This window comes from Schistocerca gregaria, chromosome 2 (assembly GCF_023897955.1).
Source record: "Schistocerca gregaria isolate iqSchGreg1 chromosome 2, iqSchGreg1.2, whole genome shotgun sequence".
NCBI classification, from domain to species: Eukaryota; Metazoa; Arthropoda; class Insecta; order Orthoptera; family Acrididae; genus Schistocerca; species Schistocerca gregaria.
The window spans coordinates 2,048,985-2,121,073 of NC_064921.1; the positions used below are offsets into that span (position 1 = coordinate 2,048,985).

The following is a 72,089-nucleotide window of genomic DNA, read 5'->3' on the forward strand; positions in this document are numbered from 1 at the left end:
TTGGAATAATTGGTCTATTGTTTGTTGCTGTTTTTGGTGGTAGTCTTTTATCTTGATTAATTTTTCCTATTCCTCATGTGATTGCTTTACCTTATTATTTAAAGTTTTTAACTATTACAGTTGTTATTTTAGGTGCTTATTTAGGTTATCTTATTTCTAATTTTGATTTTTCTCATAATTTATTTTCTTTAAGTATACTTTCTTTTGTTAGATTTGCTGGTTCTATATGATTTATACCTTTTCTTTCAACTAAGTTTATTAGATATATTCCTTTAAAAATAGGTTATTATTCATCTAAGTCATTTGATTATGGTTGAGGTGAATTACTTGGTGGTCAAGGTTTATATAGATTAATTATTTATTTCATTGGTTATATTCAAGGTTGATATGATTCTAATTTCAAGATTTATCTTTTAACTTTTATTTTTTGAATATTTATTTTGGTAATATTGTTTTTCGTTTACTTAAATAGCTTATAATTAGAGCGTGACACTGAAGATGTTAAGGAAGTATTTTTACTTTTAACTATTTATAAATATAGATATATTATTTTTACAGTGAAAATGTAATGTTTTATTTAAACTATATAAATTTTAGAAATGTTAACGGAGTTTAACCGCTAATATAAAAAGTTAGCAGCTTTCATATTGGCTTTACATTTCCTTAATTGGAACTATTATAGTTCAATTATATTATTAACAGTAATACGCCTCTTTTTGGCTTCAATTAATAAGAATAAGGGTAGTACATACCAATCTTCCAGGTCGAAACTGACTGCAATATTTCGCTTCTTATTCTATTTAAGGTTGATTGATAATATCAATACTTTTTGAATGCAACCCAAATGTTATATTTAACTACAACCCTTTATTCTGCTCATTGTAATGCTCCTTGGTTTCATTCATGGTATAGTCCTCCTAATAGAACTAGAATAAAAAATATTGTTGATACTGTTCAGATTATAATGTCTGAAGTTTTAAAAATAATTACAATTGGTAGAATTAGTGCAATTTCTACATCAAAAATTAAAAAGATTACTGCGATTAGGAAGAATCGTATTGAGAATGGTATTCGTGCTGATCTTTTTGGATCAAACCCACATTCAAATGGTGATCTTTTTTCTCGATCATTAATTAATTTTTTTGATAGTGTTGTTGCCAGGATTATAACAATTATTGGAATAATAAATCTAATGAAAACTCTTGTTGATAGAATTAGAATTGTTTTTCTTGATTTATATCAAGCTTTCTGATTGGAAGTCAAATGTACTATTTATACTAGAAAAACAATTATCTACCTCATCAATAAATAGAGATATATAAGAATAATCATACTATGTCTACGAAGTGTCAGTATCATGCTGCTGCTTCAAATCCAAAGTGATGTCTTGGTGAAAATTGATTTATTGAGTGTCGAAGTAGACATGTTGATAAAAAGATTGTTCCAATAATTACGTGTAAACCATGGAATCCTGTTGCAACAAAGAATGTTGATCCATAAACTGCATCTGCAATGGTAAAAGGTGCTTCTCAATATTCATATGCTTGAAGTATTGTAAAGTATAGTCCTAATAACACTGTGAAGAATAATCCTTGTAGTGCTTGAGTATGATTAGATTCCATTAAACTATGATGTGCTCATGTTACTGTTACTCCTGATGCTAAAAGAATAGCTGTATTAAGTAATGGAATTTGTATAGGGTTAAAGGGTTGAATTCCTATTGGAGGTCATAGTATTCCTAGTTCAATTGTTGGTGCTAATCTTCTTCTAAAGAATGCTCAAAAAAAAGAAACGAAAAATAATACATCTGATGCAATAAATAAAATTATTCCTCATCGTAATCCAATTGATACAAATCCTGTATGTAATCCTTGATATGTTCCTTCTCGTACTACATCTCGTCATCATTGAATTATAGTTAGTAGGGTAATTCCAAATCCAATTATGAATAAGTTAATATTAAATAGGTGGAATCATTTTGCTAGTCCTGATACTAGGACTATTGCTCCAATTGCTCCTGTTAATGGTCAAGGTCTATAGTCTACTAAGTGGAATGGGTGGTTTGAGTGAGTTGTTAACATAGGTTTAATATACTTCTCTAGAATATAGAGTTCTTAGAATTGAGAAAACATAGGCTTGAATTATTGCTACTGCTGATTCTAGAATTAATAGAAGTATTTGTCCAATAATTAGTAATGAGATTAAGTTTATTGCTATAGATGGTCCTGTGTTTCCTAATAAGGTTAATAATAAGTGTCCTGCAATTATATTTGCTGCCAACCGTACTGCTAATGTACCTGGTCGAATAACATTACTAATTGTTTCAATTAGTACTATAAATGATATTAATGCAGGCGGTGTACCTTGTGGTACAAGCTGTGTAAATATATGATTAGTATGGTTAATTCATCCAAATAATATAAATCTTAGCCATATAGGTAGGGCAATTGCAAATGTTAATGCTAAATGTCTTGTTCTAGTAAAAATATAAGGGAATAATCCTATGAAATTGTTAAATAATATTATAATAAAAATTGAGATGAAAATGAATGTTGTTCCATTAAATGATTTTGGTCCAAGAAGTGTTTTAAATACATTATGTAAGGTTAAATTTAGTTTATTTCAGATAATGTTAATTCGTGATGGTGTAAGTCAAAATAGTGATGGGATTAATAATAGGCCTAGAAATGTTCTAGTTCAATTTAATGATAAATTAAAGATGTTAGTTGATGGGTCAAATGTTGAGAATAGATTTGTTATCATTTTCAATTTAAGTTTTTTATTTCAATTGTTCCTTTTTCTGCTCTTTTAATAAGGTTAGGTTTAAATGAGAAGAAGTTTATTTGATTAAACAAGATTAATGTAGCCGAAAATATAATGAATAGTGAGAATCATATAAGAGGGGATATTTGAGGGATTTGGATATAATTTCCCCATCAGAAGTAGTCGTTAATTTACTATTATTTGGTTTAAGAGACCATTACTTACTTTCAGTCATCTGATGAATTTCAAGGTGTACTAATTTTTTTTAGTTACTTTAGATTGACACTCTAATGTTATTTATTTTAACTAACTCCTTAAATTATCTTAGATAATCACTTAATAAATAAATTTACTGAAGTTCTTTCAATTACAATTGGTATATATCTGTGGTTTGCTCCACAGATTTCTGAGCAATGTCCAAAGAATAATCCAGGTCGATTTATTGTGAATGTTCCTTGATTTAACCGACCTGGCGTTGCATCAATTTTAACCCCTAATGCAGGAACTGCTCATGAGTGTAGAACATCTGATGCTCTTGTTAATACTCGTACTTCTGTATTTATTGGTAGGATTGTTCGGTTATCTACATCTAGTAGTCGGAATCCATCATTTTCTAGGTCTTGTTCTGGTGTTATATAAGTGTCAAATTCTACGTCTAAAGTCCTTAGTATAATGAAATTAAGGTTGATGTTGAAATCAATCCTATTGTTGAAATTATTACTGTTATAGGAAGAATGATTCTTGATTTTTGGGACTTTATCTTTATAGATCACGAATTTTCTGTGTATGATATAATTAGAGCTGAGAATCTAATACGTATATAGTAGTAGAGTGTAATTGTAGTTAATACAACTGTAATAGTTATAATAGTTGTTATATTGTTTTCTATTAATGATTGTATTACAATTCATTTTGGTAAGAATCCAAGGAATGGTGGTAGTCCACCTAAAGATAATAAAGATAAGAATATTATGAATTTAATTTCGGTTTTTATATTTCTGGCTGAATAAATTTGATTTATGAAAAATAAATTTATTTGCTTAAATATTAAAACTATAATTAATCTTAATAGTGAGTAAATAATGAAGTATAGTTCTCAGATGTTTTCTCTGACTGTTAAGGATCTAATTATTCAACCTAGATGTCTGATTGATGAATATGCTAAAAGTTGTCGTAAGGATGTTTGATTTAAACCTCCTATTGCCCCAATAATAATTCTTAAGATAATAATTGTTCAAATAAAAGTTCTTAATTGAATACAATAGGATAAGACCATTATTGGGGCGATTTTTTGTCATGTTATTAATGTTAAACAATTATTTCATCTTGATGCTCCTATAACTTCTGGAAATCAGAAATGGAAAGGTGCAGCTCCAATCTTTAATAATAGTCTAGATCTAATTATTATTGATGGGATAAAGTCTGTTTCCCATCCCATGGGATATTTTATTTGAAACAGCAAAATTGAAAATAATAATATTGTCGATGCTATTGCTTGGACAATAAAATATTTAATTGATGATTCATTTATTATTATATTTTTATTTCTTGTTAGGAGCGGAATAAATGAAAGTAAGTTGATCTCAAGTCCTATTGAAACCCCAAATCAGGAATTTGATGAAATGGACAGGATCGTTCCTATCATTAATGTTGATAGGAAGAGAAGTTTTGTAGAGTTGTTGGTCATTAAAAAGGAGAGGATTGATACCTCTATAAATGGGGTATGAACCCATTAGCTTGTTTAGCTTACCTTTTTACATTAAGGTGTATGATGCACGTTAGTTTTAGATACTAAAGGAGGTAGTTTAATTCTATCTTATGTAATTTTAATGAAGGTAATTTTATTTACTTTATTTACCCTATCAAGGTAACCCTTTAATCAGGCACTTCATTTATTTAATATATAAATCGAAAGTTTTTTTTTGAAATTCTTTTATGTATTATTTTGTTTAATTAGGATTAATTTATCCTGCTCATTTTATTTTTTTTATATATATCTATAATAAATAATTTATATTAATATATTACATTTAATTGAAATTAATGTATTATAAGTTCATCTTACCAATATCAATTGATTATTTTAATGCAATTATTTACCTAGGATTATAGCTACTTATGTTTTTAGCTTAAAATAGGTTATTATTATATAATATATATAATAATATGTATTTTAATATTTAATATTATTATAATTGGATATAATAAATAAAATTATTAATTTAAATATAAAATATTATAATTAATATAAATAATTATATTAATTATAATAATATAATTATGTAAATTATCTATAATTAGATTATTTAACTAATATATATGAAAGTTAACTTAATATAAAAAAAAGAATTCATATTAATAACATATTATATTAAATTACATAATTGTATAAAATATATTTATTATATTATTTAATCTTTCTTTATTTATTAGTGAAAAGCAAGATTAAATAAGAAAGAATATAATACATTTATTGCTATACATGTTCCATAGTAATCTTTAATTATATATAATAGAGAAGTTGTTGTGGTCATACATAGAGGCGTTTCTTTTTTTTTTGTTAATGTTTGTGGTTTTTTTCTTTTTTTTTCTTTAAATATTTGAATCTTTTATTTTTTCCTGAATTAATAGATTTAAAATTTTCTTATTTTTTATTTTTAAAAGTTTTATTCTTGCTTGTTTATTCACTTTTTCTTTGTATTATATGTAAGTTTTGTTAGACAAAAATGTTCTTTTTGCAGTAATTTGATTTAATTATCAAGTGATTTTGGATTTAGCAATTGATTTAGTATCGGCATATTTCGTGCCAGCAGCCGTGGTTATACGATTGATACAAGTGAATATTATTGGTTAAAACAGTTGTTTATATTATTAGGGTTGAAATATCAATTTGTAAGGTGAAATGTTAAAATTTATTTGTGGCCCTTTTTATGAATCTGTGAAATTTAAATAATAAACTAGGATTAGATACCCTATTATTTTAAATGTTAATTATATTTACCAGGGTACTATTAGTTAAGGTCTTTAAACCCAAAGAATTTGGCGGTATCTCATTCCATTCAGAGGAACCTACCCCATGATTGATAATACACGAATTACTGTACTTAATGTATTTGTTTGTATATCTCTGTTATCAGAGAATCTTTTTAGAGTTATAATTCTCAAGATTTATAATTATAAAATATTTCAGGTCAAGGTGCAGCTTATAGTTAAGAGGAGGTGGGTTACAATAGGTTTTTGTTTATAACGGATTTGATAGTGAAATACTGTTAATGAAGGTGGATTTGATAGTAATTTAATTTATTTAATTTAACTGATATTGGCTCTGAGATGTGTACACATCGCCCGTCGCTCTCTTTATTGATTATTCTATTTTATTTTAAAGTAGCTTCAATTTAGATGAGATAAGTCGTAACATAGTAGATGTACTGGAAAGTGTATCTAGGAAGAGTTTCAAGATATAACTTATTAGTAAAGTGTTTCATTTACACTGAAAATTTTTCTGTGCAAATCAGGATATCTTGATTATTTATTTTATTATATTTATTTTTTGTTTATTTAATTATTTAATATAAATAATTTTATTGTATTTTTGTCTTAGTATATTTTATAGAATTGATTTTTTAAATTATAGTTTATTGGTAATGTAAGTGTTTTATGAAATATTATTTTACATTTTTTTAAGTAGATTTTATTTATTGAACCTTTTGTATCAGGGTTTATCAAAATTTTAGTACTTATTTTACTTGTCTCGATTTGGGTTGATTTATAAATAATTTATAGTTAATGTATCATAATTATTATTAAATTATTTAGAGAAATGAGATGTTAATCGTTTCCCAAGATATCTAGTTTCTTAAGAAAAAATTTAATTTTTTAAAGTTATTTGTTTTTATTTAATTTTTTAAGTAAAAATATTAACTTATTTATTCTTTAAGGGATAAGCTTTGAAGTTAATAACCTATAATTTATTTTATAGAAATATAATAGTAAGCTTTAAACCAGCTATCTTTAAGATTACGTTTTAGTTCATTATTTTTTATTTTGATTTTATAAATATATTAGGTTTTTTATTAAGATTATTAATTTAATTTTAAAATTTTTGTAATAATGATAGAATTAGTATATTTATTTGTATGAAATTTTTACCTTGTGAACTTATTATAAGGAACTAGGCAAAATTGATTTCCGCCTGCTTATCAAAAACATGTCCTCTTGTTTATATTTTGAGGTCTGGCCTGCTCACTGAGCGTATTTTTAAAGAGCCGCGGTATTTTGACCGTGCAAAGGTAGCATAATCATTATTCTCTTAATTAGTGGCTGGAATGAATGGCTTGACGAGAAATCAACTGTCTCTTAATAAATTTTTGAATTTAACTTTTGAGTCAAAAGGCTTAAATTCTTCTTTAGGACGAGAAGACCCTATAGAGCTTGACATTTTACTTTTATATAGTTTTTTGTTTGTCTTTCTATATTTAATGATGATGTTTTGTTGGGGTGACATGAATAGATAAACTCTTCATTATTATATCATTTATTTATGTTTGTTATTTTGATCCATAATTTATGATCATAAGATTAAGTTACCTTAGGGATAACAGCGTAATTGTTTTTGAGAGCTCATATCGACAAAGCAGATTGCGACCTCGATGTTGGATTAAGAAAAATTTTGGGTGCAGGAGCCCAATGATTAGGTCTGTTCGACCTTTAAATTCTTACATGATCTGAGTTCAGACTGGCGTGAGCCAGGTCGGTTTCTATCCTAAGATTGTTAATCCATATTAGTACGAAAGGACCATATGGTTAAAATATTTTTTGTTATATTGATTAATATTAATTTATTTACTATTTTGACAGATTAATGTGTTGAATTTAGAATTCATTTATGTAGATTTTTTCTACAAATAGTATTGATACTTTATGATTTATTTATATTTATTTTGAATTTTCTTTTATTGGTTATTTGTGTTTCAATTAGTGTTGCCTTTTTAACTTTATTAGAGCATAAGGTTTTAGGTTATATTCAGATTCAAAAGGGTCCAAATAAGGTTGGTTTTGTTGGAATTCCTCAGCCATTTAGAGATGCTATTAAGTTAATTTGTAAGGAGCAGCCAATTCCTATTATATCTAATTACCTACTTTATTATTTTTCCCCTGTTTTTAATTTAATGATTTCTTTAGCCGTTTGAGTAATTTTTCCTTATTTAACTTATATGTGTTCTTTTTCTTATGGATTTTTATTTTTTTATGTTGTACTAGATTAGGTGTTTATACTGTTATAATTGCTGGTTGATCGTCTAATTCAAATTATTCATTATTAGGTTCTCTTCGTTCTGTTGCTCAAACAATTTCTTATGAAGTTTGTTTAGCTTTAATTTTATTGTCTTTAATTATTTTAATTGGTAGTTTAATATGTTTGATTTTATAAACTATCAGCTTTATTGTTGATTTATTATTATTTCTTTTCCTTTAGCTTTAGCTTGTTTTGCTTCTTGCTTAGCTGAAACTAATCGTACTCCTTTTGATTTTGCTGAAGGGGAATCTGAGTTAGTTTCAGGATTTAATATTGAGTATGGTGCGTGTGGTTTTACTTTAATTTTTTTAGCTGAATATACTAGAATTGTCTTCATAAGAATGTTATTGGCTTTAATTTTTTTGGGCGGTGATTTTTATTCTTTTATATTTTTTATTAAGCTTGCTATTATATCTTTTGGTTTTATTTGGGTTCATGGAACATTACCACGGTTCCGTTATGATAAATTAATGTACTTAGCTTGAAAAATTTTTTTACATTTACCTTTGAATTTTTTTATTTTCTTTGTTGGTTTAAAGATTTTATTTATCTCATTTGTTTAGTGAAATTTTTTGAGAAAAGTTAATAGAAGAGTTGAACTTCTAATTTTATGTTTTCAAAACATATGCTTTTCCTAAGCTAATTAACTTTATTCCTTAATTAATTTATCTCATGCGTTTGCGACATGGACATTAATTAAGAAATATGTGAAGTAAATAATTGTTAAGATTTGACCTGTTATAATATAAGGTTCTTCAACAGGTCGTTTACCAATTCACGTTAGTAAGCATACAACAACTACTATAATTCAGAATAAAATTTGATTAATAGGGTAAAATTGAATGCCTCGGAATGGTGTTTTATTATAAAATGGTAAAATTATTAAGATTCTAATTGATAAAAATAATGCAATAACACCTCCTAACTTATTAGGGATAGATCGTAGAATTGCATATGCAAATAGGAAATATCATTCTGGTTGAATGTGAACTGGTGTTACTAATGGGTTGGCAGGTACAAAGTTATCTGGATCTCCTAATAGGTAAGGATTAATTAAACATAGTATAATTAATAATGATGTTATTATTACAAATGTAATAGAATCCTTAAAGGTAAAGTATGGATGGAATGGAATTTTTTCAATATCTCCATTTAGTCCAAGAGGATTATTAGATCCTGTTTGGTGAAGAAAAAATAAATGAATTGCTGCTATAGCAGCAATAATAAATGGTAATACAAAATGGAATGTGAAGAATCGATTTAATGTTGCATTATCAACAGCGAATCCTCCTCATACTCATTGGACTAAATCTGTTCCTAAGTATGGGATAGCTGATAATAAATTAGTAATTACTGTTGCACCTCAAAAAGATATTTGGCCTCAGGGTAAGACATATCCTATAAATGCAGTTGCTATAACTAAAAATAAAATCACTGTACCAATTATTCAGGTATGTATATATATATAAGATCCATAGTAAATTCCCCGTCCTACATGTAAGTAAATACAAATAAAAAATATAGATGCTCCATTTGCGTGTAAGGTTCGGATAATTCAACCATTATTTACGTCTAGGCAGATGTGTACTACACTACTGAATGCTATTTCAATATTTGATGTATAATGTATAGCTAAAAATAGTCCAGTTACGATTTGAATTACCAAACATAACCCTAATAGGGATCCAAAATTTCATCAAAATGAAATATTTGTTGGGGCAGGTAAGTCAATTAAAGAGTTATTAATAATTTTAATTAAAGGATGTCTTAATCGTAAGGGTTTATTCATTAGTAATTATCTTATTTTACGAATAGGTCCCTGATTAATATTGGTGATTTTAACAACTGCTAGTAGTGCTAAAAATAAATAAATTATTATTATTATTGTAATAATGAATGTTGTTCTATTATATAATTTTTCTAAAGATATTGTTATTTCTTGATAATTGATTGAATTATCAATATTTATAGTTTCGGTGTTTTTGAAAAAGTCTATAAATATAGATATATCTAGAATAATTAATATTAATATGATAAATACTCACATTATTAATGTAATAATTATAGTGATTGATTTAGGCTGAAATATTTCGTTTGATGCAATTCTTGTAATGTAAATAAATAATATTAGTATACCACCAAGAAATGTTAAAAATAAAATATATGATAATCAATATCTTTCTATTATTGTTCCTGTTATTAATCCAACTAGGAAGGTTTGAAGGATAATAAAAAGCATTATTGATATTGGGTGTCTTAATTTAATAAAATTAATATTTATTACATTTGATAATGATGTAATTATTATTTTGATCATTTCAGGGGTTAGTTTATTTAAAATACCGGTTTTGGGGACCGGTGATGGAAGCTTTTCCACCTCTGAAGTTTTAAAAGTGGGGGCTGGACTTATTTCCGGTTTACAAGACCGGCGTTTTTTTTAAACTATTAAAACTAATGTTTATATTCTCTATTTTTACTTCTTTATTGATTTATTTTGCTGGTGTTTATGTTTTTTCTTCTAAACGTAAACATTTATTAATGGTTCTTTTGAGATTAGAATATATTGTTCTTTCTTTATTTATGTTAGTTATTGTTTTTCTTATTGAGTTTGATTATGATTATTTTTTTCCTGTTATTTTTTTAGTTTTTTCTGTTTGTGAGGGTGCTTTAGGTCTTTCTATTTTAGTTTCAATAATTCGTTCTCATGGTAATGATTTTTTTAATTCTTTTGGTTTATCTTTATGTTAAAGTATTTATTTATAACTATTTTTTTGATCCCTCTTTGTTTATTAAATAATTGTTGATGGTTGGTTCATTCTTTAATGTTTCTGTCGGGTTTTGTTTTTATAATTTGTGTTTATTCATATGCTGATTTGAATATAATTAGATATTATTTTGGTATTGATTATTTTTCTTTTAGTTTAATTTTACTTAGTTTTTGGATTTGTTCTTTAATAATCACTGCTAGAGGTTCAGTTTATTTAAGTTCATATCATTCAAATTTTTTTGTTTTTATGGTTTTGATTTTAATAATTATGCTTTATTGTTCATTTGCTAGATTAAGTCTTCTTTCTTTTTATATTTTTTTTGAGGCTAGATTAGTTCCTACTTTACTTTTAATTTTGGGTTGGGGTTATCAACCTGAGCGTTTGCAGGCTGGTGTTTATTTAATTTTTTATACTTTGGTTGCTAGATTACCTTTATTATTAGTTTTATTTAAGGTTTATGATTTTTCTAATACTTTATATTTTCCTTTATTGGTTGATTTTGGTTCTTATTATTTTATGTTTTATGTATTTATAATTTTGGCTTTTTTAGTTAAGATACCTATGTTTTTGGTTCATTTATGACTTCCTAAGGCTCATGTAGAGGCCCCTATTTCAGGTAGAATAATTCTTGCTGGTGTTTTATTAAAGTTAGGTGGTTATGGTATTTTTCGTGTTATAAAGGTTATTTCTTATTTGGGTTTAAAGTTTAATTATTTTTGATTGTCTTTAGGTTTATCTGGGGGTGTTATTGTAAGATTTATTTGTTTTCGTCAGGTTGATTTAAAGTCTTTAATTGCATATTCTTCTGTTGCTCATATAAGAATGGTTATTGGTGGATTGATGACTATGAATTGATGAGGTTGTGTAGGTTCTCTTTCTCTAATGGTTGGTCATGGTTTATGTTCTTCTGGTTTATTTTGTTTATCTAATATTATTTATGAACGTTTAGGTAGACGAAGATTATTAATTAACAAGGGTATAATTAATTTGATGCCAAGAATGGCTTTATGATGATTTCTTTTAAGATCATCAAATATGGCTGCTCCTCCTTCTTTAAATTTGGTAGGTGAAATTAGATTATTAAATAGAATCATATCTTGATCTTCTTTTAGATTCTTTGCTTTGATTTTATATCTTTTTTTAGAGCTGTTTATACTTTGTATATATATTCTTATTCTCAGCATGGGAATTATTATTCTGGTGTTTATACTTGTTCTCTTGGTTATTTTCGTGAATATCATCTTTTACTTTTACATTGATTGCCTTTAAATATTCTCTGTTTAAAGGGTGAATATTTCTTTGTTTAGTTTGCTTAAGTATTTTAATTAAAAATATTGTTTTGTGGAATCAATGATATGAAGTTTTTCATCTTAGGCCGTGAATTTATTTTCTATTTGTTCTTTGAGTTTTTTTTCTTTGTTTATTTCGAGAACTATAATTTTTATTTTAGGTATTTATTATTTAATAATTGATTATAGAGTTTTTGTTGAGTGAGAGCTTTTCATTTTAAATGGTTCTATAGTTGTTATAACTTTAATTTTGGATTGAATATCTCTTATTTTTATATCTTTTGTTATATATATTTCTTCTTTGGTTATTTATTATAGAGAGGATTATATATCTGGTGAAAAGAATATAAATCGTTTTATTATTATTGATTTAAAATTTATTCTTTCTATAGGTTTTTTAATTATTAGTCCTAATTTAATTAGAATTTTATTAGGTTGAGATGGTTTAGGTTTAGTTTCTTATTGTTTAGTTATTTATTATCAAAATGTAAAATCTTATAGTGCTGGTATATTAACTGCACTTTCTAATCGTATTGGTGATGTTGCTATTTTAATTTCTATTGCATGAATGTTAAATTTTGGTGGTTGAAATTATATTTATTATTATGATTTTATTTCTAATTCTTTTGAAATAAAGCTCATTACTATATTAATTGTTTTAGCAGCTATAACTAAGAGAGCTCAGATTCCTTTCTCTTCATGACTTCCTGCTGCTATAGCAGCTCCTACTCCTGTTTCTGCTTTAGTTCATTCTTCTACTCTTGTTACTGCTGGTGTTTATTTATTAATTCGTTTTAGACCAATATTGGATACTTATAATTGTGGTTGATTTTTACTTTTAATTGGTTGTATAACTATATTTATGGCTGTATTGGGCGCTAATTTTGAGTTTGATTTAAAGAAGATTATTGCTCTTTCTACTTTAAGACAACTTGGTTTAATAATAAGAATTTTGGCTATAGGTTATCCAAAGCTTGCATTTTTTCATTTATTGGCTCATGCTTTATTTAAGGCATTATTATTTATATGTGCAGGTTCAATAATTCATAATTTGAAGGATTCTCAGGATATTCGTTTTATAGGATCAATTGTTAATTTCATACCTTTAACTTCAGTTTGTTTTAATGTTTCTAGTTTATCTTTGTGTGGAATACCTTTTTTAGCGGGATTTTATTCAAAGGATTTAATTCTTGAGATGGTTTGTTTAAGATGAATTAATTGTTTAATTTTTTTCTTTATTTTTTTTCTACTGGTTTAACTGCTTCTTATTCTTTTCGTTTGTTTTATTATTCAATATCTGGTGATAATAATTTTTATTCTAGATTTTCTTTTGATGATAAGGGTTATTATATTTCATTTGGAATAATTGGTCTATTGTTTGTTGCTGTTTTTGGTGGTAGTCTTTTATCTTGATTAATTTTTCCTATTCCTCATGTGATTGCTTTACCTTATTATTTAAAGTTTTTAACTATTACAGTTGTTATTTTAGGTGCTTATTTAGGTTATCTTATTTCTAATTTTGATTTTTCTCATAATTTATTTTCTTTAAGTATACTTTCTTTTGTTAGATTTGCTGGTTCTATATGATTTATACCTTTTCTTTCAACTAAGTTTATTAGATATATTCCTTTAAAAATAGGTTATTATTCATCTAAGTCATTTGATTATGGTTGAGGTGAATTACTTGGTGGTCAAGGTTTATATAGATTATTTATTTATTTAATTGGTTATATTCAAGGTTGATATGATTCTAATTTCAAGATTTATCTTTTAACTTTTATTTTTTGAATATTTATTTTGGTAATATTGTTTTTCGTTTACTTAAATAGCTTATAATTAGAGCGTGACACTGAAGATGTTAAGGAAGTATTTTTACTTTTAAGTATTTATAAATATAGATATATTATTTTTACAGTGAAAATGTAATGTTTTATTTAAACTATATAAATTTTAGAAATGTTAACGGAGTTTAACCGCTAATATAAAAAGTTAGCAGCTTTCATATTGGCTTTACATTTCCTTAATTGGAACTATTATAGTTCAATTATATTATTAACAGTAATACGCCTCTTTTTGGCTTCAATTAATAAGAATAAGGGTAGTACATACCAATCTTCCAGGTCGAAACTGACTGCAATATTTCGCTTCTTATTCTATTTAAGGTTGATTGATAATATCAATACTTTTTGAATGCAACCCAAATGTTATATTTAACTACAACCCTTTATTCTGCTCATTGTAATGCTCCTTGGTTTCATTCATGGTATAGTCCTCCTAATAGAACTAGAATAAAAAATATTGTTGATACTGTTCAGATTATAATGTCTGAAGTTTTAAAAATAATTACAATTGGTAGAATTAGTGCAATTTCTACATCAAAAATTAAAAAGATTACTGCGATTAGGAAGAATCGTATTGAGAATGGTATTCGTGCTGATCTTTTTGGATCAAACCCACATTCAAATGGTGATCTTTTTTCTCGATCATTAATTAATTTTTTTGATAGTGTTGTTGCCAGGATTATAACAATTATTGGAATAATAAATCTAATGAAAACTCTTGTTGATAGAATTAGAATTGTTTTTCTTGATTTATATCAAGCTTTCTGATTGGAAGTCAAATGTACTATTTATACTAGAAAAACAATTATCTACCTCATCAATAAATAGAGATATATAAGAATAATCATACTACATCTACGAAGTGTCAGTATCATGCTGCTGCTTCAAATCCAAAGTGATGTCTTGGTGAAAATTGATTTATTGAGTGTCGAAGTAGACATGTTGATAAAAAGATTGTTCCAATAATTACGTGTAAACCATGGAATCCTGTTGCAACAAAGAATGTTGATCCATAAACTGCATCTGCAATGGTAAAAGGTGCTTCTCAATATTCATATGCTTCAAGTATTGTAAAGTATAGTCCTAATAACACTGTGAAGAATAATCCTTGTAGTGCTTGAGTATGATTAGATTCCATAAAACTATGATGTGCTCATGTTACTGTTACTCCTGATGCTAAAAGAATAGCTGTATTAAGTAATGGAATTTGTATAGGGTTAAAGGGTTGAATTCCTATTGGATATAAATAATTATATTAATTATAATATTTTATATTTAAATTAATAATTTTATTTATTATATCCAATTATAATTATATTAAATATTAAATTACATATTATTATATATATTACATTATAATAACCTATTTTAAGCTAAAAACATAAGTAGCTATAATCCTAGGTAAATAATTGCATTAAAATAATCAATTGATAATGGTAAGATGAACTTATAATTCTTTAATGTCAATTAAATGTAATATATTAATATAAATTATTTATTATATATATATATAAAAAATAAAATGAGCAGGATAAATTAATCCTAATTAAACAAAATAATACATAAAAGAAATTCAAAAAAAAACTTTCGATTTATATAAATAAATGAAGTGCCTGATTAAAGGGTTACCTTGATAGGGTAAATAAAGTAAATAAAATTACCTTCATTAAAATTACATAAGATGGAATTAAACTACCTCCTTTAGTATCAAAAACTAACGTGCATCATACACCTTAATGTATAAAGGTAAGCTAAACAAGCTAATGGGTTCATACCCCATGTATAGAGGTATCAATCCTCTCCTTTTTAATGACCAACAACTCTACAAAACTTCTCTTCCTATCAACATTAATGATAGGAACGATCCTGTCCATTTCATCAAATTCCTGATTTGGGGTTTCAATAGGACTTGAGATCAACTTACTTTCATTTATTCCGCTCCTAACAAGAAATAAAAATATAATAATAAATGAATCATCAATTAAATATTTTATTGTCCAAGCAATAGCATCGACAATATTATTATTTTCAATTTTGCTGATTCAAATAAAATATCCCATGGGATGGGAAACAGAATTTATCCCATCAATAATAATTAGATCTAGACTATTATTAAAGATTGGAGCTGCACCTTCCCATTTCTGATTTCCAGAAGTTATAGGAGCATCAAGATGAAATAATTGTTGAACATTAATAACATGACAAAAAATCGCCCCAATAATGGTCTTATCTTATTGTATTCAATTAAGAACTTTTATTTGAACAATTATTATCTTAAGAATTATTATTGGGGCAATAGGAGGTTTAAATCAAACATCCTTACGACAACTTTTAGCATATTCATCAATCAGACATCTAGGTTGAATAATTAGATCATTAACAGTCAGAGAAAACATCTGAGAACTATACTTCATTATTTACTCACTATTAAGGTTAATTATAGTTTTATTATTTAAGCAAATAAATTTATTTTTCATAAATCAAATTTATTCAGCCAGAAATATAAAAACCGAAATTAAATTCATAATATTCTTATCTTTATTATCTTTAGGTGGACTACCACCATTCCTTGGATTCTTACCAAAATGAATTGTAATACAATCATTAATAGAAAACAATATAACAACTATTATAACTATTATAGTTGTATTAACTACAATTACACTCTACTACTATATACGTATTAGATTCTCAGCTCTAATTATATCATACACAGAAAATTCGTGATCTATAAAGATATAGTCCCAAATGTCAAGAATCATTCTTCCTATAACAGTAATAATTTCAACAATAGGATTGATTTCAACATCAACCTTAATTTCATTATACTAAGGACTTAAGTTAATCAAACTAATAACCTTCAAAGTTATAATTAAAAGAATAATCTTTTAGGCCTTAGTAAAATTTTACACCTCTAGAATTGCAGTCTAGAATCATAATAGAATATAAGACCTAAATATGATAAGAGAGAAAACATCTCATAAGTAGATTTACAGTCTACCACCTAAAATTCAGCCATCTTACCGCAAAAATGATTATTCTCAACAAACCATAAGGACATTGGTACTTTATACTTCATATTTGGAGCATGAGCAGGAATAGTAGGAACATCAATAAGAATACTTATTCGTGCTGAACTTGGCCAACCTGGATCTCTAATTGGGGATGACCAGATTTATAATGTTATTATTACAGCTCACGCATTCGTAATAATTTTCTTTATAGTAATACCTATTATAATTGGTGGATTTGGTAATTGACTTGTTCCACTAATAATTGGTGCACCAGATATAGCATTTCCACGAATAAATGATATAAGTTTTTGATTACTACCACCTTCACTAACCCTTCTTCTTACATCTTCTATAGTAGATAATGGTGCTGGTACAGGATGAACAGTTTACCCTCCTCTAGCAGGAGCTATTGCACACGGGGGTGCATCTGTAGATCTAGCTATTTTTTCACTGCACTTAGCAGGTGTATCATCTATTCTTGGTGCAGTGAATTTCATTACAACAGCAATTAATATACGATCAGAAAGTATAACTTTAGATCAAACACCTTTATTTGTATGATCTGTAGCTATTACAGCATTACTTCTCCCTCTTTCACTTCCAGTTTTAGCAGGAGCTATTACTATATTATTAACAGATCGAAATTTAAATACATCATTCTTTGACCCTGCAGGAGGGGGTGACCCAATTCTATATCAACATCTATTTTGATTCTTTGGACACCCAGAAGTTTATATTTTAATTCTACCGGGGTTCGGAATTATTTCACATATTGTATGTCAAGAAAGAGGAAAAATTGAATCATTTGGAACATTAGGTATAATTTATGCTATACTATCAATTGGACTAATAGGATTTATTGTATGAGCACATCATATATTTACAGTAGGAATGGATGTTGACACACGAGCATATTTTACATCAGCAACAATAATTATTGCTGTACCTACAGGAATTAAGGTATTTAGATGATTAGCTACATTATATGGAACTAAATTCAAGTTCAATCCACCATTATTATGAGCTCTAGGATTTATTTTCCTATTTACAATTGGTGGATTAACAGGATTAGTATTAGCAAATTCATCACTTGATATTGTATTACATGATACATATTATGTAGTAGCCCACTTTCATTATGTATTATCTATAGGAGCAGTATTTGCAATTATAGGAGGTGTCATTCAATGATATCCACTATTTACAGGATTAACTATAAATAATACATGATTAAAAATCCAATTTACAATTATATTCATTGGAGTAAATTTAACATTCTTTCCTCAACACTTCCTAGCATTAGCAGGAATACCTCGACGATACTCTGACTACCCAGACGCATATACATCATGAAACGTAGTATCAAGAATTGGGTCTACAATTTCTATTGTAGGAATCATTATATTCATTGTAATTATATGAGAAAGAATGATTACAAACCGAGCAATTATATTTAGAGCTAACATAAGAAGATCAACAGAATGACTACAAAATAACCCTCCTGCAGAACATAGTTACTCAGAATTACCATTAATCTCTAGATTCTAATATGGCAGATTAGTGCAGTAGATTTAAGCTCTACAAATAAAGGTTTGACCTTTTATTAGAAAATTTTTATTAATGGCAACATGATCAAATTTATCTCTTCAAGATGGAGCTTCACCATTAATGGAGCAATTATCATTCTTTCATGATCATACTATGGTCGTATTATTATTAATTACAGTAATTGTAGGTTATGCCGTAAGTTATATATTATTTATAGCCTATACTAACCGTAATATACTTCATGGACATTTAATTGAAACAATCTGAACAGCTTTACCAGCAATTACATTAATTTTTATTGCCCTTCCATCATTACGACTATTATATTTACTTGATGATTCAGTAGATGCAATAATCACAATTAAAACCATTGGACGACAATGATATTGAAGATATGAATATTCAGACTTCATAGACGTAGAATTTGACACTTATATAACACCAGAACAAGACCTAGAAAATGATGGATTCCGACTACTAGATGTAGATAACCGAACAATCCTACCAATAAATACAGAAGTACGAGTATTAACAAGAGCATCAGATGTTCTACACTCATGAGCAGTTCCTGCATTAGGGGTTAAAATTGATGCAACGCCAGGTCGGTTAAATCAAGGAACATTCACAATAAATCGACCAGGATTATTCTTTGGACAATGCTCAGAAATCTGTGGAGCAAACCACAGATTTATACCAATTGTAATTGAAAGAACTTCAGTAAATTTATTTATTAAGTGATTATCAAAGATAATTTAAGGAGTTAGTTAAAATAAATAACATTAGAGTGTCAATCTAAAGTAACTAAAAAAAATTAGTACATCTTGAAATTCATCAGATGACTGAAAGTAAGTAATGGTCTCTTAAACCAAATAATAGTAAATTAACGACTACTTCTGATGGGGAAATTATATCCAAATCCCTCAAATATCCCCTCTTATATGATTCTCACTATTCATTATATTTTCAGCTACATTAATCTTGTTTAATCAAATAAACTTCTTCTCATTTAAACCTAACCTTATTAAAAGAGCAGAAAAAGGAACAATTGAAATAAAAAACTTAAATTGAAAATGATAACAAATCTATTCTCAACATTTGACCCCTCAACTAACATCTTTAATTTATCATTAAATTGAACTAGAACATTTCTAGGACTATTATTAATCCCATCACTATTTTGACTAACCATCACGAATTAACATTATCTGAAATAAACTAAATTTAACCTTACATAATGAATTTAAAACACTTCTTGGACCAAAATCATTTAATGGAACAACATTCATTTTCATCTCAATTTTTATTATAATATTATTTAACAATTTCATAGGATTATTCCCTTATATTTTTACTAGAACAAGACATTTAGCATTAACATTTGCAATTGCCCTACCTATATGGCTAAGATTTATATTATTTGGATGAATTAACCATACTAATCATATATTTACACACCTTGTACCACAAGGTACACCGCCTGCATTAATATCATTTATAGTACTAATTGAAACAATTAGTAATGTTATTCGACCAGGTACATTAGCAGTACGGTTGGCAGCAAATATAATTGCAGGACACTTATTATTAACCTTATTAGGAAACACAGGACCATCTATAGCAATAAACTTAATCTCATTACTAATTATTGGACAAATACTTCTATTAATTCTAGAATCAGCAGTAGCAATAATTCAAGCCTATGTTTTCTCAATTCTAAGAACTCTATATTCTAGAGAAGTATATTAAACCTATGTTAACAACTCACTCAAACCACCCATTCCACTTAGTAGACTATAGACCTTGACCATTAACAGGAGCAATTGGAGCAATAGTCCTAGTATCGGGACTAGCAAAATGATTCCACCTATTTAATATTAACTTATTCATAATTGGATTTGGAATTACCCTACTAACTATAATTCAATGATGACGAGATGTAGTACGAGAAGGAACATATCAAGGATTACATACAGGATTTGTATCAATTGGATTACGATGAGGAATAATTTTATTTATTGCATCAGAGGTATTATTTTTCGTTTCTTTTTTTTGAGCATTCTTTAGAAGAAGATTAGCACCAACAATTGAACTAGGAATACTATGACCTCCAATAGGAATTCAACCCTTTAACCCTATACAAATTCCATTACTTAATACAGCTATTCTTTTAGCATCAGGAGTAACAGTAACATGAGCACATCATAGTTTAATGGAATCTAATCATACTCAAGCACTACAAGGATTATTCTTCACAGTGTTATTAGGACTATACTTTACAATACTTCAAGCATATGAATATTGAGAAGCACCTTTTACCATTGCAGATGCAGTTTATGGATCAACATTCTTTGTTGCAACAGGATTCCATGGTTTACACGTAATTATTGGAACAATCTTTTTATCAACATGTCTACTTCGACACTCAATAAATCAATTTTCACCAAGACATCACTTTGGATTTGAAGCAGCAGCATGATACTGACACTTCGTAGATGTAGTATGATTATTCTTATATATCTCTATTTATTGATGAGGTAGATAATTGTTTTTCTAGTATAAATAGTACATTTGACTTCCAATCAGAAAGCTTGATATAAATCAAGAAAAACAATTCTAATTCTATCAACAAGAGTTTTCATTAGATTTATTATTCCAATAATTGTTATAATCCTGGCAACAACACTATCAAAAAAATTAATTAATGATCGAGAAAAAAGATCACCATTTGAATGTGGGTTTGATCCAAAAAGATCAGCACGAATACCATTCTCAATACGATTCTTCCTAATCGCAGTAATCTTTTTAATTTTTGATGTAGAAATTGCACTAATTCTACCAATTGTAATTATTTTTAAAACTTCAGACATTATAATCTGAACAGTATCAACAATATTTTTTATTCTAGTTCTATTAGGAGGACTATACCATGAATGAAACCAAGGAGCATTACAATGAGCAGAATAAAGGGTTGTAGTTAAATATAACATTTGGGTTGCATTCAAAAAGTATTGATATTATCAATCAACCTTAAATAGAATAAGAAGCGAAATATTGCAGTCAGTTTCGACCTGGAAGATTGGTATGTACTACCCTTATTCTTATTAATTGAAGCCAAAAAGAGGCGTATTACTGTTAATAAAATAATTGAACTATAATAGTTCCAATTAAGGAAATGTAAAGCCAATATGAAAGCTGCTAACTTTTTATATTAGCGGTTAAACTCCGTTAACATTTCTAAAATTTATATAGTTTAAATAAAACATTACATTTTCACTGTAAAAATAATATATCTATATTTATAAATACTTAAAAGTAAAAATACTTCCTTAACATCTTCAGTGTCACGCTCTAATTATAAGCTATTTAAGTAAACGAAAAACAATATTACCAAAATAAATATTCAAAAAATAAAAGTTAAAAGATAAATCTTGAAATTAGAATCATATCAACCTTGAATATAACCAATTAAATAAATAAATAATCTATATAAACCTTGACCACCAAGTAATTCACCTCAACCATAATCAAATGACTTAGATGAATAATAACCTATTTTTAAAGGAATATATCTAATAAACTTAGTTGAAAGAAAAGGTATAAATCATATAGAACCAGCAAATCTAACAAAAGAAAGTATACTTAAAGAAAATAAATTATGAGAAAAATCAAAATTAGAAATAAGATAACCTAAATAAGCACCTAAAATAACAACTGTAATAGTTAAAAACTTTAAATAATAAGGTAAAGCAATCACATGAGGAATAGGAAAAATTAATCAAGATAAAAGACTACCACCAAAAACAGCAACAAACAATAGACCAATTATTCCAAATGAAATATAATAACCCTTATCATCAAAAGAAAATCTAGAATAAAAATTATTATCACCAGATATTGAATAATAAAACAAACGAAAAGAATAAGAAGCAGTTAAACCAGTAGAAAAAAAATAAAGAAAAAAATTAAACAATTAATTCATCTTAAACAAACCATCTCAAGAATTAAATCCTTTGAATAAAATCCCGCTAAAAAAGGTATTCCACACAAAGATAAACTAGAAACATTAAAACAAACTGAAGTTAAAGGTATGAAATTAACAATTGATCCTATAAAACGAATATCCTGAGAATCCTTCAAATTATGAATTATTGAACCTGCACATATAAATAATAATGCCTTAAATAAAGCATGAGCCAATAAATGAAAAAATGCAAGCTTTGGATAACCTATAGCCAAAATTCTTATTATTAAACCAAGTTGTCTTAAAGTAGAAAGAGCAATAACCTTCTTTAAATCAAACTCAAAATTAGCGCCCAATCCAGCCATAAATATAGTTATACAACCAATTAAAAGTAAAAATCAACCACAATTATAAGTATCCAATATTGGTCTAAAACGAATTAATAAATAAACACCAGCAGTAACAAGAGTAGAAGAATGAACTAAAGCAGAAACAGGAGTAGGAGCTGCTATAGCAGCAGGAAGTCATGAAGAGAAAGGAATCTGAGCTCTCTTAGTTATAGCTGCTAAAACAATTAATATAGTAATGAGCTTTATTTCAAAAGAATTAGAAATAAAATCATAATAATAAATATAATTTCAACCACCAAAATTTAACATTCATGCAATAGAAATTAAAATAGCAACATCACCAATACGATTAGAAAGTGCAGTTAATATACCAGCACTATAAGATTTTACATTTTGATAATAAATAACTAAACAATAAGAAACTAAACCTAAACCATCTCAACCTAATAAAATTCTTATTAAATTAGGACTAATAATTAAAAAACCTATAGAAAGAATAAATATTAAAACAATAATAATAAAACGATTTATATTCTTTTCACCAGATATATAATCCTCTCTATAATAAATAACCAAAGAAGAAATATATATAACAAAAGATATAAAAATAAGAGATATTCAATCCAAAATTAAAGTTATAACAACTATAGAACCATTTAAATTGAAAAGCTCTCACTCAACAAAAACTCTATAATCAATTATTAAATAATAAATACCTAAAATAAAAATTATAGTTCTCGAAATAAACAAAGAAAAAAAACTCAAAGAACAAATAGAAAATAAATTCACGGCCTAAGATGAAAAACTTCATATCATTGATTCCACAAAACAATATTTTTAATTAAAAAAACTTAAGCAAACTAAACAAAAGAAATATTCACCCTTTAAACTGAGAATATTTAAAGGCAATCAATGTAAAAGTAAAAGATGATATTCACGAAAATAACCAAGAGAACAAGTATAAACACCAGAATAATAATTCCCATGCTGAGAATATGAATATATATACAAAGTATAAACAGCTCTAAAAAAAGATAAAAAAATCAAAGCAAAGTATCTAAAAGAAGATCAAGATATAATTCTATTTAATAATCTAATTTCACCTACCAAATTTAAAGAAGGAGGAGCAGCCATATTTGATGATCTTAAAAGAAATCATCATAAAGCCATTCTTGGCATCAAATTAATTATACCCTTGTTAATTAATAATCTTCGTCTACCTAAACGTTCATAAATAATATTAGATAAACAAAATAAACCAGAAGAACATAAACCATGACCAACCATTAGAGAAAGAGAACCTACACAACCTCATCAATTCATAGTCATCAATCCACCAATAACCATTCTTATATGAGCAACAGAAGAATATGCAATTAAAGACTTTAAATCAACCTGACGAAAACAAATAAATCTTACAATAACACCCCCAGATAAACCTAAAGACAATCAAAAATAATTAAACTTTAAACCCAAATAAGAAATAACCTTTATAACACGAAAAATACCATAACCACCTAACTTTAATAAAACACCAGCAAGAATTATTCTACCTGAAATAGGGGCCTCTACATGAGCCTTAGGAAGTCATAAATGAACCAAAAACATAGGTATCTTAACTAAAAAAGCCAAAATTATAAATACATAAAACATAAAATAATAAGAACCAAAATCAACCAATAAAGGAAAATATAAAGTATTAGAAAAATCATAAACCTTAAATAAAACTAATAATAAAGGTAATCTAGCAACCAAAGTATAAAAAATTAAATAAACACCAGCCTGCAAACGCTCAGGTTGATAACCCCAACCCAAAATTAAAAGTAAAGTAGGAACTAATCTAGCCTCAAAAAAAATATAAAAAGAAAGAAGACTTAATCTAGCAAATGAACATTAAAGAATGAACCAACCATCAACAATTATTTAATAAACAAAGAGGGATCAAAAAAATAGTTATAAATAAATACTTTAACATAAAGATAAACCAAAAGAATTAAAAAAATCATTACCATGAGAACGAATTATTGAAACTAAAATAGAAAGACCTAAAGCACCCTCACAAACAGAAAAAACTAAAAAAATAACAGGAAAAAAATAATCATAATCAAACTCAATAAGAAAAACAATAACTAACATAAATAAAGAAAGAACAATATATTCTAATCTCAAAAGAACCATTAATAAATTTTTACGTTTAGAAGAAAAAACATAAACACCAGCAAAATAAATCAATAAAGAAGTAAAAATAGAGAATATAAACATTAGTTTTAATAGCTTAAAAAAAACGCCGGTCTTGTAAACCGGAAATAAGTCCAGCCCCCACTTTTAAAACTTCAGAGGTGGAAAAGCTTCCATCATCGGTCCCCAAAACCGGTATTTTAAATAAACTAACCCCTGAAATGATCAAAATAATAATTACATCATTATCAAATGTAATAAATATTAATTTTATTAAATTAAGACACCCAATATCAATAATGCTTTTTATTATCCTTCAAACCTTCCTAGTTGGATTAATAACAGGAACAATAATAGAAAGATATTGATTCTCATATATTTTATTTTTAACATTTCTTGGTGGTATACTAGTATTATTTATTTACATTACAAGAATTGCATCAAACGAAATATTTCAGCCTAAATCAATCACTATAATTATTACATTAATAATGTGAGTATTTATCATATTAATATTAATTATTCTAGATATATCTATATTTATAGACTTTTTCAAAAACACCGAAACTATAAATATTGATAATTCAATCAATTATCAAGAAATACCAATATCTTTAGAAAAATTATATAATAGACCAACATTCATTATTACAATAATAATAATAATTTATTTATTTTTAGCACTACTAGCAGTTGTTAAAATCACCAATATTAATCAGGACCTATTCGTAAAATAAGATAATTACTAATGAATAAACCCTTACGATGAAGACATCCTTTAATTAAAATTATTAATAACTCTTTAATTGACTCACCTGCCCCAACAATTATTTCATTTTGATGAAATTTTGGATCCCTATTAGGGTTATGTTTGGTAATTCAAATCGTAACTGGACTACTTTTAGCTATACATTATACATCAAATATTGAAATAGCATTCAGTAGTGTAGTACACATCTGCCGAGACGTAAATAATGGTTGAATTATCCGAACCTTACACGCAAATGGAGCATCTATATTTTTTATTTGTATTTACTTACATGTAGGACGGGGAATTTACTATGGATCTTATATATATATACATACCTGAATAATTGGTACAGTGATTTTATTTTTAGTTATAGCAACTGCATTTATAGGATATGTCTTACCCTGAGGCCAAATATCTTTTTGAGGTGCAACAGTAATTACTAATTTATTATCAGCAATCCCATACTTAGGAACAGATTTAGTCCAATGAGTATGAGGAGGATTCGCTGTTGATAATGCAACATTAAATCGATTCTTCACATTCCATTTTGTATTACCATTTATTATTGCTGCTATAGCAGCAATTCATTTATTTTTTCTTCACCAAACAGGATCTAATAATCCTCTTGGACTAAATGGAGATATTGAAAAAATTCCATTCCATCCATACTTTACCTTTAAGGATTCTATTACATTTGTAATAATAACATCATTATTAATTATACTATGTTTAATTAATCCTTACCTATTAGGAGATCCAAATAACTTTGTACCTGCCAACCCATTAGTAACACCAGTTCACATTCAACCAGAATGATATTTCCTATTTGCATATGCAATTCTACGATCTATCCCTAATAAGTTAGGAGGTGTTATTGCATTATTTTTATCAATTAGAATCTTAATAATTTTACCATTTTATAATAAAACACCATTCCGAGGCATTCAATTTTACCCTATTAATCAAATTTTATTCTGAATTATAGTAGTTGTTGTATGCTTACTAATGTGAATTGGTAAACGACCTGTTGAAGAACCTTATATTATAACAGGTCAAATCTTAACAATTATTTACTTCACATATTTCTTAATTAATGTGCATGTCGCAAATGCATGAGATAAATTAATTAAGGAATAAAGTTAATTAGCTTAGGAAAAGCATATGTTTTGAAAACATAAAATTAGAAGTTTAACTCTTCTATTAACTTTTCTCAAAAAATTTCACTAAACAAATGAGATAAATAAAATCTTTAAACCAACAAAGAAAATAAAAAAATTCAAAGATAAAGGTAAAAAACTTTTTCAAGCTAAGTACATTAATTTATCATAACGGAACCGTGGTAATGTTCTACGAACCCAAATAAAACCAAAAGATATAATAGCAAGCTTAATAAAAAATATAAAAGAATAAAAATCACCGCCCAAAAAAATTAAAGCCAATAACATTCTTATGAAGACAATTCTAGTATATTCAGCTAAAAAAATTAAAGTAAAACCACCCGCACCATACTCAATATTAAATCCTGAAACTAACTCAGATTCCCCTTCAGCAAAATCAAAAGGAGTACGATTAGTTTCAGCTAAGCAAGAAGCAAAACAAGCTAAAGCTAAAGGAAAAGAAATAATAATAAATCAACAATAAAGCTGATAGTTTATAAAATCAAACATATTAAAACTACCAATTAAAATAATTAAAGACAATAAAATTAAAGCTAAACTAACTTCATAAGAAATTGTTTGAGCAAAAGAACGAAGAGAACCTAATAATGAATAATTTGAATTAGAAGATCAACCAGCAATTATAACAGTATAAACACCTAATCTAGTACAACATAAAAAAAATAAAAATCCATAAGAAAAAGAACACATATAAGTTAAATAAGGAAAAATTACTCAAACGGCTAAAGAAATCATTAAATTAAAAACAGGGGAGAAATAATAAAGTAGGTAATTAGATATAATAGGAATTGGCTGCTCCTTACAAATTAACTTAATAGCATCTCTAAATGGCTGAGGAATTCCAACAAAACCTACCTTATTTGGACCCTTTTGAATCTGAATATAACCTAAAACCTTACGCTCTAATAAAGTTAAAAAGGCAACACTAATTAAAACACAAATAACCAATAAAAGAAAATTCAAAATAAATATAAATAAATCATAAAGTATCAATACTATTTGTAGAAAAAATCTACATAAATGAATTCTAAATTCAACACATTAATCTGTCAAAACAGTAAATAAATTAATATTAATCAATATAACAAAAAATATTTTAACCATATGGTCCTTTCGTACTAATATGGATTAACAATCTTAGTATAGAAACCGACCTGGCTCACGCCGGTCTGAACTCAGATCATGTAAGAATTTAAAGGTCGAACAGACCTAATCATTGGGCTCCTGCACCCAAAATTTTTCTTAATCCAACATCGAGGTCGCAATCTGCTTTGTCGATATGAGCTCTCAAAAACAATTACGCTGTTATCCCTAAGGTAACTTAATCTTATGATCATAAATTATGGATCAAAATAACAAACATAAATAAATGATATAATAATGAAGAGTTTATCTATTCTTCATGTCACCCCAACAAAACATCATCATTAAATATAGAAAGACAAACAAAAAACTATATAGAAGTAAAATGTCAAGCTCTATAGAGTCTTCTCGTCCTAAAGAAGAATTTAAGCCTTTTGACTCAAAAGTTAAATTCAAAAATTTATTAAGAGACAGTTGATTTCTCGTCAAGCCATTCATTCCAGCCACTAATTAAGAGACTAATGATTATGCTACCTTTGCACGGTCAAAATACCGCGGCTCTTTAAAAATACGCTCAGTGAGCAGGCCAGACCTCAAAATATAAACAAGAGGACATGTTTTTGATAAACAGGCAGAAATCAATTTTGCCTAGTTCCTTATAATAAGTTCACAAGGTAAAAATTTCATACAAATAAATATACTAATTCTATCATTATTACAAAAATTTTAAAATTAAATTAATAATCTTAATAAAAAACCTAAAATATTTATAAAATCAAAATAAAAAATAATGAACTAAAACGTAATCTTAAAGATAGCTGGTTTAAAGCTTACTATTATATTTCTATAAAATAAATTATAGGTTATTAACTTCAAAGCTTATCCCTTAAAGAATAAATAAGTTAATATTTTTACTTAAAAAATTAAATAAAAACAAATAACTTTAAAAAATTAAATTTTTTCTTAAGAAACTAGATATCTTGGGAAACGATTAACATCTCATTTCTATAAATAATTTAATAATAATTATGATACATTAACTATAAATTATTTATAAATCAACCCAAATCGAGACAAGTAAAATAAATACTAAAATTTTGATAAACCCTGATACAAAAGGTACAATAAATAAAATCTACTTAAAAAAATGTAAAATAATATTTCACAAAACACTTACATTACCAATAAACTATAATTTAAAAAATCAATTCTATAAAATATACTAAGACAAAAATACAATAAAATTATTTATATTAAATAATTAAATAAACAAAAAATAAATATAATAAAATAAATAATCAAGATATCCTGATTTGCACAGAAAAATTTTCAGTGTAAATGAAACACTTTACTAATAAGTTATATCTTGAAACTCTTCCTAGATACACTTTCCAGTACATCTACTATGTTACGACTTATCTCATCTAAATTGAAGCTACTTTAAAATAAAATAGAATAATCAATAATGAGAGCGACGGGCGATGTGTACACATCTCAGAGCCAATATCACTTAAATTAAATAAATTAAATTACTATCAAATCCACCTTCATTAACAGTATTTCACTATCAAATCCGTTATAATCAAAAATCTATTGTAACCCACCTCCTCTTAACTATAAGCTGCACCTTGACCTGAAATATTTTATAATTATAAATCTTGAGAATTATAACTCTAAAAAGATTCTCTGATAACGGAGATATACAAACAAATAAATTAAGTAGAGTAAATCGTGTATTATCAATCATGGGGTAGGTTCCTCTGAATGGAATGAGATACCGCCAAATTCTTTGGGTTTAAAGACCTTAACTAATAGTACCCTGGTAAATATAATTAACATTTAAAATAATAGGGTATCTAATCCTAGTTTATTATTTAAATTTCACAGATTCATAAAAAGGGCCACAAATAAATTTTAACATTTCACCTTACAAATTTATATTTCAACCCTAATAATATAAACAACTGTTTTAACCAATAATATTCACTTGTATCAATCGTATAACCGCGGCTGCTGGCACGAATTATGCCGATACTAAATCAATTGCTAAATCCAAAATCACTTGATAATTAAATCAAATTACTGCAAAAAGAACATTTAGTCAAACAAAACTTACATATAATACAAAGAAAAAGTGAATAAACAAGCAAGAATAAAACTTTTAAAAATAAAAAATAAGAAAATTTTAAATCTATTAATTCAGGAAAAAATAAAAGATTCAAATATTTAAAGAGAAAAAAGAAAAAAACCACAAACATTAACAAAAAAAAAAGAAACGCCCCTATGTATGACCACAACAACTTCTCTATTATATATAATTAAAGATTAATATGGAACATAAATAGCAATAAATGTATTATATTCTTTCTTATTTAATCCTTCTTTTCACTAATAAATAAAGAAAGATTAAATAATATAATAAATATATGATTAGTATGGTTAATTCATCCAAATAATATAAATCTTAGCCATATAGGTAGGGCAATTGCAAATGTTAATGCTAAATGTCTTGTTCTAGTAAAAATATAAGGGAATAATCCTATGAAATTGTTAAATAATATTATAATAAAAATTGAGATGAAAATGAATGTTGTTCCATTAAATGATTTTGGTCCAAGAAGTGTTTTAAATTCATTATGTAAGGTTAAATTTAGTTTATTTCAGATAATGTTAATTCGTGATGGTGTAAGTCAAAATAGTGATGGGATTAATAATAGTCCTAGAAATGTTCTAGTTCAATTTAATGATAAATTAAAGATGTTAGTTGATGGGTCAAATGTTGAGAATAGATTTGTTATCATTTTCAATTTAAGTGTTTTATTTCAATTGTTCCTTTTTCTGCTCTTTTAATAAGGTTAGGTTTAAATGAGAAGAAGTTTATTTGATTAAACAAGATTAATGAATAGTGAGAATCATATAAGAGGGGATATTTGAGGGATTTGGATATAATTTCCCCATCAGAAGTAGTCGTTAATTTACTATTATTTGGTTTAAGAGACCATTACTTACTTTCAGTCATCTGATGAATTTCAAGGTGTACTAATTTTTTTTAGTTACTTTAGATTGACACTCTAATGTTATTTATTTTAACTAACTCCTTAAATTATCTTTGATAATCACTTAATAAATAAATTTACTGAAGTTCTTTCAATTACAATTGGTATAAATCTGTGGTTTGCTCCACAGATTTCTGAGCATTGTCCAAAGAATAATCCAGGTCGATTTATTGTGAATGTTCCTTGATTTAACCGACCTGGCGTTGCATCAATTTTAACCCCTAATGCAGGAACTGCTCATGAGTGTAGAACATCTGATGCTCTTGTTAATACTCGTACTTCTGTATTTATTGGTAGGATTGTTCGGTTATCTACATCTAGTAGTCGGAATCCATCATTTTCTAGGTCTTGTTCTGGTGTTATATAAGTGTCAAATTCTACGTCTATGAAGTCTGAATATTCATATCTTCAATATCATTGTCGTCCAATGGTTTTAATTGTAATTATTGCATCTACTGAATCATCAAGTAAATATAATAGTCGTAATGATGGAAGGGCAATAAAAATTAATGTAATTGCTGGTAAAGCTGTTCAGATTGTTTCAATTAAATGTCCATGAAGTATATTACGGTTAGTATAGGCTATAAATAATATATAACTTACGGCATAACCTACAATTACTGTAATTAATAATAATACGACCATAGTATGATCATGAAAGAATGATAATTGCTCCATTAATGGTGAAGCTCCATCTTGAAGAGATAAATTTGATCATGTTGCCATTAATAAATATTTTCTAATAAAAGGTCAAACCTTTATTTGTAGAGCTTAAATCTACTGCACTAATCTGCCATATTAGAATCTAGAGATTAATGGTAATTCTGAGTAACTATGTTCTGCAGGAGGGTTATTTTGTAGTCATTCTGTTGGTCTTCTTATGTTAGCTCTAAATATAATTGCTCGGTTTGTAATCATTCTTTCTCATATAATTACAATGAATATAATGATTCCTACAATAGAAATTGTAGACCCAATTCTTGATACTACGTTTCATGATGTATATGCGTCTGGGTAGTCAGAGTATCGTCGAGGTATTCCTGCTAATGCTAGGAAGTGTTGAGGAAAGAATGTTAAATTTACTCCAATGAATATAATTGTAAATTGGATTTTTAATCATGTATTATTTATAGTTAATCCTGTAAATAGTGGATATCATTGAATGACACCTCCTATAATTGCAAATACTGCTCCTATAGGTAATACATAATGAAAGTGGGCTACTACATAATATGTATCATGTAATACAATATCAAGTGATGAATTTGCTAATACTAATCCTGTTAATCCACCAATTGTAAATAGGAAAATAAATCCTAGAGCTCATAATAATGGTGGATTGAACTTGAATTTAGTTCCATATAATGTAGCTAATCATCTAAATACCTTAATTCCTGTAGGTACAGCAATAATTATTGTTGCTGATGTAAAATATGCTCGTGTGTCAACATCCATTCCTACTGTAAATATATGATGTGCTCATACAATAAATCCTATTAGTCCAATTGATAGTATAGCATAAATTATACCTAATGTTCCAAATGATTCAATTTTTCCTCTTTCTTGACATACAATATGTGAAATAATTCCGAACCCCGGTAGAATTGAAATATAAACTTCTGGGTGTCCAAAGAATCAAAATAGATGTTGATATAGAATTGGGTCACCCCCTCCTGCAGGGTCAAAGAATGATGTATTTAAATTTCGATCTGTTAATAATATAGTAATAGCTCCTGCTAAAACTGGAAGTGAAAGAAGGAGAAGTAATGCTGTAATAGCTACAGATCATACAAAGAAAGGTGTTTGATCTAAAGTTATACTTTCTGATCGTATATTAATTGCTGTTGTAATGAAATTCACTGCACCAAGAATAGATGATACACCTGCTAAGTGCAGTGAAAAAATAGCTAGATCTACAGATGCACCCCCGTGTGCAATAGCTCCTGCTATAGGAGGGTAAACTGTTCATCCTGTACCAGCACCATTATCTACTATAGAAGATGTAAGAAGAAGGGTTAGTGAAGGTGGTAGTAATCAAAAACTTATATTATTTATTCGTGGAAATGCTATATCTGGTGCACCAATTATTAGTGGAACAAGTCAATTACCAAATCCACCAATTATAATAGGTATTACTATAAAGAAAATTATTACGAATGCGTGAGCTGTAATAATAACATTATAAATCTGGTCATCCCCAATTAGAGATCCGGGTTGGCCAAGTTCAGCACGAATAAGTATTCTTATTGATGTTCCTACTATTCCTGCTCATGCTCCAAATATGAAGTATAAAGTACCAATGTCCTTATGGTTTGTTGAGAATAATCATTTTTGCGGTAAGATGGCTGAATTTTAGGTGGTAGACTGTAAATCTACTTATGAGATGTTTTCTCTCTTATCATATTTAGGTCTTATATTCAATTATGATTCTAGACTGCAATTCTAGAGGTGTAAAATTTTACTAAGGCCTAAAAGATTATTCTTTTAATTATAACTTTGAAGGTTATTAGTTTGATTAACTTAAGTGCTTAGTATAATGAAATTAAGGTTGATGTTGAAATCAATCCTATTGTTGAAATTATTACTGTTATAGGAAGAATGATTCTTGATTTTTGGGACTTTATCTTTATAGATCACGAATTTTCTGTGTATGATATAATTAGAGCTTAGAATCTAATACGTATATAGTAGTAGAGTGTAATTGTAGTTAATACAACTGTAATAGTTATAATAGTTGTTATATTGTTTTCTATTAATGATTGTATTACAATTCATTTTGGTAAGAATCCAAGGAATGGTGGTAGTCCACCTAAAGATAATAAAGATAAGAATATTATGAATTTAATTTCGGTTTTTATATTTCTGGCTGAATAAATTTGATTTATGAAAAATAAATTTATTTGCTTAAATAATAAAACTATAATTAATCTTAATAGTGAGTAAATAATGAAGTATAGTTCTCAGATGTTTTCTCTGACTGTTAATGATCTAATTATTCAACCTAGATGTCTGATTGATGAATATGCTAAAAGTTGTCGGAAGGATGTTTGATTTAAACCTCCTATTGCCCCAATAATAATTCTTAAGATAATAATTGTTCAAATAAAAGTTCTTAATTGAATAAAATAAGATAAGACCATTATTGGGGCGATTTTTGTCATGTTATTAATGTTAAACAATAATTTCATCTTGATGCTCCTATAACTTCTGGAAATCAGAAATGGAAAGTTGCAGCTCCAATCTTTAATAATAGTCTAGATCTAATTATTATTGATGGGATAAATTCTGTTTCCCATCCCATGGGATATTTTATTTGAATCAGCAAAATTGAAAATAATATTATTGTCAATGCTATTGCTTGGACAATAAAATATTTAATTGATGATTCATTTATTATTATATTTTTATTTCTTGTTAGGAGCAGAATAAATGAAAGTAAGTTGATCTCAAGTCCTATTGAAACCCCAAATCAGGAATTTGATGAAATGGACAGGATCGTTCCTATCATTAATGTTGATAGGAAGAGAAGTTTTGTAGAGTTGTTGGTCATCAAAAAGGAGAGGATTGATACCTCTATAAATGGGGTATGAACCCATTAGCTTGTTTAGCTTACCTTTTTACATTAAGGTGTATGATGCACGTTAGTTTTTGATACTAAAGGAGGTACTTTAATTCTATCTTATGTAATTTTAATGAAGGTAATTTTATATACTTTATTTACCCTATCAAGGTAACCCTTTAATCTGGCACTTCATTTATTTAATATATAAATCGAAAGTTTTTTTTTGAAATTCTTTTATGTATTATTTTGTTTAATTAGGATTAATTTATCCTGCTCATTTTATTTTTATATATATATATATATATATATAATAAATAATTTATATTAATATATTACATTTAATTGAAATTAAAGTATTATAAGTTCATCTTACCATTATCAATTGATTATTTTAATGCAATTATTTACCTAGGATTATAGCTACTTATGTTTTTAGCTTAAAATAGGTTATTATAATATAATATATATAATAATATGTAATTTAATATTTAATATTATTATAATTGGATATAATAAATAAAATTATTAATTTAAATATAAAATATTATAATTAATATAAATAATTATATTAATTATAATAATATAATTATGTAAATTATCTATAATTAGATTATTTAACTAATATATATGAAAGTTAACTTAATATAAAAAAAGAATTCATATTAATAACATATTATATTAAATTACATACTTGTATAAAATATATTTATTATATTATTTAATCTTTCTTTATTTATTAGTGAAAAGAAAGATTAAATAAGAAAGAATATAATACATTTATTGCTATACATGTTCCATATTAATCTTTAATTATATATAATAGAGAAGTTGTTGTGGTCATACATAGGGGCGTTTCTTTTTTTTTTTGTTAATGTTTGTGGTTTTTTTCTTTTTTTTTTCTTTAAATATTTGAATCTTTTATTTTTTCCTGAATTAATAGATTTAAAATTTTCTTATTTTTTATTTTTAAAAGTTTTATTCTTGCTTGTTTATTCACTTTTTCTTTGTATTATATGTAAGTTTTGTTAGACTAAATGTTCTTTTTGCAGTAATTTGATTTAATTATCAAGTGATTTTGGATTTAGCAATTGATTTAGTATCGGCATAATTCGTGCCAGCAGCTGCGGTTATACGATTGATACAAGTGAATATTATTGGTTAAAACAGTTGTTTATATTATTAGGGTTGAAATACAAATTTGTAAGGTGAAATGTTAAAATTTATTTGTGGCCCTTTTTATGAATCTGTGAAATTTAAATAATAAACTAGGATTAGATACCCTATTATTTTAAATGTTAATTATATTTACCAGGGTACTATTAGTTAAGGTCTTTAAACCCAAAGAATTTGGCGGTATCTCATTCCATTCAGAGGAACCTACCCCATGATTGATAATACACGAATTACTGTACTTAATGTATTTGTTTGTATATCTCCGTTATCAGAGAATCTTTTTAGAGTTATAATTCTCAAGATTTATAATTATAAAATATTTCAGGTCAAGGTGCAGCTTATAGTTAAGAGGAGGTGGGTTACAATAGATTTTTGTTTATAACGGATTTGATAGTGAAATACTGTTAATGAAGGTGGATTTGATAGTAATTTAATTTATTTAATTTAACTGATATTGGCTCTGAGATGTGTACACATCGCCCGTCGCTCTCATTATTGATTATTCTATTTTATTTTAAAGTAGCTTCAATTTGTTTTTATTTAATTTTTTAAGTAAAAATATTAACTTATTTATTCTTTAAGGGATAAGCTTTGAAGTTAATAACCTATAATTTATTTTATAGAATTATAATAGTATGCTTTAAACCAGCTATCTTTAAGATTACGTTTTAGTTCATTATTTTTTATTTTGATTTTATAAATATTTTAGGTTTTTTATTAAGATTATTAATTTAATTTTAAAATTTTTGTAATAATGATAGAATTAGTATATTTATTTGTATGAAATTTTTACCTTGTGAACTTATTATAAGGAACTAGGCAAAATTGATTTCCGCCTGTTTATCAAAAACATGTCCTCTTGTTTATACTTTGAGGTCTGGCCTGCTCACTGAGCGTATTTTTAAAGAGCCGCGGTATTTTGACCGTGCAAAGGTAGCATAATCATTAGTCTCTTAATTAGTGGCTGGAATGAATGGCTTGACGAGAAATCAACTGTCTCTTAATAAATTTTTGAATTCAACTATTGAGTCAAAAGGCTTAAATTCTTCTTTAGGACGAGAAGACCCTATAGAGCTTGACATTTTACTTCTATATAGTTTTTTGTTTGTCTTTCTATATTTAATGATGATGTTTTGTTGGGGTGACATGAAGAATAGATAAACTCTTCATTATTATATCATTTATTTATGTTTGTTATTTTGATCCATAATTTATGATCATAAGATTAAGTTACCTTAGGGATAACAGCGTAATTGTTTTTGAGAGCTCATATCGACAAAGCAGATTGCGACCTCGATGTTGGATTAAGAAAAATTTTGGGTGCAGGAGCCCAATGATTAGGTCTGTTCGACCTTTAAATTCTTACATGATCTGAGTTCAGACCGGCGTGAGCCAGGTCGGTTTCTATCCTAAGATTGTTAATCCATATTAGTACGAAAGGACCATATGGTTAAAATATTTTTTGTTATATTGATTAATATTAATTTATTTACTATTTTGACAGATTAATGTGTTGAATTTAGAATTCATTTATGTAGATTTTTTCTACAAATAGTATTGATACTTTATGATTTATTTATATTTATTTTGAATTTTCTTTTATTGGTTATTTGTGTTTTAATTAGTGTTGCCTTTTTAACTTTATTAGAGCGTAAGGTTTTAGGTTATATTCAGATTCGAAAGGGTCCAAATAAGGTAGGTTTTGTTGGAATTCCTCAGCCATTTAGAGATGCTATTAAGTTAATTTGTAAGGAGCAGCCAATTCCTATTATATCTAATTACCTACTTTATTATTTTTCCCCTGTTTTTAATTTAATGATTTCTTTAGCCGTTTGAGTAATTTTTCCTTATTTAACTTATATGTGTTCTTTTTCTTATGGATTTTTATTTTTTTATGTTGTACTAGATTAGGTGTTTATACTGTTATAATTGCTGGTTGATCTTCTAATTCAAATTATTCATTATTAGGTTCTCTTCGTTCTGTTGCTCAAACAATTTCTTATGAAGTTAGTTTAGCTTTAATTTTATTGTCTTTAATTATTTTAATTGGTAGTTTTAATATGTTTGATTTTATAAACTATCAGCTTTATTGTTGATTTATTATTATTTCTTTTCCTTTAGCTTTACCTTGTTTTGCTTCTTGCTTAGCTGAAACTAATCGTACTCCTTTTGATTTTGCTGAAGGGGAATCTGAGTTAGTTTCAGGATTTAATATTGAGTATGGTGCAGGTGGTTGTACTTTAATTTTTTTAGCTGAATATACTAGAATTGTCTTCATAAGAATGTTATTGGCTTTAATTTTTTTGGGCGGTGATTTTTATTCTTTTATATTTTTTATTAAGCTTGCTATTATATCTTTTGGTTTTATTTGGGTTCGTGGAACATTACCACGGTTCCGTTATGATAAATTAATGTACTTAGCTTGAAAAAGTTTTTTACCTTTATCTTTGAATTTTTTTATTTTCTTTGTTGGTTTAAAGATTTTATTTATCTCATTTGTTTAGTGAAATTTTTTGAGAAAAGTTAATAGAAGAGTTAAACTTCTAATTTTATGTTTTCAAAACATATGCTTTTCCTAAGCTAATTAACTTTATTCCTTAATTAATTTATCTCATGCGTTTGCGACATGCACATTAATTAAGAAATATGTGAAGTAAATAATTGTTAAGATTTGACCTGTTATAATATAAGGTTCTTCAACAGGTCGTTTACCAATTCACGTTAGTAAGCATACAACAACTACTATAATTCAGAATAAAATTTGATTAATAGGGTAAAATTGAATGCCTCGGAATGGTGTTTTATTATAAAATGGTAAAATTATTAAGATTCTAATTGATAAAAATAATGCAATAACACCTCCTAACTTATTAGGGATAGATCGTAGAATTGCATATGCAAATAGGAAATATCATTCTGGTTGAATGTGAACTGGTGTTACTAATGGGTTGGCAGGTACAAAGTTATCTGGATCTCCTAATAGGTAAGGATTAATTAAACATAGTATAATTAATAATGATGTTATTATTACAAATGTAATAGAATCCTTAAAGGTAAAGTATGGATGGAATGGAATTTTTTAAATATCTCCATTTAGTCCAAGAGGATTATTAGATCCTGTTTGGTGAAGAAAAAATAAATGAATTGCTGCTATAGCAGCAATAATAAATGGTAATACAAAATGGAATGTGAAGAATCGATTTAATGTTGCATTATCAACAGCGAATCCTCCTCATACTCATTGGACATTTTTTAATTTTGGGTTGGGGTTATCAACTTGAGCGTTTGCAGGCTGGTGTTTATTTAATTTTTTATACTTTGGTTGCTAGATTACCTTTATTATTAGTTTTATTTAAGGTTTATGATTTTTCTAATACTTTATATATTCCTTTATTGGTTGATTTTGGTTCTTATTATTTTATGTTTTATGTATTTATAATTTTGGCTTTTTTAGTTAAGATACCTATGTTTTTGGTTCATTTATGACTTCCTAAGGCTCATGTAGAGGCCCCTATTTCAGGTAGAATAATTCTTGCTGGTGTTTTATTAAAGTTAGGTGGTTATGGTATTTTTCGTGTTATAAAGGTTATTTCTTATTTGGGTTTAAAGTTTAATTATTTTTGATTGTCTTTAGGTTTATCTGGGGGTGTTATTGTAAGATTTATTTGTTTTCGTCAGGTTGATTTAAAGTCTTTAATTGCATATTCTTCTGTTGCTCATATAAGAATGGTTATTGGTGGATTGATGACTATGAATTGATGAGGTTGTGTAGGTTCTCTTTCTCTAATGGTGGGTCATGGTTTATGTTCTTCTGGTTTATTTTGTTTATCTAATATTATTTATGAACGTTTAGGTAGACGAAGATTATTAATTAACAAGGGTATAATTAATTTGATGCCAAGAATGGCTTTATGATGATTTCTTTTAAGATCATCAAATATGGCTGCTCCTCCTTCTTTAAATTTGGTAGGTGAAATTAGATTATTAAATAGAATTATATCTTGATCTACTTTTAGATTCTTTGCTTTGATTTTTTTATCTTTTTTTAGAGCTGTTTATACTTTGTATATATATTCTTATTCTCAGCATGGGAATTATTATTCTGGTGTTTATACTTGTTCTCTTGGTTATTTTCGTGAATATCATCTTTTACTTTTACATTGATTGCCTTTAAATATTCTCTGTTTAAAGGGTGAATATTTCTTTGTTTAGTTTGCTTAAGTATTTTAATTAAAAATATTGTTTTGTGGAATCAATGATATGAAGTTTTTCATCTTAGGCCGTGAATTTATTTTCTATTTGTTCTTTGAGTTTTTTTTCTTTGTTTATTTCGAGAACTATAATTTTTATTTTAGGTATTTATTATTTAATAATTGATTATAGAGTTTTTGTTGAGTGAGAGCTTTTCAATTTAAATGGTTCTATAGTTGTTATAACTTTAATTTTGGATTGAATATCTCTTATTTTTATATCTTTTGTTATATATATTTCTTCTTTGGTTATTTATTATAGAGAGGATTATATATCTGGTGAAAAGAATATAAATCGTTTTATTATTATTGTTTTAATATTTATTATTTCTATAGGTTTTTTAATTATTAGTCCTAATTTAAATAGAATTTTATTAGGTTGAGATGGTTTAGGTTTAGTTTCTTATTGTTTAGTTATTTATTATCAAAATGTAAAATCTTATAGTGCTGGTATATTAACTGCACTTTCTAATCGTATTGGTGATGTTGCTATTTTAATTTCTATTGCATGAATGTTAAATTTTGGTGGTTGAAATTATATTTATTATTATGATTTTATTTCTAATTCTTTTGAAATAAAGCTCATTACTATATTAATTGTTTCAGCAGCTATAACTAAGAGAGCTCAGATTCCTTTCTCTTCATGACTTCCTGCTGCTATAGCAGCTCCTACTCCTGTTTCTGCTTTAGTTCATTCTTCTACTCTTGTTACTGCTGGTGTTTATTTATTAATTCGTTTTAGACCAATATTGGATACTTATAATTGTGGTTGATTTTTACTTTTAATTTGTTGTATAACTATATTTATGGCTGGATTGGGCGCTAATTTTGAGTTTGATTTAAAGAAGGTTATTGCTCTTTCTACTTTAAGACAACTTGGTTTAATAATAAGAATTTTGGCTATAGGTTATCCAAAGCTTGCATTTTTTCATTTATTGGCTCATGCTTTATTTAAGGCATTATTATTTATATGTGCAGGTTCAATAATTCATAATTTGAAGGATTCTCAGGATATTCGTTTTATAGGATCAATTGTTAATTTCATACCTTTAACTTCAGTTTGTTTTAATGTTTCTAGTTTATCTTTGTGTGGAATACCTTTTTTAGCGGGATTTTATTCAAAGGATTTAATTCTTGAGATGGTTTGTTTAAGATGAATTAATTGTTTAATTTTTTTTCTTTATTTTTTTTCTACTGGTTTAACTGCTTCTTATTCTTTTCGTTTGTTTTATTATTCAATATCTGGTGATAATAATTTTTATTCTAGATTTTCTTTTGATGATAAGGGTTATTATATTTCATTTGGAATAATTGGTCTATTGTTTGTTGCTGTTTTTGGTGGTAGTCTTTTATCTTGATTAATTTTTCCTATTCCTCATGTGATTGCTTTACCTTATTATTTAAAGTTTTTAACTATTACAGTTGTTATTTTAGGTGCTTATTTAGGTTATCTTATTTCTAATTTTGATTTTTCTCATAATTTATTTTCTTTAAGTATACTTTCTTTTGTTAGATTTGCTGGTTCTATATGATTTATACCTTTTCTTTCAACTAAGTTTATTAGATATATTCCTTTAAAAATAGGTTATTATTCATCTAAGTCATTTGATTATGGTTGAGGTGAATTACTTGGTGGTCAAGGTTTATATAGATTATTTATTTATTTAATTGGTTATATTCAAGGTTGATATGATTCTAATTTCAAGATTTATCTTTTAACTTTTATTTTTTGAATATTTATTTTGGTAATATTGTTTTTCGTTTACTTAAATAGCTTATAATTAGAGCGTGACACTGAAGATGTTAAGGAAGTATTTTTACTTTTAACTATTTATAAATATAGATATATTATTTTTACAGTGAAAATGTAATGTTTTATTTAAACTATATAAATTTTAGAAATGTTAACGGAGTTTAACCGCTAATATAAAAAGTTAGCAGCTTTCATATTGGCTTTACATTTCCTTAATTGGAACTATTATAGTTCAATTATATTATTAACAGTAATACGCCTCTTTTTGGCTTCAATTAATAAGAATAAGGGTAGTACATACCAATCTTCCAGGTCGAAACTGACTGCAATATTTCGCTTCTTATTCTATTTAAGGTTGATTGATAATATCAATACTTTTTGAATGCAACCCAAATGTTATATTTAACTACAACCCTTTATTCTGCTCATTGTAATGCTCCTTGGTTTCATTCATGGTATAGTCCTCCTAATAGAACTAGAATAAAAAATATTGTTGATACTGTTCAGATTATAATGTCTGAAGTTTTAAAAATAATTACAATTGGTAGAATTAGTGCAATTTCTACATCAAAAATTAAAAAGATTACTGCGATTAGGAAGAATCGTATTGAGAATGGTATTCGTGCTGATCTTTTTGGATCAAACCCACATTCAAATGGTGATCTTTTTTCTCGATCATTAATTAATTTGTTTGATAGTGTTGTTGCCAGGATTATAACAATTATTGGAATAATAAATCTAATGAAAACTCTTGTTGATAGAATTAGAATTGTTTTTCTTGATTTATATCAAGCTTTCTGATTGGAAGTCAAATGTACTATTTATACTAGAAAAACAATTATCTACCTCATCAATAAATAGAGATAAATAAGAATAATCATACTACGTCTACGAAGTGTCAGTATCATGCTGCTGCTTCAAATCCAAAGTGATGTCTTGGTGAAAATTGATTTATTGAGTGTCGAAGTAGACATGTTGATAAAAAGATTGTTCCAATAATTACGTGTAAACCATGGAATCCTGTTGCAACAAAGAATGTTGATCCATAAACTGCATCTGCAATGGTAAAAGGTGCTTCTCAATATTCATATGCTTGAAGTATTGTAAAGTATAGTCCTAATAACACTGTGAAGAATAATCCTTGTAGTGCTTGAGTATGATTAGATTCCATTAAACTATGATGTGCTCATGTTACTGTTACTCCTGATGCTAAAAGAATAGCTGTATTAAGTAATGGAATTTGTATAGGGTTAAAGGGTTGAATTCCTATTGGAGGTCATAGTATTCCTAGTTCAATTGTTGGTGCTAATCTTCTTCTAAAGAATGCTCAAAAAAAAGAAACGAAAAATAATACCTCTGATGCCATAAATAAAATTATTCCTCATCGTAATCCAATTGATACAAATCCTGTATGTAATCCTTGATATGTTCCTTCTCGTACTACATCTCGTCATCATTGGATTATAGTTAGTAGGGTAATTCCAAATCCAATTATGAATAAGTTAATATTAAATAGGTGGAATCATTTTGCTAGTCCTGATACTAGGACTATTGCTCCAATTGCTCCTGTTAATGGTCAAGGTCTATAGTCTACTAAGTGGAATGGGTGGTTTGAGTGAGTTGTTAACATAGGTTTAATATACTTCTCTAGAATATAGAGTTCTTAGAATTGAGAAAACATAGGCTTGAATTATTGCTACTGCTGATTCTAGAATTAATAGAAGTATTTGTCCAATAATTAGTAATGAGATTAAGTTTATTGCTATAGATGGTCCTGTGTTTCCTAATAAGGTTAATAATAAGTGTCCTGCAATTATATTTGCTGCCAACCGTACTGCTAATGTACCTGGTCGAATAACATTACTAATTGTTTCAATTAGTACTATAAATGATATTAATGCAGGCAGTGTACCTTGTGGTACAAGGTGTGTAAATATATGATTAGTATGGTTAATTCATCCAAATAATATAAATCTTAGCCATATAGGTAGGGCAATTGCAAATGTTAATGCTAAATGTCTTGTTCTAGTAAAAATATAAGGGAATAATCCTATGAAATTGTTAAATAATATTATAATAAAAATTGAGATGAAAATGAATGTTGTTCCATTAAATGATTTTGGTCCAAGAAGTGTTTTAAATTCATTATGTAAGGTTAAATTTAGTTTATTTCAGATAATGTTAATTCGTGATGGTGTAAGTCAAAATAGTGATGGGATTAATAATAGTCCTAGAAATGTTCTAGTTCAATTTAATAATAAATTAAAGATGTTAGTTGATGGGTCAAATGTTGAGAATAGATTTGTTATCATTTTCAATTTAAGTTTTTTATTTCAATTGTTCCTTTTTCTGCTCTTTTAATAAGGTTAGGTTTAAATGAGAAGAAGTTTATTTGATTAAACAAGATTAATGTAACTGAAAATAAAATGAATAGTGAGAATCATATAAGAGGGGATATTTGAGGGATTTGGATATAATTTCCCCATCAGAAGTAGTCGTTAATTTACTATTATTTGGTTTAAGAGACCATTACTTACTTTCAGTCATCTGATGAATTTCAAGGTGTACTAATTTTTTTAGTTACTTTAGATTGACACTCTAATGTTATTTATTTTAACTAACTCCTTAAATTATCTTAGATAATCACTTAATAAATAAATTTACTGAAGTTCTTTCAATTACAATTGGTATAAATCTGTGGTTTGCTCCACAGATTTCTGAGCATTGTCCAAAGAATAATCCAGGTCGATTTATTGTGAATGTTCCTTGATTTAACCGACCTGGCGTTGCATCAATTTTAACCCCTAATGCTGGAACTGCTCATGAGTGTAGAACATCTGATGCTCTTGTTAATACTCGTACTTCTGTATTTATTGGTAGGATTGTTCGGTTATCTACATCTAGTAGTCGGAATCCATCATTTTCTAGGTCTTGTTCTGGTGTTATATAAGTGTCAAATTCTACGTCTATGAAGTCTGAATATTCATATCTTCAATATCATTATCGTCCAATGGTTTTAATTGTAATTATTGCATCTACTGAATCATCAAGTAAATATAATAGTCGTAATGATGGAAGGGCAATAAAAATTAATGTAATTGCTGGTAAAGCTGTTCAGATTGTTTCAATTAAATGTCCATGAAGTATATTACGGTTAGTATAGGCAATAAATAAAATATAACTTAGGGCATAACCTACAATTATTGTAATTAATAATAATACGACCATAGTATGATCATGAAAGAATGATAATTGCTCCATTAATGGTGAAGCTCCATCTTGAAGAGATAAATTTGATCATGTTGCCATTAATAAATATTTTCTAATAAAAGGTCAAACCTTTATTTGTAGAGCTTAAATCTACTGCACTAATCTGCCATATTAGAATCTAGAGATTAATGGTAATTCTGAGTAACTATGTTCTGCAGGAGGGTTATTTTGTAGTCATTCTGTTGGTCTTCTTATGTTAGCTCTAAATATAATTGCTCGGTTTGTAATCATTCTTTCTCATATAATTACAATGAATATAATGATTCCTACAATAGAAATTGTAGACCCAATTCTTGATACTACGTTTCATGATGTATATGCGTCTGGGTAGTCAGAGTATCGTCGAGGTATTCCTGCTAATGCTAGGAAGTGTTGAGGAAAGAATGTTAAATTTACTCCAATGAATATAATTGTAAATTGGATTTTTAATCATGTATTATTTATAATTAATCCTGTAAATAGTGGATATCATTGAATGACACCTCCTATAACTGCAAATACTGCTCCTATAGATAATACATAATGAAAGTGGGCTACTACATAATATGTATCATGTAATACAATATCAAGTGATGAATTTGCTAATACTAATCCTGTTAATCCACCAATTGTAAATAGGAAAATAAATCCTAGAGCTCATAATAATGGTGGATTGAACTTGAATTTAGTTCCATATAATGTAGCTAATCATCTAAATACCTTAATTCCTGTAGGTACAGCAATAATTATTGTTGCTGATGTAAAATATGCTCGTGTGTCAACATCCATTCCTACTGTAAATATATGATGTGCTCATACAATAAATCCTATTAGTCCAATTGATAGTATAGCATAAATTATACCTAATGTTCCAAATGATTCAATTTTTCCTCTTTCTTGACATACAATATGTGAAATAATTCCGAACCCCGATAGAATTAAAATATAAACTTCTGGGTGTCCAAAGAATCAAAATAGATGTTGATATAGAATTGGGTCACCCCCTCCTGCAGGGTCAAAGAATGATGTATTTAAATTTCGATCTGTTAATAATATAGTAATAGCTCCTGCTAAAACTGGAAGTGAAAGAAGGAGAAGTAATGCTGTAATAGCTACAGATCATACAAATAAAGGTGTTTGATCTAAAGTTATACTTTCTGATCGTATATTAATTGCTGTTGTAATGAAATTCACTGCACCAAGAATAGATGATACACCTGCTAAGTGCAGTGAAAAAATAGCTAGATCTACAGATGCACCCCCGTGTGCAATAGCTCCTGCTAGAGGAGGGTAAACTGTTCATCCTGTACCAGCACCATTATCTACTATAGAAGATGTAAGAAGAAGGGTTCATGAAGGTAGTAGTAATCAAAAACTTATATTATTTATTCGTGGAAATGCTATATCTGGTGCACCAATTATTAGTGGAACAAGTCAATTACCAAATCCACCAATTATAATAGGTATTACTATAAAGAAAATTATTACGAATGCGTGAGCTGTAATAATAACATTATAAATCTGGTCATCCCCAATTAGAGATCCAGGTTGGCCAAGTTCAGCACGAATAAGTATTCTTATTGATGTTCCTACTATTCCTGCTCATCCTCCAAATATGAAGTATAAAGTACCAATGTCCTTATGGTTTGTTGAGAATAATCATTTTTGCGGTAAGATGGCTGAATTTTAGGTGGTAGACTGTAAATCTACTTATGAGATGTTTTCTCTCTTATCATATTTAGGTCTTATATTCAATTATGATTCTAGACTGCAATTCTAGAGGTGTAAAATTTTACTAAGGCCTAAAAGATTATTCTTTTAATTATAACTTTGAAGGTTATTAGTTTGATTAACTTAAGTCCTTAGTATAATGAAATTAAGGTTGATGTTGAAATCAATCCTATTGTTGAAATTATTACTGTTATAGGAAGAATGATTCTTGATTTTTGGGACTTTATCTTTATAGATCACGAATTTTCTGTGTATGATATAATTAGAGCTGAGAATCTAATACGTATATAGTAGTAGAGTGTAACTGTAGTAAATACAACTATAATAGTTATAATAGTTGTTATATTGTTTTCTATTAATGATTGTATTACAATTCATTTTGGTAAGAATCCAAGGAATGGTGGTAGTCCACCTAAAGATAATAAAGATAAGAATATTATGAATTTAATTTCGGTTTTTATATTTCTGGCTGAATAAATTTGATTTATGAAAAATAAATTTATTTGCTTAAATAATAAAACTATAATTAATCTTAATAGTGAGTAAATAATGAAGTATAGTTCTCAGATGTTTTCTCTGACTGTTAATGATCTAATTATTCAACCTAGATGTCTGATTGATGAATATGCTAAAAGTTGTCGTAAGGATGTTTGATTTAAACCTCCTATTGCCCCAATAATAATTCTTAAGATAATAATTGTTCAAATAAAAGTTCTTAATTGAATACAATAAGATAAGACCATTATTGGGGTGATTTTTTGTCATGTTATTAATGTTAAACAATTATTTCATCTAGATGCTCCTATAACTTCTGGAAATCAGAAATGGAAAGGTGCAGCTCCAATCTTTAATAATAGTCTACATCTAATTATTATTGATGGGATAAATTCTGTTTCCCATCCCATGGGATATTTTATTTGAATCAGCAAAATTGAAAATAATAATATTGTCGATGCTATTGCTTGGACAATAAAATATTTAATTGATGATTCATTTATTATTATTATTTATTTCTTGTTAGGAGCGGAATAAATGAAAGTAAGTTGATCTCAAGTCCTATTCAAACCCCAAATCAGGAATTTGATGAAATGGACAGGATCGTTCCTATCATTAATGTTGATAGGAAGAGAAGTTTTGTAGAGTTGTTGGTCATTAAAAAGGAGAGGATTGATACCTCTATAAATGGGGTATGAACCCATTAGCTTGTTTAGCTTACCTTTTTACATTACGGTGTATGATGCACGTTAGTTTTTGATACTAAAGGAGGTAGTTTAATTCTATCTTATGTAATTTTAATGAAGGTAATTTTATTTACTTTATTTACCCTATCAAGGTAACCCTTTAATCAGGCACTTCATTTATTTAATATATAAATTGAAAGTTTTTTTTTGAAATTCTTTTATGTATTATTTTGTTTAATTAGGATTAATTTATCCTGCTCATTTTATTTTTTTATATATATATATATAATAAATAATTTATATTAATATATTACATTTAATTGAAATTAAAGTATTATAAGTTCATCTTACCATTATCAATTGATTATTTTAATGCAATTATTTACCTAGGATTATAGCTACTTATGTTTTTAGCTTAAAATAGGTTATTATAATATAATATATATAATAATATGTAATTTAATATTTAATATTATTATAATTGGATATAATAAATAAAATTATTAATTTAAATATAAAATATTATAATTAATATAAATAATTATATTAATTATAATAATATAATTATGTAAATTATCTATAATTAGATTATTTAACTAATATATATGAAAGTTAACTTAATATAAAAAAAAGAATTCATATTAATAACATATTATATTAAATTACATAATTGTATAAATTATATTTATTATATTATATAATCTTTCTTTATTTATTAGTGAAAAGAAAGATTAAATAAGAAAGAATATAATACATTTATTGCTATACATGTTCCATATTAATCTTTAATTATATATAATAGAGAAGTTGTTGTGGTCATACATAGGGGCGTTTCTTTTTTTTTTTTGTTAATGTTTATGTTTTTTTTCTTTTTTTCTTTAAATATTTGAATCTTTTATTTTTTCCTGAATTAATAGATTTAAAATTTTCTTATTTTTTATTTTTAAAAGTTTTATTCTTGCGTGTTTATTCACTTTTTCTTTGTATTATATGTAAGTTTTGTTAGACTAAATGTTCTTTTTGCAGTAAATGGTTTAATTATCAAGTGATTTTGGATTTAGCAATTGATTTAGTATCGGCATAATTCGTGCCAGCAGCCGCGGTTATACGATTGATACAAGTGAATATTATTGGTTAAAACAGTTGTTTATATTATTAGGGTTGAAATATAAATTTGTAAGGTGAAATGTTAAAATTTATTAGATACCCTATTATTTTAAATGTTAATTATATTTACCAGGGTACTATTAGTTAAGGTCTTTAAACCCAAAGAATTTGGCGGTATCTCATTCCATTCAGAGGAACCTACCCCATGATTGATAATACACGATTTACTCTACTTAATTTATTTGTTTGTATATCTCCGTTATCAGAAAATCTTTTTAGAGTTATAATTCTCAAGATTTATAATTATAAAATATTTCAGGTCAAGGTGCAGCTTATAGTTAAGAGGAGGTGGGTTACAATAGATTTTTATTTATAACGGATTTGATAGTGAAATACTGTTAATGAAGGTGGATTTGATAGTAATTTAATTTATTTAATTTAACTGATATTGGCTCTGAGATGTGTACACATCACCCGTCGCTCTCATTATTGATTATTCTATTTTATTTTAAAGTAGCTTCAATTTAGATTAGATAAGTCGTAACATAGTAGATGTACTGGAAAGTGTATCTAGGAAGAGTTTCAAGATATAACTTATTAGTAAAGTGTTTCATTTACACTGAAAATTTTTCTGTGCAAATCAGGATATCTTGATTATTTATTTTATTATATTTATTTTTTGTTTATTTAATTATTTAATATAAATAATTTTATTGTATTTTTGTCTTAGTATATTTTATAGAATTGATTTTTTAAATTATAGTTTATTGGTAATGTAAGTGTTTTATGAAATATTATTTTAAATTTTTTTAAGTAGATTTTATTTATTGTACCTTTTGTATCAGGGTTTATCAAAATTTTAGTATTTATTTTACTTGTCTCGATTTGGGTTGATTTATAAATAATTTATAGTTAATGTATCATAATTATTATTAAATTATTTATAGAAATGAGATGTTAATCGTTTCCCAAGATATCTAGTTTCTTAAGAGAAAATTTAATTTTTTAAAGTTATTTGTTTTTATTTAATTTTTTAACTAAAAATATTAACTTATTTATTCTTTAAGGGATAAGCTTTGAAGATAATAACCTATAATTTATTTTATAGAAATATAATAGTAAGCTTTAAACCAGCTATCTTTAAGATTACGTTTTAGTTCATTATTTTTTATTTTGATTTTATAAATATTTTAGGTTTTTTATTAAGATTATTAATTTAATTTTCAAATTTTTGTAATAATGATAGAATTAGTATATTTATTTGTATGAAATTTTTACCTTGTGAACTTATTATAAGGAACTAGGCAAAATTGATTTCCGCCTGTTTATCAAAAACATGTCCTCTTGTTTATATTTTGAGGTCTGGCCTGCTCACTGAGCGTATTTTTAAAGAGCCGTGGTATTTTGACCGTGCAAAGGTAGCATAATCATTAGTCTCTTAATTAGTGGCTGGAATGAATGGCTTGACGAGAAATCAACTGTCTCTTAATAAATTTTTGAATTTAACTTTTGAGTCAAAAGGCTTAAATTCTTCTTTAGGACGAGAAGACCCTATAGAGCTTGACATTTTACTTTTATATAGTTTTTTGTTTGTCTTTCTATATTTAATGATGATGTTTTGTTGGGGTGACATGAAGAATAGATAAACTCTTCATTATTATATCATTTATTTATGTTTGTTATTTTGATCCATAATTTATGATCATAAGATTAAGTTACCTTAGGGATAACAGCGTAATTGTTTTTGAGAGCTCATATCGACATAGCAGATTGCGACCTCGATGTTGGATTAAGAAAAATTTTGGGTGCAGGAGCCCAATGATTAGGTCTGTTCGACCTTTAAATTCTTACATGATCTGAGTTCAGACCGGCGTGAGCCAGGTCGGTTTCTATCCTAAGATTGTTAATCCATATTAGTAAAAAAGGACCATATGGTTAAAATATTTTTTGTTATATTGATTAATATTAATTTATTTACTATTTTGACAGATTAATGTGTTGAATTTAGAATTCATTTATGTAGATTTTTTCTACAAATAGTATTGATACTTTATGATTTATTTATATTTATTTTGAATTTTCTTTTATTGGTTATTTGTGTTTTAATTAGTGTTGCCTTTTTAACTTTATTAGAGCGTAAGGTTTTAGGTTATATTCAGATTCGAAAGGGTCCAAATAAGGTAGGTTTTGTTGGAATTCCTCAGCCATTTAGAGATGCTATTAAGTTAATTTGTAAGGAGCAGCCAATTCCTATTATATCTAATTACCTACTTTATTATTTTTCCCCTGTTTTTAATTTAATGATTTCTTTAGCCGTTTGAGTAATTTTTCCTTATTTAACTTATATGTGTTCTTTTTCTTATGGATTTTTATTTTTTTTATGTTGTACTAGATTAGGTGTTTATACTGTTATAATTGCTGGTTGATCTTCTAATTCAAATTATTCATTATTAGGTTCTCTTCGTTCTGTTGCTCAAACAATTTCTTATGAAGTTAGTTTAGCTTTAATTTTATTGTCTTTAATTATTTTAATTGGTAGTTTTAATATGTTTGATTTTATAAACTATCAGCTTTATTGTTGATTTATTATTATTTCTTTTCCTTTAGCTTTAGCTTGTTTTGCTTCTTGCTTAGCTGAAACTAATCGTACTCCTTTTGATTTTGCTGAAGGGGAATCTGAGTTAGTTTCAGGATTTAATATTGAGTATGGTGCGGGTGGTTTTACTTTAATTTTTTTAGCTGAATATACTAGAATTGTCTTCATAAGAATGTTATTGGCTTTAATTTTTTTGGGCGGTGATTTTTATTGTTTTATATTTTTTATTAAGCTTGCTATTATATCTTTTGGTTTTATTTGGGTTCGTGGAACATTACCACGGTTCCGTTATGATAAATTAATGTACTTAGCTTGAAAAAGTTTTTTACCTTTATCTTTGAATTTTTTTATTTTCTTTGTTGGTATAAAGATTTTATTTATCTCATTAGTTTAGTGAAATTTTTTGAGAAAAGTTAATAGAAGAGTTAAACTTCTAATTTTATGTTTTCAAAACATATGCTTTTCCTAAGCTAATTAACTTTATTCCTTAATTAATTTATCTCATGCGTTTGCGACATGGACATTAATTAAGAAATATGTGAAGTAAATAATTGTTAAGATTTGACCTGTTATAATATAAGGTTCTTCAACAGGTCGTTTACCAATTCACGTTAGTAAGCATACAACAACTACTATAATTCAGAATAAAATTTGATTAATAGGGTAAAATTGAATGCCTCGGAATGGTGTTTTATTATAAAATGGTAAAATTATTAAGATTCTAATTGATAAAAATAATGCAATAACACCTCCTAACTTATTAGGGATAGATTGTAGAATTGCATATGCAAATAGGAAATATCATTCTGGTTGAATGTGAACTGGTGTTACTAATGGGTTGGCAGGTACAAAGTTATCTGGATCTCCTAATAGGTAAGGATTAATTAAACATAGTATAATTAATAATGATGTTATTATTACAAATGTAATAGAATCCTTAAAGGTAAAGTATGGATGGAATGGAATTTTTTCAATATCTCCATTTAGTCCAAGAGGATTATTAGATCCTGTTTGGTGAAGAAAAAATAAATGAATTGCTGCTATAGCAGCAATAATAAATGGTAATACAAAATGGAATGTGAAGAATCGATTTAATGTTGCATTATCAACAGCGAATCCTCCTCATACTCATTGGACTAAATCTTTTCCTAAGTATGGGATTGCTGATAATAAATTAGTAATTACTGTTGTACCTCAAAAAGATATTTGGCCTCAGGGTAAGACATATCCTATAAATGCAGTTGCTATAACTAAAAATAAAATCACTGTACCAATTATTCAGGTATGTATATATATATAAGATCCATAGTAAATTCCCCGTCCTAAATGTAAGTAAATACAAATAAAAAATATAGATGCTCCATTTGCGTGTAAGGTTCGGATAATTCAACCATTATTTACGTCTCGGCAGATGTGTACTACACTACTGAATGCTATTTCAATATTTTATGTATAATGTATAGCTAAAAATAGTCCAGTTACGATTTGAATTACCAAACATAACCCTAATAGGGATCCAAAATTTCATCAAAATGAAATATTTGTTGGGGCAGGTAAGTCAATTAAAGAGTTATTAATAATTTTAATTAAAGGATGTCTTAATCGTAAGGGTTTATTCATTAGTAATTATCTTATTTTACGAATAGGTCCCTGATTAATATTGGTGATTTTAACAACTGCTAGTAGTGCTAAAAATAAATAAAATATTATTATTATTGTAATAATGAATGTTGGTCTATTATATAATTTTTCTAAAGATATTGTTATTTCTTGATAATTGATTGAATTATCAATATTTATAGTTTCGGTGTTTTTGAAAAAGTCTATAAATATAGATATATCTAGAATAGTTAATATTAATATGATAAATACTCACATTATTAATGTAATAATTATAGTGATTGATTTAGGCTGAAATATTTCGTTTGATGCAATTCTTGTAATGTAAATAAATAATACTAGTATACCACCAAGAAATGTTGAAAATAAAATATTTGATAATCAATATCTTTCTATTATTGTTCCTGTTATTAATCCAACTAGGAAGGTTTGAAGGATAATAAAAAGCATTATTGATATTGGGTGTCTTAATTTAATAAAATTAATATTTATTACATTTGATAATGATATAATTATTATTTTGATCATTTCAGGGGTTAGTTTATTTAAAATACCGGTTTTGGGGACCGATGATGGAAGCTTTTCCACCTCTGAAGTTTTAAAAGTGGGGGTTGGACTTATTTCCGGTTTACAAAACCGGCGTTTTTTTTAAACTATTAAAAATAATGTTTATATTCTCTATTTTTACTTCTTTATTGATTTATTTTGCTGGTGTTTATGTTTTTTCTTCTAAACGTAAACATTTATTAATGGTTCTTTTGAGATTAGAATATATTGTTCTTTCTTTATTTATGTTAGTTATTGTTTTTCTTATTGAGTTTGATTATGATTATTTTTTTCCTGTTATTTTTTTAGTTTTTTCTGTTTGTGAGGGTGCTTTAGGTCTTTCTATTTTAGTTTCAATAATTCGTTCTCATGGTAATGATTTTTTTAAATCTTTTGGTTTATCTTTATGTTAAAGTATTTATTTATAACTATTTTTTTGATTCCTCTTTGTTTATTAAATAATTGTTGATGGTTGGTTCATTCTTTAATGTTTCTGTCGGGTTTTGTTTTTATAATTTGTGTTTATTCATATGCTGATTTGAATATAATTAGATATTATTTTGGTATTGATTATTTTTCTTTTAGTTTAATTTTACTTAGTTTTTGGATTTGTTCTTTAATAATCACTGCTAGAGGTTCAGTTTATTTAAGTTCATATCATTCTAATTTTTTTGTTTTTATGGTTTTGATTTTAATAATTATGCTTTATTGTTCATTTGCTAGATTAAGTCTTCTTTATTTTTATACTTTTTTTGAGGCTAGATTAGTTCCTACTTTACTTTTAATTTTGGGTTGGGGTTATCAACCTGAGCGTTTGCAGGCTGGTGTTTATTTAATTTTTTATACTTTGGTTGCTAGATTACCTTTATTATTAGTTTTATTATTAGTTTTATGATTTTTCTAATACTTTATATTTTCCTTTATTGGTTGATTTTGGTTCTTATTATTTTATGTTTTATGTATTTATAATTTTGGCTTTTTTAGTTAAGATACCTATGTTTTTGGTTCATTTATGACTTCCTAAGGCTCATGTAGAGGCCCCTATTTCAGGTAGAATAATTCTTGCTGGTGTTTTATTAAAGTTAGGTGGTTATGGTATTTTTCGTGTTATAAAGGTTATTTCTTATTTGGGTTTAAAGTTTAATTATTTTTGATTGTCTTTAGGTTTATCTGGGGGTGTTATTGTAAGATTTATTTGTTTTCGTCAGGTTGATTTAAAGTCTTTAATTGCATATTCTTCTGTTGCTCATATAAGAATGGTTATTGGTGGATTGATGACTATGAATTGATGAGGTTGTGTAGGTTCTCTTTCTCTAATGGTTGGTCATGGTTTATGTTCTTCTGGTTTATTTTGTTTATCTAATATTATTTATGAACGTTTAGGTAGACAAAGATTATTAATTAACAAGGGTATAATTAATTTGATGCCAAGAATGGCTTTATGATGATTTCTTTTAAGATCATCAAATATGGCTGCTCCTCCTTCTTTAAATTTGGTAGGTGAAATTAGATTATTAAATAGAATTATATCTTGATCTTCTTTTAGATTCTTTGCTTTGATTTTTTTATCTTTTTTTAGAGCTGTTTATACTTTGTATATATATTCTTATTCTCAGCATGGGAATTATTATTCTGGTGTTTATACTTGTTCTCTTGGTTATTTTCGTGAATATCATCTTTTACTTTTACATTGATTGCCTTTAAATATTCTCTGTTTAAAGGGTGAATATTTCTTTGTTTAGTTTGCTTAAGTATTTTAATTAAAAATATTGTTTTGTGGAATCAATGATATGAAGTTTTTCGTCTTAGGCCGTGAATTTATTTTCTATTTGTTCTTTGAGTTTTTTTCTTTGTTTATTTCGAGAACTATAATTTTTATTTTAGGTATTTATTATTTAATAATTGATTATAGAGTTTTTGTTGAGTGAGAGCTTTTCAATTTAAATGGTTCTATAGTTGTTATAACTTTAATTTTGGATTGAATATCTCTTATTTTTATATCTTTTGTTATATATATTTCTTCTTTGGTTATTTATTATAGAGAGGATTATATATCTGGTGAAAAGAATATAAATCGTTTTATTATTATTTTTTTAATATTTATTCTTTCTATAGGTTTTTTAATTATTAGTCCTAATTTAATTAGAATTTTATTAGGTTGAGATGGTTTAGGTTTAGTTTCTTATTGTTTAGTTATTTATTATCAAAATGTAAAATCTTATAGTGCTGGTATATTAACTGCACTTTCTAATCGTATTGGTGATGTTGCTATTTTAATTTCTATTGCATGAATGTTAAATTTTGGTGGTTGAAATTATATTTATTATTATGATTTTATTTCTAATTCTTTTGAAATAAAGCTCATTACTATATTAATTGTTTTAGCAGCTATAACTAAGAGAGCTCAGATTCCTTTCTCTTCATGACATCCTGCTGCTATAGCAGCTCCTACTCCTGTTTCTGCTTTAGTTCATTCTTCTACTCTTGTTACTGCTGGTGTTTATTTATTAATTCGTTTTAGACCAATATTGGATACTTATAATTGTGGTTGATTTTTACTTTTAATTGGTTGTATAACTATATTTATGGCTGGATTGGGCGCTAATTTTGAGTTTGATTTAAAGAAGATTATTGCTCTTTCTACTTTAAGACAACTTGGTTTAATAATAAGAATTTTGGCTATAGGTTATCCAAAGCTTGCATTTTTTCATTTATTGGCTCATGCTTTATTTAAGGCATTATTATTTATATGTGCAGGTTCAATAATTCATAATTTGAAGGATTCTCAGGATATTCGTTTTATAGGATCAATTGTTAATTTCATACCTTTAACTTCAGTTTGTTTTAATGTTTCTAGTTTATCTTTGTGTGGAATACCTTTTTTAGCGGGATTTTATTCAAAGGATTTAATTCTTGAGATGGTTTGTTTAAGATGAATTAATTGTTTAATTTTTTTTCTTTATTTTTTTTCTACTGGTTTAACTGCTTCTTATTCTTTTCGTTTGTTTTATTATTCAATATCTGGTGATAATAATTTTTATTCTAGATTTTCTTTTGATGATAAGGGTTATTATATTTCATTTGGAATAATTGGTCTATTGTTTGTTGCTGTTTTTGGTGGTAGTCTTTTATCTTGATTAATTTTTCCTATTCCTCATGTGATTGCTTTACCTTATTATTGAAAGTTTTTAACTATTACAGTTGTTATTTTAGGTGCTTATTTAGGTTATCTTATTTCTAATTTTGATTTTTCTCATAATTTGTTTTCTTTAAGTATACTTTCTTTTGTTAGATTTGCTGGTTCTATATGATTTATACCTTTTCTTTCAACTAAGTTTATTAGATATATTCCTTTAAAAATAGGTTATTATTCATCTAAGTCATTTGATTATGGTTGAGGTGAATTACTTGGTGGTCAAGGTTTATATAGATTATTTATTTATTTAATTGGTTATATTCAAGGTTGATATGATTCTAATTTCAAGATTTATCTTTTAACTTTTATTTTTTGAATATTTATTTTGGTAATATTGTTTTTCGTTTACTTAAATAGCTTATAATTAGAGCGTGACACTGAAGATGTTAAGCAAGTATTTTTACTTTTAAGTATTTATAAATATAGATATATTATTTTTACAGTGAAAATGTAATGTTTTATTTAAACTATATAAATTTTAGAAATGTTAACGGAGTTTAACCGCTAATATAAAAAGTAAGCAGCTTTCATATTGGCTTTACATTTCCTTAATTGGAACTATTATAGTTCAATTATATTATTAACAGTAATACGCCTCTTTTTGGCTTCAATTAATAAGAATAAGGGTAGTACATACCAATCTTCCAGGTCGAAACTGACTGCAATATTTCGCTTCTTATTCTATTTAAGGTTGATTGATAATATCAATACTTTTTGAATGCAACCCAAATGTTATATTTAACTACAACCCTTTATTCTGCTCATTGTAATGCTCCTTGGTTTCATTCATGGTATAGTCCTCCTAATAGAACTAGAATAAAAAATATTGTTGATACTGTTCAGATTATAATGTCTGAAGTTTTAAAAATAATTACAATTGGTAGAATTAGTGCAATTTCTACATCAAAAATTAAAAAGATTACTGCGATTAGGAAGAATCGTATTGAGAATGGTACTCGTGCTGATCTTTTTGGATCAAACCCACATTAGAATGGTGATCTTTTTTCTCGATCATTAATTAATTTTTTTGATAGTGTTGTTGCCAGGATTATAACAATTATTGGAATAATAAATCTAATGAAAACTCTTGTTGATAGAATTAGAATTGTTTTTCTTGATTTATATCAAGCTTTCTGATTGGAAGTCAAATGTACTATTTATACTAGAAAAACAATTATCTACCTCATCAATAAATAGAGATATATAAGAATAATCATACTACGTCTACGAAGTGTCAGTATCATGCTGTTGCTTCAAATCCAAAGTGATGTCTTGGTGAAAATTGATTTATCGAGTGTCGAAGTAGACATGTTGATAAAAAGATTGTTCCAATAATTACGTGTAAACCATGGAATCCTGTTGCAACAAAGAATGTTGATCCATAAACTGCATCTGCAATGGTAAAAGGTGCTTCTCAATATTCATATGCTTGAAGTATTGTAAAGTATAGTCCTAATAACACTGTGAAGAATAATCCTTGTAGTGCTTGAGTATGATTAGATTCCATTAAACTATGATGTGCTCATGTTACTGTTACTCCTGATGCTAAAAGAATAGCTGTATTAAGTAATGGAATTTGTATAGGGTTAAAGGGTTGAATTCCTATTGGAGGTCATAGTATTCCTAGTTCAATTGTTGGTGCTAATCTTCTTCTAAAGAATGCTCAAAAAAAAGAAACGAAAAATAATACCTCTGATGCCATAAATAAAATTATTCCTCATCGTAATCCAATTGATACAAATCCTGTATGTAATCCTTGATATGTTCCTTCTCGTACTACATCTCGTCATCATTGAATTATAGTTAGTAGGGTAATTCCAAATCCAATTATGAATAAGTTAATATTAAATAGGTGGAATCATTTTGCTAGTCCTGATACTAGGACTATTGCTCCAATTGCTCCTGTTAATGGTCAAGGTCTATAGTCTACTAAGTGGAATGGGTGGTTTGAGTGAGTTGTTAACATAGGTTTAATATACTTCTCTAGAATATAGAGTTCTTAGAATTGAGAAAACATAGGCTTGAATTATTGCTACTGCTGATTCTAGAATTAATAGAAGTATTTGTCCAATAATTAGTAATGAGATTAAGTTTATTGCTATAGATGGTCCTGTGTTTCCTAATAAGGTTAATAATAAGTGTCCTGCAATTATATTTGCTGCCAACCGTACTGCTAATGTACCTGGTCGAATAACATTACTAATTGTTTCAATTAGTACTATAAATGATATTAATGCAGGTGGTGTACCTTGTGGTACAAGGTGTGTAAATATATGATTAGTATGGTTAATTCATCCAAATAATATAAATCTTAGCCATATAGGTAGGGCAATTGCAAATGTTAATGCTAAATGTCTTGTTCTAGTAAAAATATAAGGGAATAATCCTATGAAATTGTTAAATAATATTATAATAAAAATTGAGATGAAAATGAATGTTGTTCCATTACATGATTTTGGTCCAAGAAGAGTTTTAAATTCATTATGTAAGGTTAAATTTAGTTTATTTCAGAAAATGTTAATTCGTGATGGTGTAAGTCAAAATAGTGATGGGATTAATAATAGTCCTAGAAATGTTCTAGTTCAATTTAATGATAAATTAAAGATGTTAGTTGATGGGTCAAATGTTGAGAATAGATTTGTTATCATTTTCAATTTAAGTTTTTTATTTCAATTGTTCCTTTTTCTGCTCTTTTAATAAGGTTAGGTTTAAATGAGAAGAAGTTTATTTGATTAAACAAGATTAATGTAGCTGAAAATATAATGAATAGTGAGAATCATATAAGAGGGGATATTTGAGGGATTTGGATATAATTTCCCCATCAGAAGTAGTCGTTAATTTACTATTATTTGGTTTAAGAGACCATTACTTACTTTCAGTCATCTGATGAATTTCAAGGTGTACTAATTTTTTTTAGTTACTTTAGATTGACACTCTAATGTTATTTATTTTAACTAACTCCTTAAATTATCTTAGATAATCACTTAATAAATAAATTTACTGAAGTTCTTTCAATTACAATTGGTATAAATCTGTGGTTTGCTCCACAGATTTCTGAGCATTGTCCAAAGAATAATCCAGGTCGATTTATTGTGAATGTTCCTTGATTTAACCGACCTGGCGTTGCATCAATTTTAACCCCTAATGCAGGAACTGCTCATGAGTGTAGAACATCTGATGCTCTTGTTAATACTCGTACTTCTGTATTTATTGGTAGGATGGTTCGGTTATCTACATCTAGTAGTCGGAATCCATCATTTTCTAGGTCTTGTTCTGGTGTTATATAAGTGTCAAATTCTACGTCTATGAAGTCTGAATATTCATATCTTCAATATCATTGTCGTCCAATGGTTTTAATTGTAATTATTGCATCTACTGAATCATCAAGTAAATATAATAGTCGTAATGATGGAAGGGCAATAAAAATTAATGTAATTGCTGGTAAAGCTGTTCAGATTGTTTCAATTAAATGTCCATGAAGTATATTACGGTTAGTATAGGCAATAAATAATATATAACTTAGGGCATAACCTACAATTACTGTAATTAATAATAATACGACCATAGTATGATCATGAAAGAATGATAATTGCTCCATTAATGGTGAAGCTCCATCTTGAAGAGATAAATTTGATCATGTTGCCATTAATAAATATTTTCTAATAAAAGGTCAAACCTTTATTTGTAGAGCTTAAATCTACTGCACTAATCTGCCATATTAGAATCTAGAGATTAATGGTAATTCTGAGTAACTATGTTCTGCAGGAGGGTTATTTTGTAGTCATTCTGTTGATCTTCTTATGTTAGCTCTAAATATAATTGCTCGGTTTGTAATCATTCTTTCTCATATAATTACAATGAATATAATGATTCCTACAATAGAAATTGTAGACCCAATTCTTGATACTACGTTTCATGATGTATATGCGTCTGGGTAGTCAGAGTATCGTCGATGTCAAAGAATGATGTATTTAAATTTCGATCTGTTAATAATATAGTAATAGCTCCTGCTAAAACTGGAAGTGAAAGAAGGAGAAGTAATGCTGTAATAGCTACAGATCATACAAATAAAGGTGTTTGATCTAAAGTTATACTTTCTGATCGTATATTAATTGCTGTTGTAATGAAATTCACTGCACCAAGAATAGATGATACACCTGCTAAGTGCAGTGAAAAAATAGCTAGATCTACAGATGCACCCCGTGTGCAATAGCTCCTGCTAGAGGAGGGTAAACTGTTCATCCTGTACCAGCACCATTATCTACTATAGAAGATGTAAGAAGAAGGGTTAGTGAAGGTGGTAGTAATCAAAAACTTATATTATTTATTCGTGGAAATGCTATATCTGGTGCACCAATTATTAGTGGAACCAAATCCACCAATTACAATAGGTATTACTATAAAGAAAATTATTACGAATGCGTGAGCTGTAATATTAACATTATAAATCTGGTCATCCCCAATTAGAGATCCGAGTTGGCCAAGTTCAGCACGAATAAGTATTCTTATTGATGTTCCTACTATTCCTGCTCATGCTCCAAATATGAAGTATAAAGTACCAATGTCCTTATGGTTTGTTGAGAATAATCATTTTTGCGGTAAGATGGCTGAATTTTAGGTGGTAGACTGTAAATCTACTTATGAGATGTTTTCTCTCTTATCATATTTAGGTCTTATATTCAATTATGATTCTAGACTGCAATTCTAGAGGTGTAAAATTTTACTAAGGCCTAAAAGATTATTCTTTTAATTATAACTTTGAAGGTTATTAGTTTGATTAACTTAAGTCCTTAGTATAATGAAATTAAGGTTGATGTTGAAATCAATCCTATTGTTGAAATTATTACTGTTATAGGAAGAATGATTCTTGATTTTTGGGACTTTATCTTTATAGATCACGAATTTTCTGTGTATGATATAATTAGAGCTGAGAATCTAATACGTATATAGTAGTAGAGTGTAATTGTAGTTAATACAACTATAATAGTTATAATAGTTGTTATATTGTTTTCTATTAATGATTGTATTACAATTCATTTTGGTAAGAATCCAAGGAATGGTGGTAGTCCACCTAAAGATAATAAGGATAAGAATATTATGAATTTAATTTCGGTTTTTATATTTCTGGCTGAATAAATTTGATTTATGAAAAATAAATTTTTTTGCTTAAATAATAAAACTAAAATTAATCTTAATAGTGAGTAAATAATGAAGTATAGTTCTCAGATGTTTTCTCTGACTGTTAATGATCTAATTATTCAACCTAGATGTCTGATTGATGAATATGCTAAAAGTTGTCGTAAGGATGTTTGATTTAAACCTCCTATTGCCCCAATAATAATTCTTAAGATAATAGTTGTTCAAATAAAAGTTCTTAATTGAATACAATAAGATAAGACCATTATTGGGGCGATTTTTTGTCATGTTATTAATGTTAAACAATTATTTCATCTTGATGCTCCTATAACTTCTGGAAATCAGAAATGGAAAGGTGCAGCTCCAATCTTTAATAATAGTCTAGATCTAATTATTATTGATGGGATAAATTCTGTTTCCCATCCCATGGGATATTTTATTTGAATCAGCAAAATTGAAAATAATAATATTGTCGATGCTATTGCTTGGACAATAAAATATTTAATTGATGATTCATTTATTATTATATTTTTATTTCTTGTTAGGAGCGGAATAAATGAAAGTAAGTTGATCTCAAGTCCTATTCAAACCCCAAATCAGGAATTTGATGAAATGGACAGGATCGTTCCTATCATTAATGTTGATAGGAAGAGAAGTTTTGTAGAGTTGTTGGTCATTAAAAAGGAGAGGATTGATACCTCTATAAATGGGGTATGAACCCAATAGCTTGTTTAGCTTACCTTTTTACATTAAGGTGTACGATGCACGTTAGTTTTTGATACTAAAGGAGGTAGTTTAATTCTATCTTATGTAATTTTAATGAAGGTAATTTTATTTACTTTATTTACCCTATCAAGGTAAAACTTTAATCTGGCACTTCATTTATTTAATATATAAATCGAAAGTTTTTTTTGAAATTCTTTTATGTATTATTTTGTTTAATTAGGATTAATTTATCCTGCTCATTTTATTTTTTTATATATATATATATATAATAAATAATTTATATTAATATATTACATTTAATTGAAATTAAAGTATTATAAGTTCATCTCACCATTATCAATTGATTATTTTAACGCAATTATTTACCTAGGATTATAGCTACTTATGTTTTTAGCTTAAAATAGGTTATTATAATATAATATATATAATAATATGTAATTTAATATTTAATATTATTATAATTGGATATAATAAATAAAATTATTAATTTAAATATAAAATATTATAATTAATATATATAATTATATTAATTATAATAATATAATTATGTAAATTATCTATAATTAGATTATTTAACTAATATATATGAAAGTTAACTTTATATAAAAAAGAATTCATATTAATAACATATTATATTAAATTACATAATTGTATAAAATATATTTATTATATTATTTAATCTTTATTTATTTATTAGTGTAAAGAAAGATTAAATAAGAAAGAATATAATACATTTATTGCTATACATGTTCCATATTAATCTTTAATTATATATAATAGAGAAGTTGTTGTGGTCATACATAGGGGCGTTTCTTTTTTTTTTGTTAATGTTTGTGGTTTTTTTCTTTTTTTTTCTTTAAATATTTGAGTCTTTTATTTTTTCCTGAATTAATAGATTTAAAATTTTCTTATTTTTTATTTTTTAAAGTTTTATTCTTGCTTGTTTATTCACTTTTTCTTTGTATTATATGTAAGTTTTGTTAGACTAAATGTTCTTTTTGCAGTAATTTGATTTAATTATCAAGTGATTTTGGATTTAGCAATTGATTTAGTATCGGCATAATTCGTGCCAGCAGCCGCGGTTATACGATTGATACAAGTGAATATTATTGGTTAAAACAGTTGTTTATATTATTAGGGTTGAAATATAAATTTGTAAGGTGAAATGTTAAAATTTATTTCTGGCCCTTTTTATGAATCTGTGAAATTTAAATAATAAACTAGGATTAGATACCCTATTATTTTAAATGTTAATTATATTTACCAGGGTACTATTTGTTAAGGTCTTTACACCCAAAGAATTTGGCGGTATCTCATTCCATTCAGAGGAACCTACCCCATGATTGATAATACACGATTTACTCTACTTAATTTATTTGTTTGTATATCTCCGTTATCAGAGAATCTTTTTAGAGTTATAATTCTCAAGATTTATAATTATAAAATATTTCAGGTCAAGGTGCAGCTTATAGTTAAGAGGAGGTGGGTTACAATAGATTTTTGTTTATAACGGATTTGATAGTGAAATACTGTTAATGAAGGTGGATTTGATAGTAATTTAATTTATGTAATTTAACTGATATTGGCTCTGAGATGTGTACACATCGCCCGTCGCTCTCATTATTGATTATTCTATTTTATTTTAAAGTAGCTTCAATTTAGATTAGATAAGTCGTATCATAGTAGATGAACTGGAAAGTGTATCTAGGAAGAGTTTCAAGATATAACTTATTAGTAAAGTGTTTCATTTACACTGAAAATTTTTCTGTGCAAATCAGGATATCTTGATTATTTATTTTATTATATTTATTTTTTGTTTATTTAATTATTTAAAATAATTAATTTTATTGTATTTTTGTCTTAGTATATTTTATAGAATTGATTTTTTAAATTATAGTTTATTGGTAATGTAAGTGTTTTATGAAGTATTATTTTAAATTTTTTAAGTAGATTTTATTTATTGTACCTTTTGTATCAGGGTTTATCAAAATTTTAGTATTTATTTTACTTGTCTCGATTTGGGCTGATTTATAAATAATTTATAGTTAATGTATCATAATTATTATTAAATTATTTATAGAAATGAGATGTTAATCGTTTCCCAAGATATCTAGTTTCTTAAGAAAAAATTTAATTTTTTAAAGTTATTTGTTTTTATTTAATTTTTTAAATAAAAATATTAACTTATTTATTCTTTAAGGGATAAGCTTTGAAGTTAATAACCTATAATTTATTTTATAGAAATATAATAGTAAGCTTTAAACCAGCTATCTTTAAGATTACGTTTTAGTTCATTATTTTTTATTTTGATTTTATAAATATTTTAGGTTTTTTATTAAGATTATTAATTTAATTTTAAAATTTTTGTAATAATGATAGAATTAGTATATTTAATTGTATGAAATTTTTACCTTGTGAACTTATTATAAGGAACTAGGCAAAATTGATTTCCGCCTGTTTATCAAAAACATGTCCTCTTGTTTATATTTTGAGGTCTGGCCTGCTCACTGAGCGTATTTTTAAAGAGCCGCGGTATTTTGACCGTGCAAAGGTAGCATAATCATTAGTCTCTTAATTAGTGGCTGGAATGAATGGCTTGACGAGAAATCAACTGTCTCTTAATAAATTTTTGAATTTAACTTTTGAGTCAAAAGGCTTAAATTCTTCTTTAGGACGAGAAGACCCTATAGAGCTTGACATTTTACTTTTATATAGTTTTTTGTTTGTCTTTCTATATTTAATGATGATGTTTTGTTGGGGTGACATGAAGAATAGATAAACTCTTCATTATTATATCATTTATTTATGTTTGTTATTTTGATCCCTAATTTATGATCATAAGATTAAGTTACCTTAGGGATAACAGCGTAATTGTTTTTGAGAGCTCATATCGACAAAGCAGATTGCGACCTCGATGTTGGATTAAGAAAAATTTTGGGTGCAGGACCTTTAAATTCTTACATGATCTGAGTTCAGACCGGCGTGAGCCAGGTCGGTTTCTATCCTAAGATTGTTAATCCATATTAGTACGAAAGGACCATATGGTTAAAATATTTTTTGTTATATTGATTAATATTAATTTATTTACTATTTTGACAGATTAATGTGTTGAATTTAGAATTCATTTATGTAGATTTTTTCTACAAATAGTATTGATACTTTATGATTTATATATATTTATTTTGAATTTTCTTTTATTGGTTATTTGTGTTTTAATTAGTGTTGCCTTTTTAACTTTATTAGAGCGTAAGGTTTTAGGTTATATTCAGATTCGAAAGGGTCCAAATAAGGTAGGTTTTGTTGGAATTCCTCAGCCATTTAGAGATGCTATTAAGTTAATTTGTAAGGAGCAGCCAATTCCTATTATATCTAATTACCTACTTTATTATTTTTCCCCTGTTTTTAATTTAATGATTTCTTTAGCCGTTTGAGTAATTTTTCCTTATTTAACTTATATGTGTTCTTTTTCTTATGGATTTTTATTTTTTTTATGTTGTACTAGATTAGGTGTTTATACTGTGATAATTGCTGGTTGATCTTCTAATTCAAATTATTCATTATTAGGTTCTCTTCGTTCTGTTGCTCAAACAATTTCTTATGAAGTTAGTTTAGCTTTAATTTTATTGTCTTTAATTATTTTAATTGGTAGTTTTAATATGTTTGATTTTATAAACTATCAGCTTTATTGTTGATTTATTATTATTTCTTTTCCTTTAGCTTTAGCTTGTTTTGCTTCTTGCTTAGCTGAAACTAATCGTACTCCTTTTGATTTTGCTGAAGGGGAATCTGAGTTAGTTTCAGGATTTAATATTGAGTATGGTGCGGGTGGTTTTACTTTAATTTTTTTAGCTGAATATACTAGAAGTGTCTTCATAAGAATGTTATTGGCTTTAATTTTTTTTATTAATATTTTTTAATATTTTTTATTAAGCTTGCTATTATATCTTTTGGTTTTATTTGGGTTCGTGGAACATTACCACGGTTCCGTTATGATAAATTAATGTACTTAGCTTGAAAAAGTTTTTTACCTTTATCTTTGAATTTTTTTATTTTCTTTGTTGGTTTAAAGATTTTATTTATCTCATTTGTTTAGTGAAATTTTTTGAGAAAAGTTAATAGAAGAGTTAAACTTCTAATTTTATGTTTTCAAAACATATGCTTTTCCTAAGCTAATTAACTTTATTCCTTAATTAATTTATCTCATGCGTTTGCGACATGGACATTAAGTAAGAAATATGTGAAGTAAATAATTGTTAAGATTTGACCTGTTATAATATAAGGTTCTTCAACAGGTCGTTTACCAATTCACGTTAGTAAGCATACAACAACTACTATAATTCAGAATAAAATTTGATTAATAGGGTAAAATTGAATGGCTCGGAATGGTGTTTTATTATAAAATGGTAAAATTATTAAGATTCTAATTGATAAAAATAATTCAATAACACCTCCTAACTTATTAGGGATAGATCATAGAATTGCATATGCAAATAGGAAATATCATTCTGGTTGAATGTGAACTGGTGTTACTAATGGGTTGGCAGGTACAAAGTTATCTGGATCTCCTAATAGGTAAGGATTAATTAAACATAGTATAATTAATAATGATGTTATTATTACAAATGTAATAGAATCCTTAAAGGTAAAGTATGGATGGAATGGAATTTTTTCAATATCTCCATTTAGTCCAAGAGGATTATTAGATCCTGTTTGGTGAAGAAAAAATAAATGAATTGCTGCTATAGCAGCAATAATAAATGGTAATACAAAATGGAATGTGAAGAATCGATTTAATGTTGCATTATCAACAGCGAATCCTCCTCATACTCATTGGACTAAATCTGTTCCTAAGTATGGGATTGCTGATAATAAATTAGTAATTACTGTTGCACCTCAAAAAGATATTTGTCCTCAGGGTAAGACATATCCTATAAATGCAGTTGCTATAACTAAAAATAAAATCACTGTACCAATTATTCAGGTATGTATATATATATATAAGATCCATAGTAAATTCCCCGTCCTACATGTAAGTAAATACAAATAAAAAATATAGATGCTCCATTTGCGTGTAAGGTTCGGATACTTCAACCATTATTTACGTCTCGGCAGATGTGTACTACACTACTGAATGCTATTTCAATATTTGATGTATAATGTATAGCTAAAAATAGTCCAGTTACGATTTGAATTACCAAACATAACCCTAATAGGGATCCAAAATTTCATCAAAATGAAATATTTGTTGGGGCAGGTAAGTCAATTAAAGAGTTATTAATAATTTTAATTAAAGGATGTCTTAATTGTAAGGGTTTATTCATTAGTAATTATCTTATTTTACGAATAGGTCCCTGATTAATATTGGTGATTTTAACAACTGCTAGTAGTGCTATAAGTAAATAAATTATTATTATTATTGTAATAATGAATGTTGGTCTATTATATAATTTTTCTAAAGATATTGTTATTTCTTGATAATTGATTGAATTATCAATATTTATAGTTTCGGTGTTTTTGAAAAAGTCTATAAATATAGATATATCTAGAATAATTAATATTAATATGATAAATACTCACATTATTAATGTAATAATTATAGTGATTGATTTAGGCTGAAATATTTCGTTTGATGCAATTCTTGTAATGTAAATAAATAATACTAGTATACCACCAAGAAATGTTAAAAATAAAATATATGATAATCAATATCTTTCTATTATTGTTCCTGTTATTAATCCAACTAGGAAGGTTTGAAGGATAATAAAAAGCATTATTGATATTGGGTGTCTTAATTTAATAAAATTAATATTTATTACATTTGATAATGATATAATTATTATTTTGATCATTTCAGGGGTTAGTTTATTTAAAATACCGGTTTTGGGGACCGATGATGGAAGCTTTTCCACCTCTGAAGTTTTAAAAGTGGGGGCTGGACTTATTTCCGGTTTACAAGACCGGCGTTTTTTTTAAACTATTAAAACTAATGTTTATATTCTCTATTTTTACTTCTTTATCGATTTATTTTGCTGGTGTTTATGTTTTTTCTTCTAAACGTAAACATTTATTAATGGTTCTTTTGAGATTAGAATATATTGTTCTTTCTTTATTTATGTTAGTTATTGTTTTTCTTATTGAGTTTGATTATGATTATTTTTTTCCTGTTATTTTTTTAGTTTTTTGTGTTTGTGAGGGTGCTTTAGGTCTTTCTATTTTAGTTTCAATAATTCGTTCTCATGGTAATGATTTTTTTAATTCTTTTGGTTTATCTTTATGTTAAAGTATTTATTTATAACTATTTTTTTGATCCCTCTTTGTTTATTAAATAATTGTTGATGGTTGGTTCATTCTTTAATGTTTCTGTCGGGTTTTGTTTTTATAATTTGTGTTTATTCATATGCTGATTTGAATATAATTAGATATTATTTTGGTATTGATTATTTTTCTTTTAGTTTAATTTTACTTAGTTTTTGGATTTGTTCTTTAATAATCACTGCTAGAGGTTCAGTTTATTTAAGTTCATATCATTCTAATTTTTTTGTTTTTATGGTTTTGATTTTAATAATTATGCTTTATTGTTCATTTGCTAGATTAAGTCTTCTTTCTTTTTATATTTTTTTTGAGGCTAGATTAGTTCCTACTTTACTTTTAATTTTGGGTTGGGGTTATCAACCTGAGCGTTTGCAGGCTGGTGTTTATTTAATTTTTTATACTTTGGTTGATAGATTACCTTTATTATTAGTTTTATTTAAGGTTTATGATTTTTCTAATACTTTATATTTTCCTTTATTGGTTGATTTTGGTTCTTATTATTTTATGTTTTATGTATTTATAATTTTGGCTTTTTTAGTTAAGATACCTACGTTTTTGGTTCATTTATGACTTCCTAAGGCTCATGTAGAGGCCCCTATTTCAGGTAGAATAATTCTTGCTGGTGTTTTATTAAAGTTAGGTGGTTATGGTATTTTTCGTGTTATAAAGGTTATTTCTTATTTGGGTTTAAAGTTTAATTATTTTTGATTGTCTTTAGGTTTATCTGGGGGTGTTATTGTAAGATTTATTTGTTTTCGTCAGGTTGATTTAAAGTCTTTAATTGCATATTCTTCTGTTGCTCATATAAGAATGGTTATTGGTGGATTGATGACTATGAATTGATGAGGTTGTGTAGGTTCTCTTTCTCTAATGGTTGGTCATGGTTTATGTTCTTCTGGTTTATTTGGTTTATCTAATATTATTTATGAACGTTTAGGTAGACGAAGATTATTAATTAACAAGGGTATAATTAATTTGATGCCAAGAATGGCTTTATGATGATTTCTTTTAAGATCATCAAATATGGCTGCTCCTCCTTCTTTAAATTTGGTAGGTGAAATTAGATTATTAAATAGAATTATATCTTGATCTTCTTTTAGATTCTTTGCTTTGATTTTTTTATCTTTTTTAGAGCTGTTTATACTTTGTATATATATTCTTATTCTCAGCATGGGAATTATTATTCTGGTGTTTATACTTGTTCTCTTGGTTATTTTCGTGAATATCATCTTTTACTTTTACATTGATTGCCTTTAAATATTCTCTGTTTAAAGGGTGAATATTTCTTTGTTTAGTTTGCTTAAGTATTTTAATTAAAAATATTGTTTTGTGGAATCAATGATATGAAGTTTTTCATCTTAGGCCGTGAATTTATTTTCTATTTGTTCTTTGAGTTTTTTTTCTTTGTTTATTTCGAGAACTATAATTTTTATTTTAGGTATTTATTATTTAATAATTGATTATAGAGTTTTTGTTGAGTGAGAGCTTTTCAGTTTAAATGGTTCTATAGTTGTTATAACTTTAATTTTGGATTGAATATCTCTTATTTTTATATCTTTTGTTATATATATTTCTTCTTTGGTTATTTATTATAGAGAGGATTATATATCTGGTGAAAAGAATATAAATCGTTTTATTATTATTGTTTTTATATTTATTCTTTCTATAGGTTTTTAATTATTAGTCCTAATTTAATTAGAATTTTATTAGGTTGAGATGGTTTAGGTTTAGTTTCTTATTGTTTAGTTATTTATTATCAAAATGTAAAATCTTATAGTGCTGGTATATTAACTGCACTTTCTAATCGTATTGGTGATGTTGCTATTTTAATTTCTATTGCATGAATGTTAAATTTTGGTGGTTGAAATTATATTTATTATTATGATTTTATTTCTAATTCTTTTGAAATAAAGCTCATTACTATATTAATTGTTTTAGCAGCTATAACTAAGAGAGCTCAGATTCCTTTCTCTTCATGACTTCCTGCTGCTATAGCAGCTCCTACTCCTGTTTCTGCTTTAGTTCATTCTTCTACTCTTGTTACTGCTGGTGTTTATTTATTAATTCGTTTTAGACCAATATTGGATACTTATAATTGTGGTTGATTTTTACTTTTAATTCGTTGTATAACTATATTTATGGCTGGATTGGGCGCTAATTTTGAGTTTGATTTAAAGAAGATTATTGCTCTTTCTACTTTAAGACAACTTGGTTTAATAATAAGAATTTTGGCTATAGGTTATCCAAAGCTTGCATTTTTTCATTTATTGGCTCATGCTTTATTTAAGGCATTATTATTTATATGTGCAGGTTCAATAATTCATAATTTGAAGGATTCTCAGGATATTCGTTTTATAGGATCAATTGTTAATTTCATACCTTTAACTTCAGTTTGTTTTAATGTTTCTAGTTTATCTTTGTGTGGAATACCTTTTTTAGCGGGATTTTATTCAAAGGATTTAATTCTTGAGATGGTTTGTTTAAGATGAATTAATTGTTTAATTTTTTTTCTTTATTTTTTTCTACTGGTTTAACTGCTTCTTATTCTTTTCGTTTGTTTTATTATTCAATATCTGGTGATAATAATTTTTATTCTAGATTTTCTTTTGATGATAAGGGTTATTATATTTCATTTGGAATAATTGGTCTATTGTTTGTTGCTGTTTTTGGTGGTAGTCTTTTATCTTGATTAATTTTTCCTATTCCTCATGTGATTGCTTTACCTTATTATTGAAAGTTTTTAACTATTACAGTTGTTATTTTAGGTGCTTATTTAGGTTATCTTATTTCTAATTTTGATTTTTCTCATAATTTATTTTCTTTAAGTATACTTTCTTTTGTTAGATTTGCTGGTTCTATATGATTTATACCTTTTCTT

The 72,089-nt window shown here is 26.7% G+C and overlaps 2 protein-coding genes and 1 long non-coding RNA gene across 3 annotated transcripts; 2 read left to right on the forward strand and 1 right to left on the reverse strand.

Moving 5' to 3' along the window:
• Positions 1–16,886: 16,886 nt before the first annotated feature.
• Positions 16,887–33,369, forward strand: LOC126336218 (uncharacterized). Its single transcript, XR_007564918.1, has 2 exons — positions 16,887–18,066; positions 32,273–33,369. It is a non-coding gene; the product is annotated as an uncharacterized LOC126336218 (long non-coding RNA).
• On the reverse strand, positions 22,338–23,609 carry LOC126336211 (NADH-ubiquinone oxidoreductase chain 5-like). The gene has a single exon (XM_049999718.1). The coding sequence runs from the start codon at positions 22,840–22,842 to the stop codon at positions 22,492–22,494; it is 351 nt and encodes a 116-aa protein (XP_049855675.1). The 5' UTR covers positions 22,843–23,609; the 3' UTR covers positions 22,338–22,491.
• A 7,023-nt stretch (positions 33,370–40,392) lies between the features above and the next one.
• Positions 40,393–57,012, forward strand: LOC126336210 (NADH-ubiquinone oxidoreductase chain 5-like). The gene is made up of 2 exons (XM_049999717.1): positions 40,393–40,906; positions 56,469–57,012. Exons 1-2 carry the CDS (start codon positions 40,865–40,867, stop codon positions 56,775–56,777), a joined length of 351 nt encoding a protein of 116 aa, XP_049855674.1. The 5' UTR covers positions 40,393–40,864; the 3' UTR covers positions 56,778–57,012.
• The last annotated feature ends 15,077 nt before the right edge of the window (positions 57,013–72,089 follow it).

Coding starts and splice junctions, on each gene's coding strand:
- LOC126336211 (XM_049999718.1), bottom strand. CDS start 22,842: ATGGCTGGATTGGGCGCTAATTTTGAGTTTGATTTAAAGAAGGTTATT.
- LOC126336210 (XM_049999717.1), top strand. CDS start 40,865: ATGGCTGGATTGGGCGCTAATTTTGAGTTTGATTTAAAGAAG. Junction 40,907..56,468: donor TTGAGTTTGATTTAAAGAAG/GTTATTGCTCTT, acceptor GATTTAAAGAAG/ATTATTGCTCTTTCTACTTT.